Below are 72,089 nucleotides of genomic sequence, written 5' to 3'. Positions count from 1 at the left end.
TTCCTTATATAGAATATATAGTGAATAATTTCTTCTGTGCCCAACTGTTCCTACATTTCTCAATGGATTTTGACCAAACTTTCACAGAGGCTTTGTCATCAAGTGCCCTGGTGCATAATGTTGGGGTTTTGTGATTGGATAATATTTGACCTAATTATGGCCCTTTGTTTTTTTTCCCAATATAGATATATAGTGAACAATTTTCTGTGCGCAACTCCTCCTACATTTCTCAACGGAATTTGACCAAACTTTCACAGAGGCTTTGTTATCAAGTGCCTTAGGGCATATTGTCAGGGTTTTGTGATTGTATAATATTTGACCTAATTATGGCCCTTTGTTTTTTTACCTTATACAGATTATATAGTGAACAATTTTTACCATGCACAACTTCTCCTACATTTCTCAACAGATTTTGACCAAACTTTCACAGAACTTTGTTATCAAATGCCCTGGCACACATTATCGGGGTTTTGTGATTGGATAATATTTGACCTAATTATGGCCCTTTGTTATTTTTCCTTATACAGAATATATAGTGAAAAAAATTTTCTGTGCTGAACTCCTACATTTCTCAACGGATTTTGTTCAAACTTTCACAGTAGCTTTGTCATCCAGTGCCCTGGTGCATATTGTCGAGGTTTTGTGATTGAGTAATTTTTTATTTAATTATGGCCCTTTGTTTTTTTTCCTTATACAGAGTATAATTATAGTGAACACTTCCTCTGTGGCAATTCCTCCTACATTAATTATTCATGTTTTACATTGCACATAGTTACATTCTTTGTTCCTTGTATTTGTATTTCAAATACAACATATTTATCTACAATGGTGATAATTGAAAACCTGGTTTCATGGCATTGCCATGTTTCTTGTTAGTGTTTTTTTCATATGTCTCGCATGTTAAACAAAACATTTTCCCATTGTCTTTGTCAAATCTAAGCCATGAAAATTCGGACAACCAGGAGTTCTGAAATCGTTTGCAATGTTTCTTTTTGGGGGGTTCAACACTATTTTCACTAGGGCCTGGTTCTTGATTTGCGCTAGAGGATTGAGTAAGGGTCGTCGATTTTTCGCTGGAATCGCTTTTATGGAACCATTCATTTAAATTGCGTTGCATTTTCAATAATTTTCCGGCGATTTTTTAATATTTCAGACGGCTTATTTGTATCACCCGGATGTAGACTTGTTACTGCTTTTAATATAGAGCGTCGCGAAGCGGTGTTAATAATTATAAACCAGTTCATGAGCTAAAAATAGAACAGCTGGGAAACCCGAGTTATGACCTCAGTTATGACTGATGGGATTAAATTACGGTCTTGTAAACAATTTCAGAGATTTATGAGTAGATTATTGATTTGTGCTTCGAATTTGCGGATAATTTTTTGGCAGTTTTACTTCAATTTTTATACGTGCATGCATGCACCAAGCTGTAATTTCATGCGTGATTTTTGTAAATTAAGCGTGATTCACGTACATTTGTGCGTGAATGGGAACACTGTATAAGATATAAAAGATAATTTAAACAATTATTTTATGGATGGAAGATTTATCAAGTAGCCTAACCTATACATACATGTATTTTTATGCAGTTATGTTTTTGTAGGTATCTTTTGAGTCGTGAGTCTTACAATGCATATACATATAGTTCTGCTCTCTTGTAGCTGCCTTTAAGGGTTGAGACATCATAATTGTATAATTATATAAATGAGTATATTTATACAGTGGAACCTGTCTAATCCGAACTCGCCCGGACCAGAAGAAAAGTTCGGATTAGAAAGGTTTCCGAATTAGAAGGTTTTTTGTGTCGCCCCTACAGACTACAGAGTAGTGGCGACATAAAGGGATCACTTCTTCGTCGTCTGTCTGTCCGTCTGTCCGTCACAAAACTTGTCCGGACTACTCCTCATAAACTACTGGTGCAATTTCATCCAAACTTTACAGGAATGATCAGTACCAAGTCTAGTTGTGCATATTGTCAGCATTTTCCGGTTCAATGATTTTTGTCAGAGTTATGGCCCTTTAATAATTTTTATTTTTAAAGTTTGTCCGGACTACTTCTCTTATTCCACTAATGCATTTTCAATGAAACTTTACAGGATTGATCTGTAGCTCAAGTCCTTGCGCATATTACACGGGTTTTCTGGTAGAATGATTTTTGGCCGAGTTATGGCCCTTTGATAAAAAAGGTGTTTTTTTTCTGTGTGTTGCCAGATACACAAAAGCTTGTCCGGACTACTCCTCATAAACTACTGGTGCAATTTCATCCAAACTTTACAGGAATGATCAGTACCAAGTATAGTTGTGCATATTTTCAGAATTTTCCGGTTCAATGATTTTTGTCAGAGTTATGGCCCTTTAATAATTTTTATTTTTAAAGTTTGTCCGGACTACTTCTCTTATACCACTAATGCAATTTCAATGAAACTTTACAGGATTGATCTGTAGCTCAAGTCCTTGCGCATATTGTACGGGTTTTTCCGGTTGAATGATTTTTGGCCTTGTTATGGCCCTTTGATAAAAAGGTGTTTTTAGTCCCCTACCGGTTTAACCGGAGGGGACTTTAGGTTTACTGTCCGTCAGTCCGTCCGTCCACAAAACTGGATCCCGCGATAACGCAAAAAGTACTAAAAATATTTTTATGAAACTTGATATATGGATAGATGGCAGTATGGAGATTATGCACGTCTTTTTCTTTTGTTCCTATGTTGAAAATTCTGGTTGCTATGGCAACAAATAGTCTGAAAATATGGCAAATTTAACACATAAACTAGATCCAGTGATATCTCAAAAAGTACTGAAAATATTTTTATGAAACTTGAAATATGGGTAGATGGCAGTCTGGAGATTATGCACATCTTTTTCTTTTCTTCCTATGTTGAAAATTCTGGTTACTATGGCAACAAATAGCCTGAATTTCAAGATTTCTTATTTAAATTTTTCAGCTTTTTCACTATAAGTTCTTTATTTCTTAAGGTGTTTACTTCAAACTTTAAATATAAGTTTCTGGTCATCAACCACATCATATGTGACAAGGTTTACAACTCGAGCACAAAAAATTATCAGTATTACCTCCCTTGAACTTAGAATTATTATGAAAAAAAAAATGTTGTCTTTTTTAAATACTTTCTTATTTCCCAAATGTATTACTTTCAAACTTTCATATTATATTTTCTTATTATCCTACTCAAATTTGAGAGTTTACAGTACTCCTAGCAAGACTATTCCCAGAATATGTCCCCTTTGACTTAAATTATTTCGAGAATTCATCATTGTTTACTGCAAAACTTCTGCATTTCCTTAAGATTTACTTTAAAATTCCCACATCGTAACTAAATTAGACAAGGCTTGTATAAACATAATTCTCCTACTGCAGAACTTAAACACATTACTTGATATTAAGAACGACTCCAAAATTTAATTTTCATTCATTCATTCACCGTTAAAATGAATCCATTCCAGAATGTCTGGTTCTAACCGTAGAGACCTTGTTGAAGGCTTGCAATACATATAAATGCTGTTTTTCTGGGGGTTGCCAGATACACAAAGCTCTGTCCCCACTACTCCTCATAAACTACTGGTGCAATTTCATCCAAACTTTACAGGAATGATCAGTACCAAGTCTAGTTGTGCTCTGTCCGTCTGTCACAAAACTTGTCCCAACATGAAATTGGCCATTATGAGGCGACACATGTGATCACTGATCGCTCTTGTTTACATGTTTTTTCATGTTATTTGCAAAATAGTTTAAGGAAAGAAAACGGGAATGCATTTGAAATTGCAATTTAGATTATTTTTTTATGCAGTCTCTTATCGTTCATTTTAATACATGTGAATACAAAAATAAAGAAATAAAATTAAATAAATAAGCAAAAATATGTCCTCAAGCGTAAGTTAACCTACGATGTCAAACAGAAGGCTGAGACATGATTGAATATTCGTACCAGCATTTGTCAATTGTTGTTTACTCATATCCGAATCAGCGACTATCCGAATTCACTGACAGTTTCCATTAATTTTCATTACTTAATCACGTATCATTGAATCCATTACACAGGATTAAAAGATATTTCTTTTGAATTATATCAAAATATTTATAGAAGCTGACGAAAAACAATCAATTAAGCAATTATAGAAGATATCAAGGCAATATAAGTGTAATTTTCACACCTTCACAGATCATACATTTCACCCATTAATCAAGCGAAATAACACTTTTCAGTTTGGTGTATGTTTACACCTGCAAGATGTGCGATTATTTGTTATTTTGAATGAAGGTGTGACATTTGGCAAAATCTGTTCGGATCCGAGAGGTAAATTTTATAGTAAAATAAGAACAAAAATTTTAAAAAAATCGTCCGGAATTCGGAGTAGACAGGTTCCGGATCCGAAAGGTTTTTTACTATTGAAAATAGAACGAATAAAATCGGGACCGGCCACTTCGTTCAGATTAGAAAAGATCGGTTAAAATTTACGATTTTTGTTTTTGTTTTTTGGTTTTCTATTATTTCATGAATTAAATGTTCAGGTCTTTCATCTTTGTTTCCCATCTTTTGCCTTTACGATCAAGTAGCAGTTTTTTAGTATTCATTGTTATTCCTGTTTCAAATTTGTTCAGTTTGTATGTCGAACCTTTCCTATTCCCTCGCTACAGTTGCTCTTTCCTCAAACGTGTTCCTCTCATCTCTTATACGTTTCTTCACCTGTTCAGCTTGTGCAAAGGCGTATCTTTATTTCCGATATTTTCCGAAGTTGAGAGAGAGTCTAGTCTCCTCCTGCCAATAACTAGAAAAAGAAAAATACTCGGGACCTTTAATATATTACTTGTCAGTGTTGACTCCTTTATCACAAAATTTGTGTTAACTTCATGTAAATATATTTAACTAATAACAAAATCGATACAAAAATGTTTCGGACATAACACAATATCTCAAAGCAAAGCTGGCCAGTTAAGTTCAGTAGGTAGAGCGTTTGAATGTGAATTAGGCGACTCGGGTTCGATTCTCGATCGGTGCAGCTCAAATTTCTTGTGATTGATCGTGAAATTCTCTTTCTAACACAATACAATTCAATTCACACTGAACCCTATGCCCTTGCATGAATATCAGAAGTTATAGTTCTGCGAAAGTAAGGCAAACCAAACTAGGTATTTTACTAAAACTGCTTTTTAGAAAGCCTCTAAGGGCACGATTGAAAGATGGCTAAACTGTTCTGATAAATTCAGTGAGGCTCACTGCCTTGATCCTGAGTGAAAATTACAAACAACAAAACAGTCACCATTTTCAAAGCAATTGCAGGTTCACCATAGGGAACGTGTTACAGTATCGCGTTTTTCGGTTACAGTATAGAATTTTAAAGATGGAGGATTATTTGTTGGGAAGAGAGGTAGGTGATTTTTATTCCGGTCCATACTACAAGTAGTTTAGTTTCCAAAAGATGTTTTTGTGCTTTGCTTGTTAGGAACAGAATCCGGCATCTAGTCATATATTTCTTCAGACCCTGCACCGCAGATTTATCGCTATATTGTCTCATAAATGTGCAGATTTGACAGTTTGAAAATTTGAATCGAGAGACCAACGCATTTTTCTGCATTTTCGACATTATTTATGCATGCCTAGAAAAAGTAAATCTGCAAAACGTTAGTCCTTTATTTTAGGAAACGTTTATAAAAGTAAATGACCAGTTGAACCTTTTTTCCTGTTGGTAAAATGCGTTTGAAAAAATAAACAATGTTACAGTATAGAGCGAGGTAATTTGTTAATACAAATTTTTAAACCGTCAAATCTGCACATTTATGAGACAATATAGAGATAAATCTGCGGTGCAGGGTCTGAAGAAATATATGACTAGATACCGGATCCTGTTCCTTACAAGCAAAGCACAAAAACATCTTTTAGAAACTACACTACTAGTAGTATGGACCTGAATAAAAATCACCTACCTCTCTTCCCATAAATAATCCTCCATCTTGAAAATTCTATACTGTAACCGAAAAACGCGATACTGTAACACGTTCCTTACGGTGAGGTTTTATATATGGAAAACTGCAACTGTTTAAATTTGTAACCTGCTTATAATTAATTTTATAAACATATCGTGACAATTTTTAACTTTAAGTCAAAAACTTACACATTGATGCTCTCTATAGTTTTCAATTTTCTGAACTGCAACTCGTAGGTTTTCACTGACCGTAGAGAGATTTGCTCAAGCTGTTTTTGAAATTCTGCATTGGTGGCCATTTTGTCTTAAAACATGAAAATAATATGAAAAATATATGGTGGCTAAATTGCGCCATTCGTGATTTCGCTCGGCAAGTTAACTTAAAGTTAAAATGGAGAAAACACGCTACTAAGCGGGGGCGCGGGGCAAAGTTTTATTTAATAGCCTTCAGCTCCGCGACCCGCATATCAGCCACCATAGAAACATCATTGTTTAATGACATCCTTGTCTATTATATTATTCAGTTAATCTTGAATCGTCCTAATTGTGTAGGGCAATAATATTGTTTTCTTTCTCAAAATAGTCTTTCTCTGGCTTACAAATTCAATGAAAGCAGATGAGACTTCAAATTTCATTTTACGTGTTTCAAAACAGCTTACGTATATACTTGCAAGTACGAAATCAATATTTTTACATACAAACTTTCAAAAAGACAACTTAAATTTATTATAACGTTGAAAAGTACATCAAATTATCTTCCTTTAATTGGGGTTAACTTAAACAAAAACAAATGGGCTACTTACGAGACTCTTGTTAACATTTCATGTGCTCATATAAATCTTCTAAGACTTAATTTATATCACATCTATTTGTATAGATTTTGTGAAAGATTATTTGCGGTTAATATTTGTCCTGATGAAATAAAGTGCTTTCCTTGGAGGTTGCAGGACTGGTATTAAATACGTTACCCTTTTCACGCCCGTTTAACTCACAACGAGTGAAAAATGTCCATCGGTTAAAATGTTGTGAGCAACTTCCGTTCCTCGTTGTGAGCACCCATCTCTGACGTGTGACACGATAAACAAGGTGAGTTATTCATAATTTTTAAAGATCACAGACATTTATGTAAAAATATCGAAATGCAGTTAGCTAGCGATGTGTTTTCCGAGTATGCACATGTAAAGATATTGCCTGTTTGCGGACAATTTGATGGAAAACCGTGCGACGCAGTCACTCGGGGTAGCTGGAAAACTGGAGACAATTTCTCTTTGGACCAAATTCAACATTGAAAACGTCGATTCTTGTGACGTTTTGTGCATTCTAACCTAAAACAGATGCCCACAAGTCTTCAGCGTAAATAGTTACATGAAAGTCTTCATAGAAACGAAGATATACCCTTTTTGCTTTAATCCTCGTTGTGAGCACCATAACCTCGTTGTGAGCAAGACAAGCGCAGTGCTTGTCTGGTTTTATTATGTAATTCAATTGGCAAGAATACAATTTTTAATCTACCAAAAGCAATCAAAACGTTTTTGTACATTAGTTTTTCTTTGCAATAGTTCTTCTTTTTCTTTTTTGAAAATTATTCTTCATATTCACAAGTCATCAGATTAACAGAAGAACTAATCAGTGGAGGTAAATCAGCTATTTTATTTCGTATACTCTAGTGTGGCACGAGTGAACATCACGGGGAGTTTATGAATATTTCAACAATTTCACAATCTGTGTGATACACACATACATGTGTTTATCCTGAGCTGAAAACTGACCATGTTATGTAAAACAAGAACTATCACGGTAAGTTGACAATGCCCCTGAAGTGGTGCTTTATCCTTTGATTTATGAACCAGATAGATTCTTTGTTTTTGACAATTAGATCTTCAATGTGAAGGTCATTCAAGGTCAAGGTGAAATAAATATAGGTGGGCTGGAAGGTATTGTCCAAAGGGGCATTGTGTCCAAATATGAACTAATTCCACTTACTTATAAAGAAGTTATGACCAATGTGAACTAATTCCACTTACTTATAAAGAAGTTATGACCAATGTTAAAGTTTTTGGATGTTCTAGAAGTCCATTCAGGGTACAAGTTAAAAAAAATTCAGATCAGTTTGAAGGTCTTGCCTAAGGGGGTGTTGTTTCAAAATATGAGTACATTCCGTATGCTAATAAGGAAGTTTTTGGACAATTTGACCTTCAAGGTGAAGGTCATTCAGGGGTCAAGGTCAAAAGAATATAGGATAGCTGAAAGGCCTTGTCCAAAGATGTGTTGTGCCTAAACATTATGCCAGGACATTATGGCCAATCTCAAATGTTTTTGGACAATTTGACCTTCAAGGTAAAGGCCATTCAGGGGCCAAGGTAAAAAAATACAGGTCCGTAGGAAGGTCTTGTACTAAGGGATCTTGTGTTCAAATATGAATCAAATCCGTTTACTAATAAGGAAGTTATGGCCAATGTTTAGTTTTCGGACAGATTGACGGACTGATAGACGGACAGTTCAAAACTAATATGCCTCCCTTTGGGGTGTGTACAACGTCTTGCAAAGAAATGCTGCTGTGCAAAAACGTTTTAATTGCTGTGGTAGATTGAAAATTATATTTTCACCATCTGAATTACATATTAAAACCATACACGCACTGCGCTTGTCTTGCTCACAACGAGTTTATGGTGCTCACAACGAGGATTAAAGCAAAAAGGGGTATATTTTCGTTTCTATGAAGACTTTTAGATTATAATTTACGCTGAAGACTTGTGGGCATCTGTTTTTGGTTAGAATGCACAAAATGTCGACGTTTTCAATGTTAAATTTGGTCCAAAGAGAAGTTGTATCCAGTTTTCCTGCTACCCCGAGTGACTGCGTCGCACGGTATTTCCATCAAATTGTCCACCAACAGGCAATATCTTTACATGTGCATACTCGGAAATCACATCGCTAGCTAACTGCATTTCGATATTTTTACATAAATGTCTGTAATCTTCAAAAATTATGAAAAACTCACCTTGTTTATCGTGTCACACGTCAAAGATGGGTGCTCACAACGAGGAACGGAAGTTGCTCACAACATTTTAACCGATGGACATTTTTCACTCGTTGTGAGTTAAACGGGCGTTCTTTTGCCTGCGTGAAGTTAATTAAAGGACTTAATCCTTAATAAATTATCTTGTTCATTACGTTAATCGATTGGAATTAGAAATTAGTACTTTTCACGACAAATTTTCAGCTGTTAAATTTAAGAAAACAATTTCCGCCATTCATTCACTGACAGCAATAACGGACCTTAAAATTCACACCTGACTATGAAAGCGCTGAATAACAAGTATCAATCAATATTGATAAGTATAAATGAAAAAGAAGGTGCATGTATAAGGTCTAAATCTAGGAAAGCTAATTTCAGTTTTGCATATGTTAACAAAACGTATAGATGTTATTGTTGAAAATAAATTGTTGCTATTAGTCACTTGTTGCTACGAAAATATAATGGTATCTATGGAAAACACAGGTTACTATGAAAGTCACTGGTTGCTATAGAAGTATCTGGTTGCCATAAAGGCGTAATGGTTTCTATTGCATTATCGGTTACTATGAAATAAACGGTTGCTTTGGAAAATAATAATTACTGTGGAAAGTCAATAGTCGACTTTGAAAATCACTGGTTACAACAAATGAAGACACAGGTTGTATGCTAAGTCTCTTTGTGGCCACTGGAATCACTAGTTGCTTAAAAATAATTGAAACACATTAATTGTAATGAAAAGAACATGTTTGCTAAGGAAGTCTCGGATTGCTTTTCAAAGTCAAAAGTATATGGTTGCTATCGAATTCACTAGTTGCTATTGAAAGTCTGTCTCTGATTTATATAGATTATTGGTTGCTATCAAAAGTCAATGTGATTGAAATCTACAGAAGTAACTGGATGCTATTAAAAGTAAATGTTGATAAGTCAATTGTTGCTATGGTAGTTACGGGTTACTATTGACAACGCTTACTTATGAAGGCTTTAATTGCTATGGAAAGACAATTTTGTCGAAGAAGTCACTTGTTGCTTTAGAAAGTTATTGTCTGTTATTAAAGTCACCAGCTGCTATTGAAAAAAAGCAACGGTTGCTAGTGAAGTCAAAGATTGTGGAGAAAGTGAATGGTTGCTATGATAATTATATGGTTGCTTAATCACTGCCAGCTGAATGTCTTTAATTTCTGCTTTTAACATAATTGGTTGCTATGGAAAGTCAAAGGTAGTCATTGAAGTAAATGGTTGCAATAGAAAGTAACTGGTTGCTTTAGAATCAATGGAAGCAGTAGAAATGTAATGGTTGCATAGGAAATCACTTCATTCTATAGAATATCAATAGTGCTAAAATACTGGTTACCAAGAGGTTGCATTGGCTACATGAAAATCACTGGTTGTTAAAGAAAGCCTATATTTGCTATGGATTCAAAGGTCAATGGTAAATATGAAATTTTCTGGTTCCTTTGGGAAGTCAATGTTTGCTATGGTAATGCCTGCTTTGAAAATCACTGGCTGCTACTGAAAATAAATGGTTGCTCTTGAAGTCATCGGTGTATAGAAATTCATGGTTGCCATATAAATGACAGCTTGGTAAGTGGTGTCAACGGTTGCTGTAGATACAGCGGATACTAAAGAAAGTCAATGACGGCTTTGAAAATAAAATGGTTGGTATGATAGTTATAGCATTTTGATTGTTCATATAAGATGTTGCTATAGTTGAGCACTATAATAAAATCTATCAGACCCCAATGACAGGTCAAATTTAGACCTTGGGGGAAATATTGTTAACAAACATGGAAGAGACCGACTAGATGTTTTCATGTTCGCAGTGAACAATGTTTTGTGGTTTACATTATGACAACACCAAACGAAAATATTTTGCTTTTGGACAGTGATAGAAAAAATAGGAACAAGTGGCTCGGGTTTGGGTTGGGGTTAATTTGCGTTTATTTCCCACGTTCCAATTGACTCGTTTATACCTTTTGATATCACACAAATTAGTGAATAACATCTTTAGGAGATGGTGTTTGTTTCATTTTCTTGAACAACACAATTAAAAAAAGTTTTCAAACACCCATTAACTGACAATAATAAATAATTGAAAATAGAAAAACTCGGCAAATTATTTTTGGAGTCTTTGTGCAAACATTTGAAAAAATAATCAAGGAACGTAAATATTAGAAAAATGATAAGTATAATAAAATGATAACAAAATGAAAAATAACAAAATGCGTTTATTGATAAAGAATAATTATATATTTATTAAGAAAAACAGACTAACTGTAAAAAGAGATTGGCAGTCTTTTTATATTTTTGGCAGATTTTAAATTTTCTCCTTAACATTTTCCAATATAATCTGTTGGTCAAACATCATTTAAACAGTCAATCATTTAAAATATAAAGTCAATTCAGCTCAACTTGACAATGAAAATACGAGCATAATGTCACTTTAACTTTGTTAAAAAATGAAATAAAATACAGTAGTGATATACAGGCTAAATACATTTTTGAAAGTCTGTTCTTGTGCGACATTAAATTTCGAGGATTGACAAAATCTTTACATTATTTTCTGTTCTAAACGTTCGAAACCTTATGTGTAAAAGGCATGTAATTACTAAGTAGGTAAAATGGAAGACCCAAACAGTTATTTGCCCTTATATGAAAATTCAAATTATTTGCGCGATGATATTACCTCAGAGCCACGTGTTCTTGGTCTTGTGTCAGAAAATTTACAAATGGGTAAAATACTAATATATTTTTCGGGTAATAGAATAGTATCACACGTACCCCTTTAAACATGAAACTTTTATGAAATACGTACTTGTGAACATATGATAATTTTGATAAATTCAGGTCAGGTATGAGTTTAACTCATATTGAATTGAAACATTCCATGCCATTATAGAATTGGTAACCTTATCACAGTATTGTATCTTTAAATAGATACTGCATATTAGAATTATAAGACCCTTTTTACTACAGTCTTCTTATATTATAGTGAAACAAGACAAAATACTTTTATATTTTTTTTATTTCTCACCAATTCAATGCACTCATATAAAACATTACAAATTCTTAAAAAATATTAACTGTATTGTCTCTGTCATTTCTTATTATGAATTATATTATAACAGTTATATGTTTTATAATTCTGTATATAATACTATTTCATTCATGTAACTTTCTAATAGTATTTACATCATAATTTGCAGACAAACCCGAGGTTCTGTAAGCTAGCTGTATAGTTTCTTCACGTGAAATAATCCTTACTCGCTGCCGAATTGGTTTGCTGTAAAGGGCCGAAACCACGCGGTCACGGAATCAATACAACAAATATAAAAAAAGCTTTAACATAGAGTTTGTAATTTCAGACCTTTGTATAAGAATCCCGCATATAACAGAAAAAAATATGTTAATGCAATCTAAAATAAAATAAACAAATGAAGGCAAATTAGAAGGAATGGCACATAATTTCTTCGGAATATTTAATAAATGATTCAGAATTGTTTTATTTACAAATGGATAATGTTCATTATGGTATCTGACAACAGTTGTTGTTTTTGTCACGTAATCGGTTACAGATAATCAAAAGTAAATTCTACAAGTATCAAAAATAACAGATTATTCAATTGTAGTCTATAACATGATTTTCCCCACTTTCATAGAACAAACTTAACCACTAAGCGCGCTTTTAAACGGGATTTTAGCAACTTTTTAAATTTTAAATTTTCATAAAAATGAAAAACTTTCTAATAAAAAAGGCTCGTTTTTATCCCCAACCCCTCTAACCCCCTTATAAATGTATAATTCATGATTATAAATAAAAATAATTATGTTTTAATAAAGGCATAATAGCTGCAAGAGTTGTTGAAGCTACCACAAATAAATTGTGCCCGGTACAAATTGTAGAATTCTTAGAAAACAGTCGCTATCAATATAAATGTAGTTATACTTTTCGACGTTTAGAACATCTAACCTCCTTTACATATTTTGTTTTGAAATAATTATTTTCTTGTGTTTTACACAATGCTAACACTTTGTCAACGTATCATATTTGAATAAGACGCGTATGTTATTGTTAGACTGATGAGGGATGAAGGTCCGACCCTTAAGAGTCACGATGCGGATGCAATAAACGGGGTTACCTTCGGTCAATATATGGGGATGGTATTTAAAGCTGTCAATGGATAAAGATATAAAACACAAATATTAAAAAACACTTTTGTATAAGCAAAATATATATAAGATTTGTTTAAAGATAATAAAAGAATATAATCTGATGTATTATTTTAGAATTAATTGTTTTGTTATATAGAAGTATCGCATAATTATCGCTTTATTCAACAATTGATTTCAAGATCATGTGACGGTTATTCCTCTCGTACTAAAAATGCGAGATATGCTAATGCGTATTTGTATACATGTAGCTATGCCTTTTATACTTTAAAATAAGTAATTACATTATAGCTCATATTGTCATGTTATTCATTAATAAGGTATTAAATAAAATTGTAAACTTGTTTTTATACATGCATAGCATAAATGTCAACCAGCTATTACTTAATCTAATTCATTTTAAACTTCAAGAAATGACCGACTTTCAAAATCGCCAAGCTTGTTTTGGCGTTATCGTTTTTTGTGTGTAAGAAGGTCTACTACGTTGACGTGATGAATATTCAGGGCTAACTCTAGGCTTGTAACTAATTGAAGTCGACGAGTAGTTGTCGTACGGTCGCGAATTCTTCGTCAAGTTATATCTTTGATCCCGAGTATATGTGTTATAATAATAACTTGTATCACCCAGATCGCTAATCGAAGAATCAAATCTTTCATGACTACGCAATTGGCTTTCATAATTTCTTGAATCGTAAATTGTCTCTCCACCGTAGGTTTTATAGTGCTCTTGTCTTTCATAAACATCTGCTACTGTGTCATCTTTATGTTCGTTGTTGTATCGGTCTGAGCTAGAGAAGAAGTCAACCGTTTCATCATTCAAATATTCACGTTTTTTACTCAAGTTTGGTGCGGAGTTTGGTCGATGCGAATGATCTGCTTTTCCTTGAGCAACTCCTTTGCAAAGAACTGAACCACCTGTGTGCAATAAAAGAGCAGGCCATACAACATACGCCACAGTATTTCCTCTCTGTGTGTATGCTTTGTATAAATCCGTATTAAAAACATCTCCTCGCCTGATATTAGGACCAAACGAAAGCGGTGGGTCTTGAACCTAAAAATAAGTTTACTTTTATATAATCAAAAGTTTTCAATATTTGAATTAATATATTAGACTCAACAAAATACCAAAAACACTTAGACTAGTACAACAATTATAATCAATTAATCAAAGCTGAATTTATAAATATGTAAAAATATTGTTCTGCCTACAATCTAAGCATTCTGCAGTTTAAATTGACCCGCTTTTGCAGTATAATGTAAGTGTTATATAATGATAATAGTGTTAAGAAAATATGTTTTAAAAAGGAAAACCAACTTGTAACAATCCAATTTCGCAACAATGAGGTTGCAGACATTTACGATAATAAAACTACTTAAAGTCGAGTCTTGGTACCACAAGAAAAAAACAGCAGTCGATATGAAACCCATTTTATTAACGAAATGTAGATATTGTAGGAGTGTTTATTGTATAATTTACACATCCGGCTAACACCGTTTTTACGGGGAAATCAAAGTAACATGGTCAGAAAAATATGTGAGAAGCACAACAAAAATTAATGTTTATTATGTTTATAAACAGCAAAGATGACGCAGGCACCGATATAATATAATGTTTAATAATGTTTGTTTCAATAACTTTCAAACTTAGAAATTTAAATCGACCCCATATCATATTTGTTCAGGAGAGTTACAATATTGTTATAATTTTGATATGCGCTGCATGCAAAAATGATTCTATTAATATAATTATGAAGTTCGTGTATGTCAACAGAAATGCAATTGACATTTTGTTTTTACAACAAAATGTCAGATGTTGGTTTCCAATAAATTGTTGATTTAACGTACTATATAAAACCTGATCAGTCAACTTTTTTTCTGCTAAACAGTCCTTTATTACTTCATACAATACGTTTTAAGATATGCTATGTCAAACATAGAATATTGAAACAGTGACACATTTTACTTACTACCATTAGCCAGCATAAATTGAAACACGCTTCGAAATATTCCGGAACAAGTCTTGCTTTTTGAGCGGTAGATGATGAGGAATATCTCAGGTCTTCATAGCGTTTCTACAATTACACAGATATATTAAGTCTTAAACAACGAATGAATTAAGTAACGACATTTGAAATTGTAAAAAATTGTAAAACCAAGGAAATAAGTGTTTTAGACGCAGAAGATCATGCTTAGAGAATAGCAAATCATTCAAATTAATTATGCAGTGATGCGGGTCTCATTCCTACATATGTATATTAGTCATTTAGTAGAAACTGTTAATTTTGTCAATGAGTGTACATGACATTAGATACAGCGACACATATGTATGTCGTACATGTAACTACCATCAAATTTAATGCTTAATGGAATGGAAATGTATTCTAAAGAAATGCATGGTGAATATGACCTTTGGCTTCTGATAGCAAAATTATGTAGAGTTGAGATGTAATGGAATTATTGTATTCAAGTATCTATTGTTTCATTTTGGCCGTATGTAAAATAAAAATCAATAGAGGTGAGATTCTACATATTAAGGATTTTGAACCAAGCTGGTAAAATCTAGCCGAAATTAAAAGGCCGTAAATATCATCATCTTAATGTAACAAAAACTCCTGTATTATGACTTTAAACCCGGATGGGTTTTTTTTGTTAAAGATGTAAACAACATGTGTCAACGAGAGGGAGTATTGACCAAAACAGAATACCTTATACACTTGTTTCGCAGAATATACAGCGACAGCTTTCCTGCATTCCTTCAATGGTTTGCTAATACTTGAAATAACTTTAGCATCCACCTACATTTGAAACAATACACGTCAGTTTCTAGTAGTAACAATTTTTTTTATATGTCCATACAATCAAACAAATTTAACGAAAACTGATTGTCAGAGATGGAATATTTTAATACTAAGCTCAATTATTCCATATAATAATAAAATAACACTTTCTACTGCAAAGAAGGACTTTGAATTTGAAACATGTACGTTTGAAAACAGTTGGAACACATTCGGTCATGCATTTACATTTACTTAACTTCGTGTGACAAGTATCTTGTCTGCTTTGTCGATTACATAAGGACTTGTGTTTCTTTTGCTTTTTTCACAAAAGATTATTTTATGTAGTAATATTGCCATCCAATACAAATATTGGTCTTAAAATGAATTTCATCATGTTAGCCTTTAAGTGATATAAGAGTATGAAGCCAAATACTTTTCTGTCGTCCTGTGTCATAGCCTGTTGTATTTTTGTCATTTGTTGTTCTGCCTCCTTTTCACATATGGACTTTGTTTCCTAAAATATATTAACATATTAACATACTAACTGGAAATTCCCTTTGTACTGTTGAAATATATAAGACATGTGGTTACATACTTATAGTCATGAAAACATTACTAGAACTGTATTGCATACATTCGCAAATTATATTCCTACGACAACTGCTATTTGACAATTGTTTAAGGTATTATTCTAATTAACCAAACGTTTATGATTAAAACTTTGCTGTACCACAAGAATGCTGACTAATGTTGAAATTACTGCTTCCTCGTCATCACCTCGCCCAGTGGTGAGTCTTTCGAATGCTACCGTCCATTCGTTATCGTAAATTTCCTGATATACTTCTGCAAGTTTCGTAGGGCGGTTTCCGTCACTTAAATCAGCAATATTCGGATTGTTGTCCAGGAGTTTATTTCCCAATGACTTGCTAAGTCTGAAAAGAAATTTTGAGTTGACTCTTTTGGTTAAATAAAGAGTAATTGATTATATACTTTCCTTTCTTAAAACAAATCAAAAGCAAACACACATTTGTAGAAAAAAATATCTTTAAATTACCTTGTTTTAGTCTCATCTAGTTCTTCTTCAGTTTTTCTGAGCTTCTCCCTTGTGTCTTTAAGCTGTTTATCTAATGTAGAATTCCTCTCTGATTCTTGTTTGTCAGTGATACGATGCCCATATCGTTCCCGGTGATCTGTGCTTGTCTTGCTCTCTGCATGCTTTAGAGCTTGAATTATATCTCCCTGTTCTTTGATGATTAGTTGCAGTTTCTGTTTCTCTATATCAAAAGCTTTCTGCAACTCATCTTTGGATCTCAAATAGTTCTTCTCGATATCTTTCAGTTTTTTATTCTTTTCTTCACTTTCGTTGAACTTTCTTTCAAGATCATCGTACCTTTTTTTCATTTCCGAGTACTTATCTGTACTCTTTCGAGATGTATCCAATTCGTGTCGGAGGCCTTCATTTTCTCTTTTTAATTTGGCAACTTCAGTTGTATTTACTTGATAAACATCCTAAAGTAGTAATAGAACAAACTGATTTATATTGAACTACATACACATATTTATTAAATTAACAGTTTGCTACTATAAATATCGATGCTTATCGGTGCACAAACTGAAAAGAAGAAAAAATGAAAATTAAAATGAATTGGCTTTTGATGCCAATATTTGTTTTAGAAAAAGAGTTATGTTAAATAAATTTTAATTCTTTGTCAAGTATGATACCTCAATATAATGATAAAATGTGTACACATTATCTTTAATCCTCTCGATAGAAGATGAAGTAAGGTACTTCTCAAAGCTAAATATCACTTAACTGATAAATTGATAGTTTTGCTAAAATTGCATGTGAATAAGATAAAACATTATGCTATGTGTTTTAACATTTTTACCTTAAAATTTGTGTTCGTGTGTGTGTGTGTGTGTGTGTGCGTGTGCGTGTGTGTTTATTTCTACCTGATAACTTTTTGTAAGATCTCCTTACACTAAATTGCTACTTTCCAAAAATAAATTTTAAACATATTTGTAATTTTTGTTATGAATAATTACGTAAACTCATTCAAACCTTATCATTGTCTAATGTGTCCCATAGAGAGTTTGCTAGGTCATGAACATCTGTTGTCAACAATGCAAGAAGTTTTTCCAGAAGTTCATTTCTGCCTTGCTTTGTCTTCGGTCGGGAAGCATCGGTGTGGCTAGTAGCCCATTGCGATTTTCCGATATAGCTTAGTAAATGATAAGATAGAGCGGTTAATGCTTAATGAATATGTTTTATGAAATTCATTAAGAACAAACTTTGTTTCGAACAAATAATTATATGATGACTTGAAACATAAACAAGAGCACCGCTAGGCGGAGCAATATATGCTCGAAAGTGTTCATGTTCTTGTAAGGATGAAGTGTTGTTAAGACATGTGATTTAAATAAAGTATTACCTCCTTCAAAAAGCAAAACTTCTTTATAGCTGAAGAACCTTCATATATACAGTTGCTCTTTCCAAAGAACCACCATCAAGTTGTTATCTTGTAAATAAAAATGCTAAGACGGATGGGCGGAAAGACGCCAGGGGTATAACATAATATAAGAAATTTTTTAGGGCAATTTATGTACTCAATATAAATGCCCTTCCTATAAAGTTTGACAGTTGTAAAACTGTTAACAATATTAAAGTCATCTGATATTGACATTTGTCCTTGTGACCCCAATATAGATATGGATCTTTTATTCAATATATAGACAATCATCCTAGGAAGTTTGAACACTGTAAGCCAAATGGAACTTGTGTTATGATCCAGAAAGCACAATTTTCAATGTTAAGGTCATTTTGACCCTGACCTTTGATCTTATGACGCTAAAATCAAAAACGGTCATGTATTGGACATTGAGCGAAAACCGTTTTCAGTTTTAAGGTAATAGTGACCTTGACCTTTAACCGTGTGACCCAAAAATTATTAGGGGTTTTCAACTCAATATTGACAATTATCTTATGAAGTTTGAACACTGTGGGCCAAATGGAACTTAATTTATGCCCCAGAAACCGTATGTGAGAAGTTAGCAGTGAACAGTGAGCTAAGCAAAAATTCATTTCAATTTATATAGGGAAGTCAATGCTCTGCTGGAATGCTCAGCTGTTTTGGGCATCTAGCAGGGTATTCCTAAATATAGTGTAAAAATGCTCTGCTGCAATACTCAGCTGTCTTGGCAATCTAGCAGAGCATTCCTAGCTTTAGTGAGAAAATGCTCTGCTGGAACGCTCAGCTGGCTAGGCAATCTAGCAGTGCATTACTAAATATAGTATTAAAATGCTCTGCTGGAATGCTTAGCTGGATAGCTAAGCTGGCTAGGCAATCTAGCAGGGCATTACTAAATATAGTGTAAAAAATGCTCTGCTGGAATGCACAGCTGGCTAGACAATCTAGCAGGGCATTCCTAAATATAGTGAAAAAATGCTCTGCTGGAATGCTAAGCTGGCTAGGCAATCTAGCAGGACATTACTAAATAGTGTGTACAGATGCTATTCTGGAATGCTAAGCTGGCTAGGCAATCTAGCAGGGCATTACTAAATATAGTGTAAAAATGCTCTGCTGGAACGGTCAGCTAGCTAGGCAGTCTAGCTGGGCATGACTAAACATAGTGTAAAAATGCTCTGCTGGAATGCTTAGCTGGCTAGACAATCTAGCAGGGCATTTCTAAATATAGTGTAAATTGCTCTGCTGGAATGCTAAGCTGCCCAGGCAATCTAGCAGGGCATTACTTAATATAGTGAAAAAATGCTCTGCTGGAATGCTAAGCTGGCTAGGCAATCTAGCAGGGCATTCCTAAATATAGTGTAAAAATGCTCTGCTGGGATGCTAAGCTGGCTAGGCAATCTAGCAGGGCATTCCTAAATATAGTGTTAAATGCTCTGCTGGAATGCTAAGCTGGCTAGGCAATCTAGCAGTACATTACTAAATTTTATTGTAAAAACGCTCTGCTGGAATGCTAAGCTAGCTAGGCAATCTAGCAGGGCGTTACTAAATATAGTGTAAAATGCTCTGCTGGAATGCTAAGCTGGCTAGGCAATCTAGCAGAGCATTACGAAATATAGTGTAAAAAGGCTCTGCTGGAATGCTAAGCTGGCTAGGCAATCTAGCAGGGCAATACTAAATATAGTGTCAAAATGCTCTGCTGGAATGCTAAGCTGGCTAGGCAATCTAGCAGAGCATTACGAAATATAGTGTAAAAAGGCTCTGCTGGAATGCTACGCTGGCTAGGCGATCTAGCAGGGCAATACTAAATATAGTGACAAAATGCTCTGCTGGAATGCTTAGCTGGCTAGGCAATCTAGCAGGGCATTCCTAAATATAGTGTTAAAATGCTCTGCTGGAAGGCTAAGCTGGCTTGGCAATCTAGCAGTGCATTACTAAATTTTATTGTAAAAACGCTCTACTGGAATGCTAAGCTAGCTAGGCAATCTAGCATGGCGTTACTAAATATAGTGTTAAATGCTTTGGTGGAATGCTCAGCCGGCTAGGCAATCTAGCAGGGCATTACTAAATATAGTGTTAAAATGCTCTGCTGGAATGCTAAGCTGGCTAAGCAATCTAGCAGGGCATTCCTAAATAAAGTTTAAAATTGCTCTGCTGCAATACTCAGCTGTCTTGGCAATATTGCAGAGCATTACTAAATATAGTGTAAAAATGGTCTGCTGGAATGCTAAGCTGTCTAGGCAACCTAGCAGAACATTCTGAAAAATAGTGTGAAAATGCTGTGTTTTATAAGCAATCTTGCGGTGCATTCTGAATTATAGTATTAATAAACTCTTCTGGAATGCTCAGCTGGCAGACTGATTCTGAGTTCCAAAATTTATTGTTGCCAACGTTTTATTGACATTTTCGACTTCTAGGCACTTCTGAGGCATTCGCAGATTTTAAGGAATTTTTGGTGCCAATAGAAATAATGATTTTTTTGACTTCTAAGGACCTTTAAGAGACTATTTCTTTTTCATGCGACTTTTTGATGGACACTCGCAGACTTTCAGGGATTTTGGTGCCAATGCTGATATTGACAATTTAGACTTATTGGGACTCAAGAGTCCATTTTATTGGTCTGCGACTGATTCTCGGAAACTCGCAGACTTTCAGGAATGGTTGGTGCCAATGGAAACAATCATATTTTTGACTTCTAGGGACCTATAAGAGTCCATTTCTTTGGCCTGCAGCGTATTTTTTGGACACTGCAATTTTAAGGAAAATTTTGTGCCAAAGAGATGATGGAAATTTTTTTTACTTCAAAAGGGACCCGCCAAGAAATTTTTATGGGTTGCAAACGGGTTTTTTCTGGGGATTCGAAAACTTCAGGAAATTTTCTGGGGTTGCCAAAATGGGGCGAAAAAATTTTGGGGAACTTCCTAAAACCCCCAAAGTTTCCATTTCGCTGGTAAGGGGCCGGACTTGATTTTTGGGCCCAAACCTTGGGGGGGCAGACTTTTTGGAAATTTTTTTTTTCCCCAATTTTGGAAAATTAAATTTGGAAAATTTCCCTTGGCCCTTCCTAGGGAACCCCACGGGGAAAAAATTTTTTGGGTTCTGGCCGAAACCGGGGGAATTTTTTTGAGCTCGCGACTTTCAGGATGTTTAGTGCCATTGCAGATCATGACATTTTTACTTTTAAGGACCCCATAGTCATCAGCAGAGCTTTTTTACTCTAAAATGTCATTATCTGCATTAGCACCAAAAATTCCTGAAAGTCTGCAAGTGCCCAATAATCAGTCGCAGACCAACGAAATAGACTATGGATGGTCAAAAATGTTAAAATTGTAATAATCTCTGTTGGCACCAAACATTTCTGAAAGTCTGTGACTGTCCAAGAATAAGTCGCAGACCAAAAAAGTGGACCCTGGATGGTCCCTAGAAGTAAAAAATGTCAATATCTGCCTTGACATAAAAAATTCCTGAAAGTCTGTGAGTGCCTCAGAATCAGTCGCAGACCAAAAAAATGGCTTCAAGAAGGTCCCAATAAGTCAGAAATATCATTTTCTGCATTGACACCAAAATTCCTGAAAGTCTGCGAGTGACTCAGAATCAGTCGGAGACCAACGAAATAGACTCAGGAGGGCCCTTTTGAAGTAATAAGGTCATTATCTCCATTGGCACCGAAAATTTCTGAAAGTCTGCGATTGTTCCAGAAAAATTCGCAAACCAACCAAATGGACTCTGGATGGTCCTAAAAAATTCACAAATGTCAGTATCTGCATTAACACCAAAATTTCCTGAAAGCCTGCGATCGTCCCAGAATCAGTCGGAGACACTTGAGCATCCCGTAGAAGTCAAAAATGTCATTACCTGCATTGGCACTAAATATTTCAGAAAGTCTACGAGTGCAAAATATCAGTTGCAGACCAACGAAATTTATACTTTATTTAAGGATGCCCTGCTAGTTTGCATAGACAGCTCAGCATTCCGGCAGTACATTTTTACACTAATTTTCAGAATGCTTTGCTGGATTGCCTGGCCAGCTGAGCATTTTTAACACTATATTTAGGAATGTCCTGCTAGATTGCTTAGCCAGTTGAGCATACCAGCAGAGCATTTTTCGCACTATATTTTGGAATGTCCCGCTAGATTGCTTAGCCAGCTGACCATAACAGCAGAGTATTTTTACAGTGTATTTAGTAATGCCCCGCTAGATTGCTTAGCCAGCTGAGCATAACAGCATAGTATTTTTACACTGTATTTTGGAATTCCCCGCTTGATTGCTTAGCCAGCTGAGCATAACAGCAGAGCATTTTACATTATATGTTGGAATGCCCCGCTAGATTGCTTAGCCAGCTGAGCATAACAGCAGAGCATTTTTACACTTTATTATGGAATACCCCGCTAGATTGCTTAACCAGCTGAGCGTAACAGCTAAGCATTTTTACACTATATTTAGGAATGCCCCGCTAGATTGCTTAGCCAGTTGAGCATACCAGCAGAGCATTTTTCGCACTATATTTTGGAATGTCCCGCTAGATTGCTTAGCCAGCTGACCATAACAGCAGAGTATTTTTACAGTGTATTTAGTAATGTCCCGCTAGATTGCTTAGCCAGCTGAGCATAACAGCATAGTATTTTTACACTGTATTTTGGAATTACCCGCTTGATTGCTTAGCCAGCTGAGCATAACAGCAGAGCATTTTACATTATATGTTGGAATGCCCCGCTAGATTGCTTAGCCAGCTGAGCATAACAGCAGAGCATTTTTACACTATATTATGGAATACCCCGCTAGATTGCTTAACCAGCTGAGCGTAACAGCTAAGCATTTTTACACTATATTTAGGAATGCTCCGCTAGATTGCTTAGCCAGCTGAGTATAACAGCAGAGTATTTTTACACTTTATTTTGGAATACCCTGCTAGATTGCCTAGCCAGCTGAGCGTAACAGCAGAGCTTTTTACACTTTATTTTGAAATGCCCCGCTAGATTGCTTATCCAGCTGAGCATAACAGCAGAGCATTTACACTATATTATGAAATACCCCGCTAGATTGCTTAGCCAGCTGAGCGTAACAGCTAAGCATTTGTACATTATATTTAGGAATGCCCCGCTAGATTGCTTAGCCAGCTGAGTATAACAGCAGAGTATTTTTACACTTTATTTTTGAATACCCTGCTAGATTGCTTAGCCAGCTGAGCATAACAGCAGAGCTGCTTTTTACACTTTATTTTGGAATGCCCCGCTAGATTGCTTAGCCAGCTGAGCATACCAGCAGAGCATTTTTTACGCTATATTTTGGAATGCCCCGCTAGATTGCCTAGCCAGCTAAGCATACCAGCAGAGCATTTTTACACTCTATTTAGGAATGGCCTGCTAGATTGCTTACCCAGCTGAGCATACCAGCAAAGCATTTCTACACTTTATTTTGGAATGCTCTGCTAGATTGCTTACCCAGCTGAGCATAACAGCAGATCATTGATTTCCCTATATAAATCGTAACGCCTTTTTGCTTAGCTCACTGTTAACTGCTAACTTCTCACATACCAAGAAACCACAATTGTCACTGTAAGATCATTGTGACCCTGACCTTTGACCTTATAACGCTTGAATCAATAGGGGTCATGTATTTGACATGACTGTTCATCCTATAAAATTTTACAGCTTGAGGTTGATTAATACTTAAGTTATCGAGATGGAAACTGTTTTCAATTTTATGAAATTCATTAAGAACAAACTTTGTTTCGAACAAATAATTATATGATGACTTGAAACATAAACAAGAGCACCGCTAGGCGGAGCAATATATGCTCGAAAGTGTTCATGTTCTTGTAAGGATGAAGTGTTGTTAAGACATGTGATTTAAATAAAGTATTACCTCCTTCAAAAAGCAAAACTTCTTTATAGCTGAAGAACCTTCATATATACAGTTGCTCTTTCCAAAGAACCACCATCAAGTTGTTATCTTGTAAATAAAAATGCTAAGACGGATGGGCGGAAAGACGCCAGGGGTATAACATAATATAAGAAATTTTTTAGGGCAATTTATGTACTCAATATAAATGCCCTTCCTATAAAGTTTGACAGTTGTAAAACTGTTAACAATATTAAAGTCATCTGATATTGACATTTGTCCTTGTGACCCCAATATAGATATGGATCTTTTATTCAATATATAGACAATCATCCTAGGAAGTTTGAACACTGTAAGCCAAATGGAACTTGTGTTATGATCCAGAAAGCACAATTTTCAATGTTAAGGTCATTTTGACCCTGACCTTTGATCTTATGACGCTAAAATCAAAAACGGTCATGTATTGGACATTGAGCGAAAACTGTTTTCAATTTTAAGGTAATAGTGACCTTCACCTTTAACCTTGTGACCAAAAATCAATAAGGGTCTTCTACCCAATATGGACAACCATTCTATGAAGTTTGAATAGTGTGGGCCAAATGGAACTTATATTATGCTCCGGAAACCAAATTGCTACCGGACGGACGGACACACGGATTGACGTTCTAACGGGACATCATATGGCTACTCTATTGTTCTTTTTAGCCACACAAAAAATAGCCACCAAAAAGCATCACGGAATGAATGACATCAAGGAGAAAGAACAGTTTCCTATTGCTCTTCTAGTCACATCATTACTGTCCCGTGAGAACGGACAGACAGACGGACGGACGCCAGGGTGTATAACATAATATATCCGAAATTCTTTCGGGCATATAAAAAGAACAGTCTATACGCATGATTTTGATTTTCACCTAGGACAAATTTTGCTATAATTATAACCTATTCAGAGACCATTGTCTGCAGTTTACAACATTACGAACGAAATACATAACTTGAGTATCCATATTTAGAACCTTGTGATAATGTTTAAAATATTTCTGGGATTAGTGAATGTAAGTCGTTAAGTCTGACAACAATTATAAAAAATTGTATCCCATGATATTCTATAGGCAGAGACGATACAAATCTTTATAGATCTATTTTGAATTCATAACTTTGTAAAATATTTCCATTAGTTGATGCAATGAATGAGAACGGGCATTGAAGAAAAAACACCGTATAAAATTGTGAATCATCGAGTCATCTTAGCAAATACTGAGTAAAATAAATAATAGTTTATATATACATGAAAATAAGTTATAACTACTGCAGCTAAGAAGTTACTATGAAAACGTGCAAAGTCCAAACAGTTCTTATTGCTCCATTCTCAATACCTATAACAATTCGAAATGAAGAAAATATAAGAACTGTTTTCAACACATACTTTGGAATGTATCATTGTAACACATTACATTTGACTAATACATAATGAGATATACGAGAGCGATTAAGAAATCGCATTATTTTTAATTATCCATGTTTTTTTAAAACAATAAGTAAAATCATTATTCAAATTTCTATCATTTAAAATATACAATTGCTTTACAGGCAAAAATTCGGCCTTATTGTGATAGTAATTACTTATAAATACGAATCATTGTTCTGATATTAAATACGTTACACAACAAAATACAATTAAACTTATTTTCATAGGTTAACAGCAAACTTCAAATGTTTACAATACAATTAAAACTGGTTTAAACATAACATTTTCAACAATGAAAATCACACCAATAATGAGAGCGTGTTCTGTCGACACATGCTCGTGATGCCTTTGAATAACATAGCAACACGAATGTGAAATTGTAAACAGACGCATTGCATAATGTTGGTATTATGTTCACTAGGAGGTGTATTTTTATTAAAATATCTCAAAAATTATTTAAATATTGACCAAACCCAATACATATTTTTTAGAAAAAGGACTTAACCGCTTGATGGATTCTGAAAATTTAGAGTTTTTAAAGAAGTCCTGTTTGATCCTGAAATTGTTGTCTCAAACAGTGCTGCATAGACTGAGAAATAAAAGTTGACGCTACTTTCACAAGATTGCAGTTTGCTATAAATCAAAATTATATATCAATAAGATACGTGCGGTTAAATAAATACCGTTATTTATTCATATTCAAAGGCATCATTCCTGACCTCATCTGATTATTTATTTGTCAACATGTAGGTTTGCTGTTTTCGAACGTAATATTTGAAAATAGTCCAATAGGATAAAAGTATTTCAAATGTATCACAGCATATTTACTTTAATCAACCGACTAAATTTAACTGTTAACCAGTCTAGCAAACCGGCAGCTCGACATAACTGTATATATAACAAAAATGTTGTAACGGAAACATTATATATGTAATCAGAAAGCTGCCCGCGCTTTTTGAAAATTTAAAATTAATACTGCGTAACCATGGGCGGAAACAGTTCATATTTACAAATGCATAACTGTTGATTTAATCTATCTAAATTGTTTATTATATATAATAAAAGTCATACTTACAGATCAGACATGTTCACGAAACGTTTTGAAGGTAAATCTTTTTATCAATCCATATAAATTAGCAAACAGAAAATAATGTTATAGACATTACAAATATCACAATGTGTATATTGATTGAAATCCCGCGATACATGACAACAAGCCGTGTCGTATACATTCAATTTATAAGATAGCGCGGTAATCGTTAAACCGCGTTGATCTCGTGGAAGACAATTGGACAGTTTACTTCCTCAATACAGTGGTATAAAGTTGAAGTACAAAAATTTAAACGTCGGGCAATGTTCCAATAATTTTGCAAAAGGTCAATTATTGAACGATTTTAAAGTTTAAGATCAGTTTTAAATTTTATGTTAAACCTTTTTCTTTTTTTATTCGCAGGTTTATCAATGCGCAAACGTAGGTTATCGATTTATTATGATAATGGAAATCGCCATAATGATATTTTAAGTTTAACCTAGTTTACATAAATGGGGAGTTAATCTTACTAATCTGACATGTGAATCATTTCCCTTTATCCACCACCCTTGAAATAAACATGATAAAAGACCAATGTTTGATCAAGGATGGGCTATTTTGAGACCTTCTAAGTTAATCAATAGCTTGACTATAAGCAAAGAAAAAATGCCTATTTCGTCCCCTCCACAATTTACATGTAATTTTAAGTGACACATTATGAGACAAACATCTACGAAGCTCAATAAAATTTCTGCGCAGTCACTTTAAACTTTAAACAGTCTGAGCGGAGTTCGAACCAATAACAGTGGGAGACAAGCTATTGAAAATAAAAAGCATTTTATTTCAAAATGCCAAATTTTGTATAACATAGTGGGAAAGAAAATCTTTTTGCTTCGGATCTTGTGTCTATGTGCACGTAATTTGAAAATGTTGTTTTTGTAAACAAACCTTATACCAATGTGTATGTCTGAATTTTAGTTATCAAATTAAAGCAAAAATGTTTGAGTTTGATCTTCATTATAATCAAGATGAGTTCATAATTCAATAATCATGCAAAATAATGAGCCCCTATCTTTCTAGTCCCTTATGACGTATAAGAGCCTTTAGTATTCGGCGTTTTAAATAATTGATACATCCTTTGTTTAATTCAAAGTTGGGCATTTTCCAATTTAAGATCAACAAAATATGTACTAAAGCATATGATTGATAACAAGAATGCTTTGTGAATCACAAAGAGGTTGTAACGGGGTGAAGTATATGTTAACAGATCTTGAGTGGATAGTTTGGAGACGTTGTGAAGACTAGATGTAAATGAAAAAAATCTGGATAAAGTGTGATCCCTCGGAAGCATGAATCACAACAAATTAACATAAAAAGTGAAGCCTTGATTTGATTGATTCTGTACATGAGGGACAATAAAACAGTGCAACATCCATCACGTCATTTTGCAACGACTTGCTTAAAAAAGTGCTGGATTAAATTATCCCGATGGACCAGAAAAAACAAAACAACACAGAAGTGAAGTAGGGCTCTATTTTATCAACGACTTTTGACTTCTGCTGTTGTCTTGTTAATTTAAAACGAGAGCAGATTCCTTACTCGCTATCTGAGATTCAACACTGTAATGATAGAATTATTAGTCTATATAATTATGTTAATAATCAAAGGTTAAACAGTGAAGACTTTTATCTTGTGTTGAAATCTTAAATGCGATATAAATTGTTACAGTTGTGTGGTTAATTTTAGAGCAAAATAATAAAAATGTTTGACTTATTTTATTAAATATATATAGAAAATATATTTTTTTATTAAGCTGTCGTTTGGATATTTTTCGCACAGCCTTAATAGGTTATTTAAACTTTATATTTTAACTATATAAATTTATCTTTCCCGGTTGACCATTAAAAGCGAAATAATCAATTCATTAGACTTGTCATGTTGTTAACCTTTCAAGTAATCGATATATTATTTCGATGAATGAAGAACAGGCTAAATAATAAATATCAAACTTGTCGTAAAATACGCACAAACTAATCAAGTTACAGTTATCTTTGTCATGATAAAGTAAGGACGAACTTATCGAATGAGGGTTTTTGTCATGGTGAATACTTAAAAAAAATAGTCAATTTATATAACCTGGAAAACCAAAAGTTTAAGTTTTTATTATAGTCATATGTTAATTATGATATTTTGATAAAGATATATACTCGTGTACGTACAACAATAAATCATCGGAATTCAGAGTGACACTATTCAAATGTCATAGATGGCACTGCATAAAATCTACGAGCAATTATTCCTCCAAATGTTGTAACTAAAGGCTATAACTTAAGGCAATGTTTATAGAATGTGTCTTTCCGTATACGTGTATATTAATTTTATACCATGATATAATATTATGATACTAACATACTCAAAAGTATCCTTTTTAAATAGAGTATACAACCATTAAGTTGTGTTATGATAGTCACAAAACACAAACATAATGTAATAAAAGGTAGTTATATCCCAAATTAAAAGTGCGTCATCTTATCTTGATCATCTCCATTTCCATTCCCATTCTCACTCATTCCTAGAAAACGATCATTATTAAGAATCTTGTCACTATCTTCTTTAATTTCATTGCCACTGTTTTCATTCATCACCATATCATTGTCCTTACTCTTTCCCAGATCGCCATCAATCTTCTCTAAAGCTTTATCCTCTTCCATTGAAACAATGATATCATCACTCGCCACCTCGTTCATTCCCTGTGCAATCCCTTTACTAAGGATATTGCCTCCTTCAAATAAATACAACACTGGCCAAACAATGTAATCTATGAATTTCCCAGACTTTGTGTAGGGTTTGTAAATGTCTGTAGAAAGACGTTCACCGTGCATATCAATTTTGACGTCTATATAGACTGGCGGGTCCTGTATGGACATAAGCCAACACACAGACACGCATTTTTCTATGAACTTTGCAATTAACAACGCTTCTTCTTCTGTAATTACATCGTCGAATGAGAATTTACAATCCTAAAACAAATATAAAAATTATACAAATAAGCCAACTGCGGATTTAAAGATAATAACTGTATGTGTGTGATCTTTATCATATATTTAAAGTAATTAAATGAACTCTAGTATAGATGGCATCCCTTAAACACTTTTAATATATCTATGATCCAAATATAGTTTAAAGACGTTTATTGTGTTTGTAAATATCGTTTTTTTATGAAATTACCTGTAAGGTTTCAATGAATTAAATAAAGAAATGGTCATTTGTATAATTTGCTTGTTTTATTCATGCGCAAATTTAACCCTTAAAATGAAAAAAGGCCATAATAATAGGGAATGATTGGAAAAAAAACTGTTTTATATTGTTATCTGTTTAGAATGAATATTAACATTTATTTTAACATTTCGCATACTGCCAGAGTTTTTTCTTCTTTTGTCTTTTCAAGATACCTTCATAAGTTGCTCCACCATTCCAGCATAATGCTTTTTCCTGTCATCTTTTATGGCTCTCATAACTTCTTTAGAAGGCGCACCCATCTGATAAAACAAGTTAGTCTTTGATCATAATATGTTGTTTATATCATTATAATCGTAAGTCGTTAATTAATAAATTTATTAAAAGAATTGTGACGAAAACTGGTTTAATTTACTTAAAGTAAAACTGACAGTGAAACATCCTTACTGGTCAGTGATCTGGTTAGACTTCTGTGTGAGAAAGAACACGAAGTTTTTGTACAGCTGCTACTCATGATTACGATTAAAGGTTAATGTTTTCATTATAAAAGTCTAGGAGAAATGGGACATCTGTTTGAGTCATGATACGTAATGATGAGTGTATCATATAATAATACACCATCGCCTTTTGAAAAGCTGCTGTAGTATTTGAGTTAAAAAAAACTAATTGGTAACAGTATTCGTCAAGTACCAGAAATACATAATACAGATAGATGAATTTGGAGGCACATTTGTAGATCTGCCATGCAAAAACCATTACACCTGTCATTGAAATGGTAGGCACACTATTGATCACCTATGATTGATTCAATTCATGCCAGCTAGAAATAAGTGCAATCTCTCAAGATCATTACCATTGGCTTCAGCCGGTGCTAGGGGGCGTGGACGGTAACTTGCACTTTCCAGTATCGTCCATGAACAGGCTCAATCAAACCGAGCCTGCAACATTTTACAATTTTGCCATGTTGGGCTTTCTTTACGGATTCTGTATTTCTCTATTTCAGCAAAACTAAACTGAGTTTTTAACGATGTTAGAACTGGTACCAGTTATATAAAATAACAAGAAATAATATTATTACCCCAAACAACTCTACTGAGAGCTTTTGCATCATCATTTGCAGGTCACCGCTTGCCTTTTTGTGACAGATGGAAAATATTTTCTAAAAATAAGACGATTTTTCGTTTAATCAAACTTCTCTTAAGTCAATATAAAGTTCAAGTAATCGTTTATAAATAAAGTTATTGACTTTCGACCTTTTTTCCTTCTTTTGATAAATAAGTATCACAACATTTTAAAGAATTTTTTATGTGTAAAGATTCAAATGAGTCAACGTCTTTTCTTTGTTCTCTGATAATTATGAAAAACTTTTACGATAACAAGCGATACGGTAGAACAATACCTAAATACAAAAATATTATATTCAAATATATGAGTAGTTTGGAGGCATCTTTATCGATGTTGTTTGTCACTACGTGTAGACTTGGCATGTGTTGGTCATGCCTGGATTAATTGTAATATTTCTTGACCTCTTGTAAATAGAAATTGCACTATTATAATAGTGTTTTAATATGGACAAGGAATTATAGCTTTATTCCAGGTATATCTGTTTTGCTCCTCATACAAAACTTTTGAATTGATGAAACAGCATAATACAACGATTGAAAGAAGCAGCAATTAATTGACTTACATTTAATACATTCAGCAGTTTTGTACAAGCTTCTTTGTCATTGTTACTCTCATCTTGTTCCTTCGCGAGAGCATCAAATGCGTCAGTCCATTCATTGTCATATAATTCTGAAAATTGTTCCGCTAACTTTGTCGGCCGATTCACATCACTCAGATCCGCTATATTCGGATTGTTGTCCGTAAGCTTTGCGCTCGCTACAGCACTGAGTCTGTATCAAAAAAGTAAAAGCTGATTTCATACAAATAGTTTCTTTATGTTCAATAGGAAATAGAGTTTAGTCAAAACCGAAAGACAAATGACGTATTATTAAAAAGAGCTTTTTCGAGCAAACAATTAAACACTTGTTACTGTGTCTATTGTCGTTTATAGATGTTATCAAATGTGTCGTTTGTCACAAATGCAAATGTGCCCCGTTTGTGGTCTATGTGTTAATAGATTTATTATTAGATCTATAATGATCTTTTTTCTAGGTAGATTATTTTTACTGGGTGATCTCGAATCATTATTGTAGGATAATTTATCTATAAATTGTTTTTCGATTTTAATACAGATTCATCATTAAATAAAGCATCTTACCTCGAAAGAAGTTCATTATTGTTCGTTTCAAGATCTTTTACTTTCTGTTTCAGCTGATAATTTTCTGCTTGGAACCTGTCAATTTCCTCTTGATCTCTTAAAACAAATACACATTTGTATTAACTGACATAATTAAATACAGATATTATAAATTCTATAAATAGTGTCTTATTATGCTTTGTAACACGTGACCATCCAATATATGTCTTGAACTGAGACTGCGAGGCAAATATATTGTAGTTCATACATTGATGAAACAAGGTCAAATCATACAAGTATATTGATACCAGAGACAGAAATCATGTATTTAAACACAGGTAAAAATTAATATATTGATATACAAGAGACAAGTATCTACAGTACAAGAATATATATATATGTATATCGATAACAGAGAGTGAGAGAGTTCATATATAGGTAACATTTCGCACACAGCCAATAAGAAGTTATATATTGATAACACAGGAAAACTATTATAGAAATAACACTTGGCTGTCGGTGGGTGATCTCGAATCATTATTGTATGATAATTCTTCAATAAATTGTTTTTCGATTTTAATACAGAATCATCATTAAATAAAGCCTCTTACCTCGAAAGAAGTTCATTACTTTTCGTTTCAAGATCTTTTACTTTCTGTTTGAGCCTGTCAATTTCCTCTTGATCTCTTGAAACAGATACACCTTTGTATTAACTAACATAATTAAATACAAATATTATAATTCTATTAATATTGTCTACTGCTTTGTAGCACGTGGCCATGCAATATAAGTCTTGAAATGAGACTGCGTGGCAAATATATCATATTTCATACATCGATGAAACAAGGTCAAATCATACCAGTATATCGATACCACAGACATAATTATGTATTTAAACACAGGTAAAAAGTAATATATTGATGATAAAGAGATAAGTATCTACAGTAAAAGATAATATATAAATTATCGATAAAAGAGAGTGGGAGAGTTCATATATTGGTAATATTTCGCACACAGCCAATAAGAAATAATATATTGATAACACAGGGATAACATTATAGAAATAACATTTGGCTGTCGGAATGACAGAGGTTATAGTCGACCCGAGAACTGGTATATTACCCCGAGGCAATATCAATTATCACCCCGACAGCCATGCGTTATTTATTTTATTGTACCGAAAGACCTACAACTAAAACATTTATAAAATACGCAGTCAAGAAATAAATACAATACACATCATCATTTTTACAATGTAATTTTGCTCAAACCAATAAACATTACAAAAACAGTACAAGAATGATTTATACCCTTCTGCTCAATATAGAGTTATGTAAGGGTTATGTGCCCCTGGTTGATATAAGAAATATTCTCCGGAGAATATATCCTAGATATTCAATCAGAGCATATAATAGGCCTATGGGAGTTTGACATTGAATGATATATTGGTGTATAATGAAGTTAAATATCATTCCGTGGATTTTAAAATTCATTTGTTTCCAGATGAAATATGAGATCGGATTGTTAAAGACTAAACCACTCAAATTATTTCGGCAGATTTTTGCTTTTGCTGTTGCTATTTTGATTTTTTAAAAGGTGCGGTTTACAGTATGCATATTAAATATTAAATATATTAAATGACTCATTTTAAGTGATTTACTTATTTTGTTATGTACTTACTCTTTTATGTACATATTAATAATAACAAATTAAGCTTTTTAAAACATAAAAAAACAAATATACACTAATGTTAGTCTCATTTTGCATATTAACCCCATATGCTTGTTATATCGTTTACACTCAGCGTTGCGTGCAAACGTTTCATTTAACAAAAAAGTTGTGTATCTATATATAACCTTATACGTCTGGGTATTGAAATAAAACATGACAAAAATATTCGTTAAAATGATATCTTAACTTTTAACAACGATATCCCATAGCAGTTTGATGGTATGTTACCTCTCTTATCTTTGAGCGTTTGTAACCTACATACATTTAAAGCATGAAGTTAATATATCGGCATCCATTAATAATATTAAATTGTTAAAATAATAATCAGCATAAGTCTATGTGCGTTTGGTTCAAGATCAGAAACATGTAGTTTCAAAACAAACAGAAAGTGCCCACAAATTTAATACTCTGTGATTATTTATTTCTAACATAATTATATAAAATACATTTTTTTTGTATTTTACCGAGCTTAATTCTAACAAAATTGCATTAAATAGCTTGAACAGTGACTATTGTGTAACATAGTTACGTACATGCTTTAAACTTGTAATCAAGTTGAATATGCAGTTATTTTATACCGATTCTGCACATTTATTATAATAAATTAGCATACACATACTTCTGAAGCCTTGCTTGAAGATCTTTTAGTTCTCTTTCCTTCGAGATCAGCGCGTTTTTATTTGCTTCATTGTCAGGCATGGTACACCTAAAATAAAAATAAATGTTTATGTATCATAGGCACAATGAAAATTTTATGAAAACGCTAGACCACAAAGTATTTTAAAGTAAACAAATTGTAAATATGCAACGCCAATCTTTGATATCTGTTTCTTATTTGTTTTTTACTTTACTTGAATGTTTGAAGTTTAAGATCGGGTAATAATTTATCCCTTATGAGGACTGCTATGAACAGCCAAATTAAGGGCAGATCTGAAAACTTGCGAGGCAGACTGACATACGCCCTCTTTAGGATATAACTATACAACTATAAATAGTTTAAACAATTAAGTGAATCATATATAGCAATATTTATTGGTAAATAAATCAAGTGTTCTCAATGATACAAGTTGATAATTCGGCCGAATCGGTAGAAAATCTGTTTCTTTCATAAATGACATAGCAAGGTGAGCGTATTGAAAGGTTCTCAATTCAATGCCGATAAAGCGTGATGCGCATGCGTGTAATTTTGCACAATCAAACAAAATAAAAACAACATTTTTAAAGGGAAGTTCACGTATGACGATAATAATATGAAAGCATGTTAGTATATAAAAGCCATTAACAGCTTCAAAACCTTTTCACTATATATGGAATACAGGAAAATAATAGGGAAAAAAACACATATATATTTACAAATTATGAGTCCCATTTGTATACTTCTGTGTGGACTGTGGCTGTGTTGTCACTGGTTGGTTTCCATTATGTCGGCCCGTTGGATCTAAACGCATAGTTTCCTCCCTGGTGCCAGAACAGCAACAACAGTCTGACATAGCCTCGTTTTAAATTTATATGTCTAAATCGAAAATGAAATAAAACGAATAACATAAGTTTCTACACTAGTCAAATCAAAATCGAAATTGAACGGCAATTTTTTCTATCCACTGTGTTTTTATCCGTACACAATCTACTATTTACATGTGACATATTCCAATATCGATATATGAAAGCATAAATTACAAAATACCCAACCAACCCGGAAGATAATTAATCATTCGACCGACAAGGCTTTTAACGTAAACAACCCGTCGCTAAATTATACATTTAGGTTAAGACTCAAATTATATTCATTTACCTGATAAAGGGAAACAATTTCATGAAATCAATTACTGTAACCCAACGAATATTCGCGACCAATTAATATTCGCTTTATTCGCGGATGGCCACGAAGCGCAAATATTTGTTTGCGCGAATAAGTCCGCACGATTTCGCGAATAAATTGGAGAGAAATTTTTATTTTAGACGTTGTTCATGCAAAGATATTTGACCGGATATATTCGAATTTCACGGGCACCTGTTAGGAAGTAATGAATTGTTATGAATATTGCCATAAAGCAATAAAAACACTAACTAAGTGAACTGCTACTATTTTATCAATATCAAAAGAACTCTATGTCAATATAGCAATCAAAATAAACATCCACATTTGAATACAGTTTATGAAATACGTATTAGTAGGCCTATTGTCAATCACGTTCCGTATAGGGTACTATACGGAGCATGTGTCAGTTTTAAGTTTCTTCATATTTACACTTCTATACTAAGTATATGCATACAAATCGTTTGACAAAAGTGGGAAAACTATCGAGCATCACAAAAGGCTATTGTTTTTTGGATCCTATAAAATAATTGTTTGAGTGAATTGTTAAGACAAATGTGGTATAAACCTATCGAGCATCACAAAAGGCTATTGTTTTTTGGATCCTATAAAATAATTGTTTGAGTGAATTGTTAAGACAAAGGTGGTATAAACCTATCGAGCATCACAAAAGGGAATTGGGTGTACAAACAGTGAAATACAAGATGGTTTCATACTAGTATCGATTTTTACCCGTCAAACTGAGTGCATTCTGAGGGTTTATTTTTTATCAACCACCCTTTTAACGACATGTTTAGAAATGAAGACGAACGATGCGTACATGTACATATATAGAGAAAATGTTTTGCTGAATTGTGTACCAATACAATATAAGGCTAGCGTATTGTTAATTTCATTTAAGACACCAATAATGACCTCAATTATTGAAGATTAATAGTCGGCTAATGGATTTTACGCCCCCATCGGACTTTCCAATCCGCGAATATTTTTTTTCGGAAATCAAGAAAACGCGGAAATTAATATTCGCGAATATGTCCGACCTCGGCAAAACGCGAAAATTTGTATTCGCGAATATAAATTGGGTTACAGTAAATTGTTTACAAAATGCATTTATTATAATATCTATATGTTTTCAATTAGTGAAACCACACCTTTAAAAAGCATAACTATTCATGCTATTTGTGTTTGTTTAAATTGAAGCAATTTTAAATCGTCTTCACACCTGAATTTATCTTAATGGTACATATATATCAATGAATATGTACATGTTGTAGTACAAGGGCATATTAATTATAAACTTTATCTTAAATAAGTATGTCTTACCTTTCCCCCTTCTAAGTCGTCTATAATTCAGGTCATGGTTATTCATAACTTCGGCTCAATAATCGATGCGAATGATTTCAAAATTGATATTTGTTTCATTATAATATTGTATTTTTCTGATTAATTTGTATTTTTCTTTCTTTCCTTTGTAATTAAGATTAAGCGGGTGCTTTTACAATATATGAATTTTATAATGCTGACTTCGTTAATTTTATCTTAGAAGTTCTAAAATCCACAAGTAACTAATTATGTTACCATTAAGTCAATACATGTACGAAAAACCTTTAGGGATAGATCCTAGATAATGTTATACTGGATAATGTTGGTATAACTTTGGGACCAACCATTTTGTATGTACATCGAATTTATACTTCAGATAATGATGTTAAATTGTGTTCATTTTATCATGTACAGATAAAAAAAACTTTTATAAAATGAACATTTTAAACCTTTTATTGTTTAGTAATGATATCAAGACTTTATGATTATGAGATTATATAGTAAGTAATAATTACTTTCCCCTTATTGCGTTGCGAATTAATAAGTACAGAACTTAATTCATTACATCTGACTTAAAAGGTATCAAGTTAAGGCTTCTGAAGTTATGACAAAACCACAAATTGACAATGGTGCTGCAAGCATTTGTTTGGGATCTGTTTATCAAATTCAAAGAAAAGACCCATCATACCCTGTTTTTATTGATCAGGGTCTTAAGCCCTGCGTGATTGTAAGAGACGATTGAATGGGTTCTAATAATTAGAGTCTATGGATGTCTTAGTCCCAACAGATGATAGGGTTTCGACCCTGCTTTAAGTATAAAGTTTGTAACACACGCTGTAAGTCAAAATGATATTTCCTTTTTCGGCGCAATAAGAAACACAGTAAGTAGTATTCATTGTTACATGAATATAAAAATATCGGGAATTCAAATAAATAACAGTCATTCCTACACTGTAATTTTACCCTGGGTTTGTTTTTGTTTTAATTCAGATGCAATTTTAACTCGTTGTCTGTGTTGACAAGAAATACATCATTGTAAATTTCGTTGCATGCAATGTCCTCGAATCTTCACAAATAAGACCACCATTTACCACTAATATAAACATAATATCACCAGTACATCATTCTGTTGTTAAAATCTGCATGCATTCATAGGCAAATAAAAAAGGAACTATTGATCTAGATACACTTTTTATTTACAGTTCTTAAGATACAAAATAAAATGATAAACTTTACATAAAAATATGTTAAAGCCACTGACCTCCAGATGGTAAAATGAAAACAAAAATCAGATTACTAATAAATGGTAAATGTGTAAATTCGCTATGACTGACATCTTAATTCAAAAAAGAATGTTCACAAAAGAGTCAATGTATCATGTCTTTCTTTTGCATAATCTACCACTTTACTAACGATGTAGATAATATGAATAGAGAGAAGATAACTCATTAAACATGGTCACGTGTCACACAGTGAATCAGGAAAAATCCCGGTATCCGATATGCCGGGATTGTATATAAATTTTCGTCATTGAGTAGGCTATGTTATTTCAAGGATAAGTTTAAATAGATAAATTGATCATCAAATATAATCAATTATTTATAGTGTTTTATACCACAAATTACTAAAACTATCAAACCAAAACAGTGTTGTTTCCCTTTAAGTTTTATATCTTCCCGGATTCCGCGCATTCCGGACCACAGGTCGCGATATTGTCCCGTACACTCACGAGGTACTAGAAAAGAACCTTGATGAAAGAATTCGTAGTATAATAAATGAAGGTATTTCCCATTGACATAATAGAGAACTGTTTATTTTCAGGAAAATAAATGATAAAATATGAACATTTTGAAGTGTCATTTCGATTTCTGATTATTATAATAATGCTTTTAAAGAGAGATTTTGAAATATTTGTAAAACGGTTTGTTTTTCTGTTATCTTCTGGAGATCAGCTGCTTTAAATTCATAATGCACGATATGCGTATTATACAGAGAAAACGAATAACAGGAAACAAAACAACAACAACAACAACACAGAATAAAACAACGAAAAGAAAAACCCACAAAAAACAACGAAAATATAATATATGGAACATTACAAATTTTATTAGATATACTGTATTAAAAAAATGAATAGTAAACTAAGGAGATGGTTAACAAGGTCAGTAACTGTAATAATGATTATACAAAGCATCATAATTATTTGACACAAAGTAAGAACTGCTTCATTGGATATCGATTGTATATGTATGTCACATTTTATCCATCAGCTAGTTAAAACACAATACACATTCTTGATTATATGAAAGAATAAGTCCAATGTACAAATGTATCATGATAAGACATTTTAATTTTGGTCCCTGTTATGTAATAAGCTAATAAACAAATTTTCTCAAAATCCTGTTTAAAATTATGCATGTATATGCTCATCAACGGCTTGAAGAATGACTTATACTTAGTATCTATGAAGTAGATGCTTTCTTCATTTCAGAAGTGAAGAAAAAAACATGAGTATTATTCATACATTTAATGATTTGTGTTAGCAATTTCATTTACATCTTTGAATTATTAACAGTTACTGATTTATATTTTCCAGCCGGTTGTTGTTTACTTCCTGATTGTTGGTGAGATTGCCATTCCGATAATTTCATTCTGTCCGATTTATCATCTGTTGAGAATGAGCTTGATTTTCTACCAGATTCATAATTACTTTTTGCCATTAATTTCTGTGATGACATTGTTGAACTTTCAGAATCTTGTTTTTCTTGAACAGCATTTGATTTGATATTGGTGAATGATGAAACCCTTCTAGCGGACATTCCTGTTTGTTTTGATTTGGGCGCATGAGTTTCAGAAGATGTACTCGTTTCCATTCTTTGTAAAACAGATTCAGCGGATGCCTCTGTTAATTTTTTGGTTGAATCTGATGCAGGGTTGGTATTATCTGAAGCAGATTTTTCATTTTTAGGTTCACCTTTTGCAGGTTTAATAATAGATGCAGCATTTCCAGCGGATGTTTCTGTATGTATCCCGTTTGTATCTGATTCTGGTTGTAAATATTTTGTTGCAACTCTTTCATTTACAGTGTAATTGGTGTATTTTGTATCTGGTTTTGATGAGGACTTGGGTGTAAGAGATAAGCGGTTCACTTGGCTTCGAAGATTTTCTACATAATCAAAGAGCTGGCTTTGCGTTTCATGTTTCTGTTTCTTTCCTTGAGCAACTCCTTTATTCAATAAGCTCCCTCCTTCATGAAGATACAATGCAGGCCAGACTATAAAGTCAACATATTTGCCCTGTACCGTATACGGTTTAAACAAATTTGTTTCGAAAGGTTTGCCCCTTAGTGACAAATTTGTGTCTACATATAATGGGGGGTCTTGAATTGCCATCAGCCAGCACAGTTCGATGCTTTTATCAAGGAATGATTCGATTCCTTTCTGTTCTTCGGAAGGTATAACTTGTTGCATTTCAGAAGTGTATAACTAGAAATGGAATGCAAACATTAATTCAATCAATCATCAATTCACCAAATCAGTATCTTAAAAACGTGTTTAAAGGCACATACCGTCATTATTTAGAATAAGTGTTACATTACTTGTATTTTATCACGTTGCTAGCTATGTAATTCAATGACAATTTATTTATATGACAGATATTTTAGGCATTTGAATATCACAATATTTTACTTACTTGAAATCAAGATGATTCTTTTTATATATCATATTATACGATTCTCTAAAAAAAATATATAAAGATAAATGTAGAATATTTATCTGATTTCTAGAATTTGACTTACCTGTTTGATTTCTCCAACCTTCATTCTGGGTCTTTTTTTCCTTCTATCTTTTGCAGTCTTGATCATTTCTCTTGCAAGGTCGGCGGACTGGAGGCAAAATCATTGATATAACGTGATTAATAAGAACATGTTATTAAAACTATATTCACCCCTATCATATGCATTACAACTCCTCTGTATCTATATTTTGATGAAACACTAATAACAATATTATAATAATGTATTTATAAAATTTATATTCTTTCTGACAATGTTCTATGAAAACTCAATGTATAAATACTAATGATAGCGTGTAAATACTAAATAGTACATGGCATATGGGGCATCCGTGACCGAGTAGTTAATGTCGCCAGGGTTTTCGATTTTTGTCAAATGAAAATGCTATCGAACTAGTTAACGGAACGTAGGTGGTTCTATTCAGGTGCCCGTTTGTGCCTTATAAATAATATGCAAAGGGAACCTGAGGTCTACTCCAGCAGTTAAAGTGGAATCAAAACAAAATTACACTTATATACGAGTTTTTACTAATGAATAAGATTACCTCATATAGTTCATCAATAGCAGAGATAAAAGCTTTTAAGTCAGCATCAGCTTTCTTTCTACATGTTAAATATATTACCTGCAAATATAAATGAAAACAAATCATAAACTATTAAAATCGAGAAGATATTCATTATCATAATGACATACATTTTATGTAATTGTTTAGAAAAATACTGCCTAGCGGAGGCTACGTTCCACTTTTTCTTATTCTCAAAAAGTCAAACACATTAGAGGGAGATTGTAGGAAAGAGTACTTAATGAATACATAATAATTTAATTTTGAAAAATTATAATGGAATTCAAATCTTATATTTACACATTTGACCTTAATCATCAAGAGTATTCAATTCAAAGGTAACGAAAACATTTGAATTACCTAGAATGTAAGTTTTGTTATAATTATATATTTTTGTCTAAGAATGAATCAAGCCAAAAAAGAAATACCAAAAGTCAATTTAAGCACATTCCAGTAATAAGACCTTGTCGGCAAATGTCAGTTAAAGGTTAAAAACATATCAGAATAATTCAACTAATTCGTTTTGTCATATGGGTTCTATTGTCCAAATATAAAGCAAATCTCTAAATAAATAACAAAATATTTGACAACTTAACAAATTCAAATATCTGACCCCTGCGGCCAATGTTAATTATAGGTCAAGGTATTATCAGGGATATTCAGCATCTTTGATTTCTAAACTATGCTGTTTGGTCAAATTATGAATCAAATTAGTAAATAAACATCAAACTTATAACAAATTAAGCAAATTGCAATTATGTCACATTGACGGCCTTAGTCAAATATAGCTCAAGGTCATATTTAAATTATTCAATATATGGGTCATTTTGTTCAAGTTAAAAATCAATAATGGTTGTTCTAACTAAATTCAAAATTTGATCTTGGCAGTCAATGTCATGTATAGGTCAACGTCATTTTTAATGAATTGCATGTCAGTTATGTCATAAGTGGTCTATTTTCTAAGTATAAATTAAATCTATACATACAATTTAATAACAAGGTGACGGCCGAAATTTACTACTTTGACCTTTAGGGTTTATGTCAAGGTCAAGTTCAATTGAATCTTCTTTACTGTTTTGTCACAGGAATTATTTTGCACATTCAAGTGTATATGAAGACAACGCATTTATTGATTGCCAATGTATAGCCAAATATAGCAAGAAACTGTAATATTACACTAAATGGAACTTCAATGTCAAAATAAGTTGTTGTCAATGTCACATTAAGTTTGATCTTGTAAAATTTTCTTTAAGTAGTTGTGCTCAAGTCTAAATACACCCAATTCCTACATAACAAAATTAGTTATATCGAAACAGTTATATCGAAAATCAAGCGATCAAGGTCAATGTCACCATGTATAAAGACAATTCAATGTAAAGCAAAATTCAAACATTTGACCCTGAAGGTGAGTCCTGGTCATATTCAGTCGGGCCAGTGTTAATCATTTTAGGACGACAACGGCAAAGAAACGGATGGAAAATATATTGAAATCTAAACGCAGTGCAAAATGTTTTTTGGAAGTATGATTATTATAAACAAAATTAGCATATCTAATTAAGCTGTAAAGTAAAATGACTATCCTTTACATTTTATGTGTGAACTAGTCTTAACATTTTAATATATAATGGCCAATAAGATTCTCAGATTTCATTTTGTAATTTTAAATTGACCAATGAAATATATTCTTATATTCAGTTCTTCACTGTAAATTTTACAGGAAGTCAAACTGATTTTAGGTGGCATTTTGCCGGAAAAATAAGTATATTTAATGCAATCTAGAGCTCCATCCGGCAAGAAAGTGCTACACCTCGTACGCTTGTATATTTTAAATCGTCTATGATGACGTATAGTCATAACTACTGTATATATAAAAAACAGGTCAGAATGAAATGCACTTCCTCTACTAACCCCTCCACACATTCAATACTTACACAAAATGCATTCACTAGTATAGAACAAAGTTCCTCCTCTCCCCTTTCCTTAATCGAACTAAGGTAAGTGAATGCATCTGTCCATTGATTATCGTAAAGTTCTGAATATTTCTCAGAAAGTTTGGTTGGTCGATTTTCATCGCTCAGGTCGGCAATATTTGCATTTCCGTCGGTCAATTTGTTTGCCGCTAATGCGCTGAATCTTAAAGAAATTCATTAAATCAAAATTAAAGTATAAACTGTTCTTACAGACTCACACAACCGTGACATTTACTTACAAATTTTCACAATTTGATTAAAAGCAGCTCTTAAAAACCGCTTAAATAAAAGGATCTGACCGACAACGGTTGGGGTAGGCTTCTCGTGACTTTCAAAAAGGACAATCAGTGGCAACTATCGCGATATTGGCATTTTATCAATTTTTGTTTATAACTTTTAGGAGACAGGTACTTGCATGTTATTTGGTATTATGGGTTAAGTGGTGGCACTCTTGTATTTTTATATAAACGTGAATCAACGCTAAAATATGAAAAAAGTCCCGAAGTGTTCCGAAGAGACTATACACTTAAATCAGCGTTTTAGATGCTGACTTAATCACATGTCTTACTGTAATGATGATGTTGTTTTTATTTGTTGGATGATTCTCTGTAACGGCTGATTTGATTGGTTTGTCTTAAATTGCTTTATCTGAAAATCTAATATAATAGCTACAATGCGAAAAGACTTGCCGACGTTTAGAACTTGATGTAAACATACGAATATTAACTTTAGATTTAATATTTGGCATTCAGTACTTTGTTTATACGTCTCTCATTACCTGTGCAGTAAGAAATATAGTGTCTTTATGAAAACAGCTTAGATGTATATACAAACATTGTATTATCTTTAAATACGCAGTTATGTAAGTGAAACAAACATCGTTATATATCTTATGCTGTTTTAATCTAATATATCATTTCATTACAGTGACTGTCAAATTCTATAACGACAAATGTGATTGTTATCCAATTCAAACTACTTATGGTACAATATATTTGGATTATAAATGTAAAAAAAGTAAGAAAACACCTGCACAATGTGATATATCATCTGATGACACTGTTTTCTATTCTTCTTAATAATTATATGTTCTCGATGAAGTACATAATATTACTATTATAACGGCTAGTTACCTTGTAAGGAGATCGTTCTTTTCTTGTTTTGTCCTTTCCAGTTCGTTCCGAAGAGAATCGTTTTTAACCTCTAAAGAATCAAGTGTCATTTGATATCTGTATAAAACAAAATGGATTTCAGTAAGTTATATTATAGTGATAATTTTACAGCGGCTTTCATTTAATTATGCACACTATTGTTATCAATATTTTAGAACAGATAGCGCGAAACACGACAGTACAATATGGACAATAAGGCAGTACGATCATGATATCACGAAACTACAGTTGCGAAAAGAGTAAACACGATAGTACGAGTGTGACAATACGACAGTTCAAAAGTACGGTGGAGAAGCACGACATAAAACGATGATAGTCTATTGTACTGAATTAATGTCTATCGTACAGTCCCCATCATACTGTCACCTTCGCATTGTCGTACTGTTACCATCATACTGCCATCGTACTCTCGTGTTGTGACCATCGTCCTTACGTATTGTCACTATCTTACTATATCCGGCCTTAAGCATGTACATTATGAAATAATTACTTGGAACAAAACGTTGAAAGAAGGCGACAGTACGATGATAAATCGCAACAGAACGATGGGCTAACCCTCACGGAATACCGTAGAAAACTGTAAAATTTATTTTTATGCTAAATAGATACTAAAGGTATTCTTATAATTTGATAAGGAGCATTATCTTTATTCTTTGTTGTATGAGCATCTATCTTATCCTAAAACATAATACATGTCTGTTACATTTTGATGCGGAGATATTTATCAGATAGAAAATATAAAACATTATTTTCTTACCTCTTTCTCCGCTCTTTTTCCTTTTCATGTTGGTCTTTTTCAATATTTTTCATTTGTTCTTTTATTTGTGATATTTGATTTGATTTGCTTTGTAACTCCTTCTTGTAACTGCAAAAAAAACTTAAGGCTTACATTTAGCTAGGTACTTTTAAATAACAACAATAGATAAAAAACAAAATTTAATAAGTCTTACATCTCTTCCCTTTCTTTTTCTCTTCTATAGTTATCCTGTTGAATATTTTTCAGACGTTCTTGAAGTTGTGCTGTTTCACTTGTTTTGTCTTGTAGCTCCCTTTTGTAACTGTGAAAGAAAAGAAAAATATTTCTTATTTTAGATACCTGACTGTAAATATGGTAATAAATATTGTGTATACTTATATATTCTACTACATGTTTTATGTTGAAATGAGAAAATGTATTATATCGAAAAGATGGTTGTACTGAAAGTGAGTCTCTGATCCGAATATGTTGAAAAGCAAGAACTGGAAAATTTGAAACACCAATGGTAAACGTTAAATATCAAATTATGAATATATATTTCATAGACTATATATTTCTTGTAGAATACAATGCAACATAAAGTTCCGTCCGACGGAGTTTTTTGGCTTGGCGTCCTCTTCTTATCTGTAAGGCATCAAACAATGCTTATAATGCGTCAGTTTACAGAAAAACTTTACAGTGTATAAAATTAATTACTAGTAAATTAGAGTTGTATTCTTAAAAATATACCAAGCCAGTTATAAATGTAGCTAATGCTTGATAAACAATGGGTTAAAACTTTATAAAAAACAAATAACAATTCTAACTGATTTTCCATGTCGTTCTGTACATTGGTAAGCCTTTGAATTTCACCGGAAAGATGGTCCTTAGATTGTCTGCGTTTATTTTTTACTTCTTTTCTTTTTCCATGTCTACGGTCTCTGAATTGAAAAAGTAATACATGTACAAGTGCTGTATAAAGATTTGATTCTTATTTTTAATTCTAGCTCGGGTTCATAGTATTTAAAATTAGATATTAGATCATCACGCAAGAGAAAGGTCGTGTCAAAAATGTTCAAATAAAACTAAAAACCCAGTGAACGTCATATTTGTGAGAGTTTTTTAGGACAATTTTAAAGCTGTCCTTGAAGTTTGCATGGGTTATCAAGCTTCATTGATTAGACAAACTTTAAACCTATCTGCTATTATAAGCACGAAAGCGGTTCCTTGTATGGTTTCTTCAAGGCATTTTTTAAAATCTTACAATTTTAAGATGGTAATTTTCAAAGTTCTGTGATGAAATAAAAACTATTCTGACAAACTGTAATAAGATTGTACAATTGACTGCCTAGATTTATGCTTGATTGACAAGAGATACAAATCGTATTTAGAAATGACAGTTCTAACTTATTTTCCATGACGTTCTTTTCATCTGTATGTCTTTGAATATCTCTGGAATGATGGTGATAAGGTTTGTTGTCCTTTTTTCCATGTCCATGGTCTCTAAATTAAAATAGTAATACATGTGGTGAATAAAGATTTAATTCACATACTTCCAGTTGAATGTTTAATTTACGTTCGGGCTCATACGATTTAAAATAAGATATTAAGTTACAAGAGAAAGGTTGTGTCAAAAATGTTTAAATAAAACTAAAAGACACAGTAAAAGTTTTTTTGTAGTCTTTTCTTAGTAAAAATGTTAAATTTTTAGAATAAAACTGTCTTTGAAGTTAGCTTACTTATCAAGGTTCTTCGATTTGACAAATTTTAAACAGATCTGCTATTGTAAGCGTGAAAGCTTTTCCTTGTATGGTTTCTTCAAGCTAAGGGGTTTTCTTAAACTCTTACATTTTAAAGATTGTAATTTTCAAAGCTCTTTGCTGAAATAAAACTATTATGGCAATCTTTGATCAGATTGAACAATTAACTGCAAAGTTAAATATTTAAAATATGAAATGTTTCTTAAGAAAAGTATTTGTAAATGGCTATGAATTAAGTTAAATGTTATTTCTAAAAATATATGATTGCATAGATGAACTCCTCCTATTAAAGTAAATAAATTCATATAAGTAAATAATGTTATCAATTAAAAGGAAACCATTAACATATCAGGTGTTATATTCTATGTACAATTTATAGTTAAACATAAACAATAACTTCTAGTTTTAAATTTATGACATTCTATTTTTCTTTTATAACATTTGAAATTTACTTATAGCATTTAATGAGATACATTTCATTTAATAAGTCCCCAGTTACCTCTGTATCAAATGCAAAACTATAAATTTTAATTGAATAATGACTGAATGATTTTGTTTCCTACCGTACATCCTGGGGTGGTGCATGTTCATATTTCTTTGCCGACTTTCCATGATTTTCCCGATTGTTGTGTTTGCTGGTAGGAGATGGATTGTTAGCATTACTATCACCGTTATCTGTTTTAGAACAACAAGAGCCCATTTTGTGCGTAGCATGTAATTACTGACGGTCTCACATTACTTCTAAATGTCCATGTCTTATACCAATTGATAATTTTGTATCATCTGTAAATAATTAGTTATGATAGCTAAATTGAAGATGTACGTCACATGTGTTAACAAACATGTTTAGATTTACTTTTAATTACAGATAAACAAACAAAGAACAATCGATTTTATTATGCCGCTTTACACAATTGATAAATTAATTAACAATATTTCCATCGTCATTTACAACATATTTTTAGAGAAAACATAGATTTACACTCCGTGTGTTCGTTTTAGGTTTTTCCCCACTGTTATAAGTTTGGGAATATTTATAAGTCATGTGTAATTCGCCACTCCAATCGTTTAAAAATCCGTTTCGATTTCCGATGACGAATTAATAAATAATAAGTTAGAAATATTTTAAATTCAAAAATAAATACATACAAAGAAATACTGCTATATTCTATGTAAAACCATATTATTCCTTGAAAAGTGTTTATTAAATATAAATGGTTTATTTTCGCTTTGAACAAGGAACTAAATTAGGATGTCTAAAAGGAAAATGGCTGATTTTTTAAAAACGACAGGAAATAAAGAATAACTAAATCTCAGTTATAAATAAACACAACTATCAAATCATTTTTTAAATTATTTACCACAAATAATATATGTATGATTATATTGTATAAGAATATTTCAAAACATATTTCTTACCTGAATCGTAAAGGCGGAAGTAAATTGGCGTTCAATTCTTAAAATGTTAAACCGGTTATTAATTCATAAAGTTTAACGCTCTATTGGCAAATGTAAAAGCACTGTTTTCCGATACACCTGGATGAAGACTATAGCTTTATCTACCCATTAATTTTTTTTCTATTTAAACTTGCGCCTTCGGTGTAGCGCTGTTTTATTTTGCTAAATATAGCCACTTGATTGTCAGAAACTTCAAACTTAATTCTGCGGACTTCACACAATATAAACTTATGGAAAGAATCGCATAAATCCAAAAGATAAAAGACAAAGCTTTTTTATGTAAAAACAGGTTACTTAATATATACAATTTTCTACTAAATGCCACATTACGTTACATTTCGAAAATAGTAACTTACAAAGAATTTCCGTAAATTCTCGTTATAGTTTATTCTTTGAAAATAGAAAGCATTACTTTTCATTTCTTGGAAGTGTTAACACATTTTGATAAATGAGGTAGTTTAGTCACAACACCTTGTGCGAATCGAAAGAGATCGTAAGATCATTGATAGATCCCTACTTTGACAAATATTGATATATGTTTTTTTGCTTACAAATATTATTTATTTATTTATTATCAAAGTCTCATCTATATACATGATACAAAAATTATAATAGAACATAAAAAATATCATAAGAATATGTATATAGTCATGATATACAGAATAACAAAAGACCACAAATGTGTAAAGTACATACAAATATATAGCATTTTATAACAAATACAGACAATTAACATAATACTAAGAAACAGTTGCAAATCGTATGGAAAACAAAGGTAAGAATAAAGCAGTACGCATACGACCTTGTAGTTAAAACAGGGGCACTTATGTCTAAAAAAGGTTGGATTTAAAAACAGCGAACTGACTTAAAAAATAAGTTAAGTGATAAGCATTTACTCCTTATTTTAAAAAAAAAAAAACATATATTATATTATTACCCTTCCAGATTTTTTCCGCCTTTTTGATTGGTTATTGATCACCCGAAAGAAATTGATATTACCGAGCCAGACGGGTAATATACACACTAAATTTCCCCGTTGGGTACCCGCGCTGAGGTGATGCGCGTACGGTTCGATTTTACCCGATGTAACTTCCGATTTACAAGCACCTTTTAACTGTCGAATGATAAATATTTACCAAAGTAAAAAGTAATGATACATATTCTTATCAGTATTGAAAACAAATATGACCCTGTGAAAGCTTGATATTAATTACAAAAAAGTGCGTTCAATAGACTACTCCTTTTCTCTTGTTTACATTCGTTAGGTACGGGAAAAAATACGTCATGTATTTTTATGACGTCATGTTGTGATGAAGGGGTACCCTAAAGGGAATCTTATTTCGACGTTTCATTTGAAACAACAATGATTTTTTAAAAAAATCGTCTAAACTCGGCAGGGGAAGGGTAATAAAATCATTATTTTGGTTTTGGAGTGATATATGTGGATAACGGCTCGGGTGATATAAAATCTTAGCAGGTAATATATCCACATATATCACTCCAAAACCAAAATAACATATAATATTATTTACAAAGATTATGTTTACGTCTATTAGGAATATCGACACAGGTTTTGGCACACATTCTAATTAAGGAGGTATGTGTAAACAGATAAACGAGTGTATCATTATCTGACTTGTTCTAAAGCTGTCGCCTTCTGAATAAAGTTACATTTGAAATCATCATCAAGTGACAACTGTAAGATAACATGAGTTTCTGATTCAACATTATTACACAAAATGGACAAGAATGGTTTTCTTGACTAAAGTTTTCATATCTTCCACCTTCGAGTCTAACGGAAACAGCACCACAGCGAAAACAACTGCATGTAGATCTGTGTAAAGGTGTGTTGTGGTGAATTCTTATTGTTTCCGCTAAATTATAAATTTGAAAATTAGATTTAGATAGGTTACAAGAGCAATTATTCACATGGATCGAGCATACATCACCTAAAGACTTAACTAACTAACTTAAATTTAAAATCGATTGAAAAGACAAGAGACAGCACGTTTTTTCTTTGAAAAAAAAAGAAATGAAAATATAAACAATTCATTTACATTTCTTCATATCGGAAGAAACTAATATATTCAGGTTTGTATTTCTATCAAGGTTCCCATTCGTGCATGGTATATTGCATTGCACGGGTCGGCACCTAGAATCTTCTACCGTTTAAAGTTGGTCTGGTTTAAAACCTATCAAAAAACGGAACGAGGAAAGAAACAAATGTCTTAGTTCAAGACTATTAATCATATTTTTATTAATTATTTAGATGTTTATGTATAGTTGCTCCATACCATTATCGTATAATGGTGGACAACAACGAAGTATTAACGTTTTACGCGAAAGTACCAATAAGTTCTATTAGATTTAAACTAGATCAATAACTTGCTTACAGTCACGTACGCACGTCGGCAATACCCTCTGAAATAGAGAAAAACAGAATCCTTAAAGAAAGCCCAACACGGCAAAATTGTAAAATGTTGCAGGCTCGGGTTTGATTGAGCCTGTTCATGGACGGTACTGGAAAGTGCAAGTTACCGACCACGCCTCCTACAACCGGCTTAAGCAGAATTCAACATTTAAATACAAAAATGGTTAAATTTTGAATTTAGAAACATCTGCATATGTGTTCATACGGCGGTTGTCATGGAACCTTCAATGTGACATAGCAGTTTCATTCCATGAAAAGCGGCGTATGGTCCCAAAGTAAAAGAATGCATGTGCCCTAAACGAGAAAACAATGGGCGGAACTAATAAAATGGAATTTTGTAAGGGGATCTGAGGTTATAAAGCCTGCATATCACAGACAAGACGTCAAAAGACGGATCAGCATATCCTAATTGTGATTATACAGTATTCAACTATCGCCCAAAAGGATGTCGATTGCCTGTCAATCAAGTTGTCGTGAGTTTTTTGTCTACATGCACAGTTCAAAACAAGTGTAAATTCAATGCAAGTAAACAATGGTTAGCGGAGCACATTTTAATCACAGGTACGTACTTGAAACAAACTATTCTTAATGCTATAGATGGGCTATATACTATAATTAGATTAAGTATAGTATATAGCCCATTATAGAACATTGAAAATTGTTTGTTCTAAGTCCATGTGATTTTAATTTATTGGAAGATGAAGACTTTATATACAAGCAGCATTTTTGAGGAGTGCAATTTACAGGGTAATAATGAAGTCACCGTGACGCAACTTCTAACTATTGACATAACTTATGACGATGGAAACAATAAAAAGACATCGAACTCGAACAAACAAACATGAAAAAAATGGCACTGGGCCTATGTTCTTAAATTTTATATTTAAAGCGTTAATTGGTAATTTCCATTTACAACGTAACCAGTTCGAAAATAGCAATAAGTATGTAATAATGTGAAATGAAAACGTTTTGAATGAAATAATTTTTATTTTTGGGTAGAATATCACACGTTGAATTTCTTTTTAAATGTCGATTTGAGAAGCCTCTGTATTAAAAGGAAACAACGGAATGCTGTACCTGAGGACACTACGGGCCATTAGTGTAACTATGGCGAGAATGGGTTGAAAATAGCAACACGCAACCCGATTGTTATTGAAATCTAATTCAATGAAAGATCGTACATGTAGTTCATTTTATTTGATATTTTTCTTTTTAAATAAAGTTGAATTAGTTTGTTACATTTTCACAATTATGCTCGTATTGTCTTTAGTTCATAATGCCATATGTTATTCTACCTATTTTGCATAATTCGCCCACATACCACATGTCTCGCGCTCTTCATATCAGAGAAAAAAGGTCACTTATTTTTTCAAACAGATTATTTTATGGGCTATTATTTTTCAAATTTGAACTGAATTAGGCATCTCTGATTGGAGAAAAAACTGGGGCAAAACTGTAAATATACTGCATTGAGTTAATTTCATATAAAATGTGAAATACACACAAATAGGGAGTTTTGCTTTTAAACATTTTGAATTTTAAAACAGCGAACATTATCTCAATTTTTCAACAATTTACCCATAACTATAACTATGGATTTACGCATCTATGACAATTTAAATGTAATAAACTTATAGAGATATGAATACAAGCACATTGCGAACATTCACTTTTTTCTTGTATGTTATCCAGAATTTATGGACAAATTAAGACGAAAGTTTTAACATTTTTCCTCACCCTTTAACCCTTTACCTCATATATACGCGAAACTACGCACTTTCGACCCCCCCCCCCTTTTTTAGGCCTGAAATAGTGAAAAAGGTCTTATTTTGGCCCCAAACACATGTTTTCGTTTGAGAAATGTTGCTAAAAAAGTGAGCACTTTTTCGGCGCCCACCCCCCCCCCCCATCCAAAAGATACATCAGGGGGTTGCCAGAAGGGGGATGTGCCCCCTTCTGTTTAGGGGGGTTTGAAGGGGGGCGGGGTCCCCCTCATCGCCAAGAAAATTTTGGACTTGTGAGAGGCTAAAAATGACTCCAGGTCGATCATAAGGTAACGTGTAACCAACGCTGAAAAGCCTTTGACTCTATCTCAATCCTTTGAGAAGTTGCAGCACTTTGAAATAAATTTTGATGGAAAAAATCGAGGCAAAATAGTGATTTTTGGCAATTTTGAGATGTCCCCTCGTTGCCATGGTAGCAGGAAATTTAAGACTGAGCATGTCGTTACAACGGCAATGGTCCAGTCAACATTTGTGCCAAGTTTGATTAGTATTGAAGCATTTTTCATAGTTTCATAGCAGTTTGAACTTGTAAGTGGAGGCTTTTCAGTGAAAATGGCCATTTTTTCACAATATGCTTATGGGGGAAAGGGTTAAATACAATTAGAATATAGAGATGGCAACGAGTAACCGATTAACCGAGTACTCGATCGAACGTCTGAATATCGGTTAACAAAAGTGATACTAGTATTCAATTACTCGGAAAAAAAAATGTATTTTTTTCTATTTCTTTGCGATTTAGAAAGAGTGTACACAATTAGTTCAGAAATTCAGAGTGTACATGTATCTTGATAAATACCTATTTGCAATCAAAACATTGCGAAAATGATATCGAAGCGATCAACAGTTTGACACGCGCATGGAATTGAACACCTCTTTGAGATGATATTTAATTACCGTAAATATAAATTGTGCATTCAATTTAATTGAAACGTAAGATATAGTGTTGATTTAATAAGTTTGTTTATTGGTTATTCTAATTTACCTCCCTTGCAGTCCAATTTATAGTTACGAATTCTATGAATATAAATAGAAAATGAAAGTAGTATGCAGACGGTGGAAACTTTGAAGGTCATTGGAAATCATCGATCCGAGATCGGAAAGATAATCGAGTACTCGAGTATTAGTTTCGGTATTTGCTGCCATCCCTATTAAAATATAAAAAAAAAATATTTCTTTACATCCGAAACATTGCTGAATAAGATTTAAGACATGGTAGCTTAAAAAGTAGTACACATAAGGGATACAAAGATTCGGCATTTTTATTTTGTTGCTGTTGAAAATTTCAATGGGGTAATTTGCGAGAATTTCATTTGAGATTTCTGCAAAAGAATGTTTCATGGCATAATGACTCACTGTGTTTAAACTTAGCTACATAAATAGTACAAATAGCATGATTAAATCTGATGTCGGATGTATATGAACAGTCATCTGATTATGTCTATCACACTGATATATTTCTAGAAAAAAAAACTAATTATTTGAATGGTAATATTCTATGGTATATTCAAAAAATATATACACAATTATAAATACAAAGACTGAATTGTATATATATATAATTGTGAAATTTGTATCTTAATAAATCTACTCTGTTCTCACAAAATACTCAAGAATCATTAACATTTTTAGATATTGTAAATCCATATGTATATATATATATTTCGTAGTATTTTAGTGTTTTTAACTTGGACGGAAATATTCAAATTCATAATCTCTTCTTATTTTCTGTTTTCAATAGTTTTGTTCAGATAACTTATCTCTTTATCTTTGTCATGGTACAGTTATTCAATGTTCTGTATTCGTTTTTCTAGATTCGTAACTTCATTTACACACTTCATTTCTATACAAAAAAACCCCCAAAAAATAACAAAAAAACAAAAAAAACAAAAAAAAAAACAACAAAAAAACAACAAAAGAAAAACAAAAACAAAAAAAAACAACAACATGTTTTACATGACATAAAAGAACAACAATTAAAGATCCTGTATGTTGTGATTGAGGTTGTTAAGTGAAACATTATTTGAGTGTATAATTATGCTTATAAAACAATTTTCAACCATCGGAGAATTTGTAAAATATGTATTGCAAATATTTGTGTGCATTATATGTAAGCATTAATGTATATGCATTCATTTCTTATTAAACAATTTGATCCGGACTTTATAGAAAATAAATTTCTAACTACCTCCCTGTATTTACATGAAATATTATATTTGGTAATATCTTTATAAAGAATGCTTTTTGGAACTTACAATATTGATAAATCTTAATTTGAGCATCATATTAATGATATGAATCCTTAAAAATTGTGTTACAGGATTTTTAACATGAACAATTTTTTTTCAATGTTGACCAGAAACAAAAATCAGAAAGAATGAATTATATTTTGTGGATGAAAATATTGGCGTAATACACAAAATATAGCACAGTCATTATAGCACATAAAGGTGGAAACAAAATGAATTTATATATTTTATGTACGTGTATTCCTTGTCTTAAAACATTCATTGATGATTCATGCAATTAAATAAAATAATGAATACGCAAAAATCTTATTTTACGATTCGTCTGTTACACCCCGGACACATCATAAGTTGTGATTATTCTATAGTGTTTTTAATTACCTTCAAGTCGATTCCCGAAATAGTTTTAACAGCGAATGTCTCTTTTATTAAAAAAAACATGAATAGTTTACGTAAACATAATAAACCATTCTGGGACAAAATAAAATACTATGTTGCTATCTTAAGAAAGGTTTAAACCGTTGACCAATATGAGTGTACCAATATACAGTGTATCACAATTTACTGCAAAGAAATGAAGACGCGTTGGTAAAACCATGGACGACGAGATATTTATTGCAGTTAACATGTGCTTTTGCTTGAATATGTTGTTTTCTTTTCTTGTGACATTAAGTATATATCTTTTTATAATTAACGTTTATAAGTCACAGCTTATACCAGTTACATTCATTGTTTTCTTTTTTGTGACAAAGCGTATATAAACAGTATATACGTTTTTTGAAATATCAACTTCAGAATTTTACCGCATTGCTCCTAAATAGCCCCTCAGTTCAATTTTATATTAATTTAGCACATGCACTTAGCATACTACTTGGTTTAAGTTATTCATTGTGTCGTTTTTCACCATTTGTTCTTTTGTTATTTTCTCATCGCTTGTAGGATCGTCCTTTGTAAGTATGTTGTTATTCGTGATTTTGCCATCTTGCATTGTTCTTGTTGATATCAATGTTTCAACGTCGTCAGTGTGTTCCTTTGATTCTACGAGATTACTAGTCTCCGATGGTAAATGAGAGACTTCTGTCCTATTATCTTGATAAGGTTTGACATTGCTTGATGTTTTTTCCAAATTAGTAAACATTTGTTTAACCTTGCCACTTAATGATTTCCTTTTTGATTTGATACTGTTTGATTTTTCGTCGTCCAAAATCTGATTGCCTTCATTGTCGATGCATTCCTCGTCATGTTTCTCGATTACGGATTTTACATCAGGCTCTGTCGTAGAAGGAGCTGAAGTTTCCGATTGATAGAACATCTCGTTGTTTTTGTTATAATGATTATCGTGTCCCTTTCTTCTTCTTGTTGTTATTAGAGAATGAACTCTACTGTTTTTGCTGCTTTTACCCTTACACTGAGCAATGCCTTTAAATAAAATGTTTCCATTTTCGTGCAAGTATAATACTGGCCATACTATGTAGTCTATGTAAATACCCGATTTTGTATAAGGCTTGTACAAAGTACTATCATGCAGTTCATCAGATCGATCAATATTTACATCAACAACGACAGGTGGATCCTGAACTGCCATACGCCAACACAAACCTATACTCTTGTTCAAAAATCGTTTAACATGTTGGTCTTTTCGGAGTTCTTTTTCGGGTAAAGTACGTTTTATTTTTTCTTTTATTTCCTGAAAATAAATGATATTATAAATATAGTCACAAGTACAAGTATACGTCTCTAGTCATTTTAGCAAATGCAAGCACTGTTTTCTATAATTAAATATTTAGTCAGCATAACTGGTAAAAACAAATTTTTCAAAAGTTTTTTTTTTTCAATCACCGATCCTCTTAGCCGCAAAAAACACAATTTAAGTAAAACTTTTAAAGTTTAATCACATTGTTTCCTTTTGCCAAATTAAATATTAAAATACGCTCACATTGGTTTTTATGTAAATACCTGTTTAATAATAGATTTGTGTACTGCAGTATTTTTCTTTCTTTGGTCTTTCAGTTGTTTTAATAACTCGACCGGCGGCTGCTGCCCCTAAAAATAAAGATCATGGAAACGTTATGTTTAATTTAAATAACGGTCCTGTTTCCAATACTATACAGAAGTTTGCGTTAAATGACATGAACATAAAAACGGCAACACTGAGAGTTGATATTATGTATATTTACATTAAATAAATACTTTAAATGACTAACATAAGAATGACAAAAGAAACGTATTCAAACGTTTCCATATTTTCTTGAAGAATAACAATTTTGATGTCAGTTGTAGGGTATGTATCTTAACCTTTTCCCTGATATAGACGTGTTTTGACGGCTTCCCCCCCTTTTTTGAGGCCTCAAACAGTGAAAAAATTCCCTAATTAGACCCCAAACACTGTTTTCCGTTTGAGAAATGTTGTTAAAAAACTGACCACTTTTTCCGCGCACCCCAACAAAAAAGAGTCATCAGGGGGTTGCCAGAAGGGGGATGTGCCCCCTTCTGTTTGTGGAGTTTAAAGGGGGGCGGTAGTGCCCCTAATCGCCAAGTAAATTTTGGACATGTGACAGAATGAAAATGGCCTCATGTCGATCTTAGGGTGATAAGCAACCGACACTGTAAGCCTTTTACTCTTTCACAATTCATTGAGAGAGTTGCAGCACTTTGAAATCAGTTTTGATGGACAAAAACAATGCAAAATAGTGATTTTTAGCAATTTTGAGACGTCCCCCGGTTGCCATTGTAACAGGAAATGTACGACTGAGCATGCTGTTACAGAAGCCATGGTCTAGTCAACATTTGTGCCAAGTTTCATCAGTATTGAAGCATTGTTCATAGTTTCATAGCAGTTTGAACTTGTTACAGGAGGCTTTTCAATGAAAACGGCCATTTTTCTCAATATGCTCATGGGGTAAAAGGTTAAATTAATCTTGTAATAAATGCAGACAAAAGTGGCAACGACATAATTTCGATCAACAATATATTTAGTTATTAGACACAAACAGGTATTTCCTTACATTGAGAAAATGCTTTATGGCATCTGTCACTGTATCCCGATCTTCATCGGCTTTTTTGATACAAGCTCTGTAAATGACCTGCAAAACAATATAAAATGAACACATTAAAATAATAATTATATTCACTAATATTGAACACAAAATTAACTTTCTTCGTTTTTTCTCGTTTTTGTGTATTTATTGAATTAAACAAAGTTTTTATTCTTACATAAAACATGTCTAAAAGAATACGGCATGCATCTTCTTCCGTTTGCCCACCATTTATTACACCAAAGGCGTCAGTCCATTCATTGTCATAAAGTTCTGAATATTGTTCAGCTAGTTTTGTAGGTCTGTTAACATCACTCAAGTCTGCAATATTAGGATTCCCGTCTGTAAGCTTAGCGCTAGCAATAGCACTAAGTCTGGAAAAAACATATATCATTAAGACATTGCCCTTTTTATTTATTATGTCCTTTCCTCTTATATAAAATACCCTTCATTCTTACATTTTTATGAACTTTAATATTTTTAATCACGTTGTTAAACTGGTACAAAAAGTTTTTTCATCTAATATAATTATTATCCGATCAAAAACTAAAAGCAAACGAATATTATTTCAATGGCTGATCTTATATATTAAGGCAAACTACGAATCTGTCAATGTGATAAACAAGAAAGGAGATACATTGGAATGGTGATTATGTAATTAGTCTAAAATTTTTGGGAAAAAAATGTTAAATTGTTGTTTTTTTATTTTGCAACCAGTTTCTTTCTAGTATTACAAAGTTTCGGAAAACATAACTGTTACAATGAAATATAATTATATTCAAACTGAACAATACATATATATCGTAGATTGATATTACATAGGTGACCTGACTCTGTTGTCAATAAAATGATATAACCCTAACGTTGGATTACTGATGATAGAACTAGTGAGAACTAGTGAGTAAGCAGATTTATCCGTAGTTTAGATTGAAAGAATGATCACAATATATTTTACCTCGTCAAGAGCGTTTCATTTTCCTCTTTCAGTTCACGAATCTGTTCTCTTTGCTTTGAAATCGTTTTATCAAGTGCCTTGCGTTCATTTTCATGTCTTAAATAAATAAATAAATAAATAACAAAACATATTATTCCACAGAATTAAGAAGCAAAACTTCATGCACTTTCAGCAGAAACTCTCTTTAAACACAAGACAAGATGTATAAGGTTATGCATATGTCATGGTATGAAAAGTTAATTCTGCAAATATACAGTTACAAAAGATAACAACGGTTTTACCATTTAGATTGCGTTCCCAAGAAATTGTTTTAAAATTTACGAAAAATTATACAGATCTGAAATCTAATTACAATTGTGAACAAACACGCGCTCGTGTTTCCATTTATGAATCATCATGTGTTCTTTAAATTCAGGTTAATAATTTATCGTGTTATCAAGTTATTAAAGAGATTAAAACAAATATGTCCTTATTCATAAATTGAGAGTCATAAACAAAAAAAAATAGTAGGCCTTTAATTTGTTATTTAGACCAAACACAAATAATGTTGTTCGCTTGAAAGCCAGAATGATGCTTTTGAAGTGATATGGCGATTTTAAAGCAAGACCGAAAGTGCCCCTCCTAGCAAAGTAAAGGCATAGGTAAGTAAAAATGTCGACCTTCGAAAGCATGGTAGTGACACGTACTCGGTTTAAGGGGTGCATGTTTAGGAATTAAAGTATTCTTTCAAATTTAAACTTTTAACAGTTGTGTGCATGTTTTTGAACTTTGTAATATTCAAAGTAAAATCTGGCGTGAAAAAAACCGGAATGGCGTGAAGAACTTAATATGATACATGTATTAACAACATTAATAGTAACCAAGATTAATGCCATTTCTGTAATATATCCTTATTCTAAAATGCATCTCTTGGAATCTTATTACACTACAATCAATACATTTTTAATAATTCTTTCATTTTCTTAAACATATAAACTAATGGAAAAAGATATCATTACTTTAAAACTTGTTCCTGTCTCTGTGTTCCAAGGTCCTTCAGTTGCTTTTCCAGGCTTTTCACTTCATTTTTGTAGGCCTTTTCTCTGTAAACACATTTTGATTATGGAATAAATCGAAAAACATCCATCCTTTAAAATGTAGGCTTATCTATCACCGGATATGCAACAGAGCAAGGTCATTGATATCTTGAGATACAGTCATGTTACACAAAAATGTATTATCATTTGCATTTGTAAATCATTAAGTTAATAGTATTGTCCTGCAAAATGTGAAATTCACAAATAATTTTGCTTTTACACATTGTAAATCTTTAATAAAACCAATGAACTTTGTTTAAATTTACTTTTGCATGTATTCTTAAAGGGCGATAATGATAAACAATATTTCAGCCAAGTCTACAAATTGGACGACCCAGTTTCTTTGTTCTTTGTACAAATGTGTCTCGATGCCCTTTGTCGCAATTAATACATGTATGAAACGACTATTTGTTTCAAAATGCTTACGATGGTTACTTCAGAAAAGTAACCGAAAAGGGAAAAGACGGTAAGATCGCGCAAAAAGAAATTAGTAACACATGAGTGACAACCTAAATGTAATATATATATAGGGACAAAAATGCAAGCACTTCTCAAAGATTCACTTATTTCTTGTATTATTCAGGATATAGGGACAAAATGGGTCGAATAAATTAAATATTTTTGTCCCCATTTAAGATAAATATTTTCGTAACTTAATGTGTTAGTGGTTGGTTTTGCGACGTGGAAATATTTGCGATTGCTGTGAATTGAAATTATTCGCAAATATGTGATTGCGCAAAATTTATTTCTTTTAAGGCAAACTTTTTTCTATCACTTGAAAACACGTTTTCATACGTATACAGCATCTTTCGTAAATAAGTTTGATTGTTCAGGTACTGAGATTATTTTTTCTCATTGCTTGTTAGTTTAAGTTTGGTCTTAACAAATCACAAATGTTTTAATGAAAAAAATATATGTGTTAATGACATAAAAGTTTATTCATATAACAAAAAAAATGTTTCAAAATATGATAAAGAAGTCCTTTATCATACTTAGAATGTATATTTCAATTAATGTTATAAATAATAAAGGTATTAAACTATTCTTAACCTGTAGCTGCCCAATTAATGATATTAAAACAGTATTAAGTTCAAGATATCATACTTTCGCAAATATTTCCGCACGCAAAAAAAATCAATTTTTGACATTCGCAAAATTTGTGTGAACATACATATCAACTCATCCAGCATTTACTGTTTAGACTTCTGTAATTATTAACTAATTCAAAGGTAATCAAATTTTTGTCCTTACCTTTCGTGTGTTTTGTCAGCCATTGTGACTTGTGACGGTGAAGTCGGCCGTTTTGCATTATCATGACTTACTTCCTCATCAGCCAATAATTTGTTTTTATTCACACGACTAAAACACGACCCCATTTCAATTATCTCTTTAAATATATGTTAACATTAAAAAAAGAAGCCGGTGACTATTAACATAATCAATATAAATTGATGAAGATATACACTTATCTTTAAATATCTATTTGAACTCCGTTAATTTAATGTTACATTCATTTCAGCGAAAACGAAAGTAAAATCAACGTTTTTCTTTTAAAGTTATCTTAAATGTTATCATACCAAAGACAACGCTCAACAAAGATTGTAGACGTTGTTTGGTTTAATAATTAAACGACAGCAGTGATAAACATTTCAATAACAAATCCATATTCCTCCTACCTGACACGGAAGTTGATTAACGTTTAAAATTCTATGAAATATTGTAACAATAAAGTAACAATATTGATTCAAATTCAATATATAATCTCTATGATCAGTGTGTGTACTTGTTTCAATCAATACTTTAGCTTAATAATTTACGACTCTCTTAAAATCATGTTTTGTACCACTTGATCAACATTCAATAAATAAACCTAGTGCTATTGGCTAAGTCCAATAACATTATTTCTCTTTACTTGTTTACATGATTAATATGTTATATCAAAACACAATATAAAGGCCTAGTTTTACAAGACCTAATTAGTCAACAATAGATTAAGAGGATAGATACAGACATAGTCTTACTTAATACTCGACTTAATCAAAATTTATGTGTTCATGTATAAAGATTATCTACTTCGATATAATAATAAAGTCTTCATTTAATACAATAGATAGTCCAAATTGGTATTTTTCTTTCATGTCGCACCAATATGAGAGAAACAACTTGGCCACAGACGAACCCTGTGCTATTGATATGGTCCAAAGAAACCCTTTAATTCTCTGTCTAACCACGGTCATAAAAAACTGGATAAAAGCAGGAATGCAATTATATCATATTTATTGAAATGTAGTTTACACTTCCTTTATATTCAATATTTTGATTCATTGATTTACGTTCATAGGTTTATGAAATCTTATACTCCTCTATTATATGGTTTATATGAACAGCATTGATCAATTGTAAAGCCGGAGTAAATCATTCTTCTATTGTTGAAATATATATCATGTATTATCAAAATGTCATATATATAAAGTGCGTATCTTAAAACCTTAAGTGTGTACATTGTTTAAATAGTGTCTTAAAAGTACGATATCTAACATTATATATTCTTTTTTATTGATCATGATATTTTCAAAGAGGTTTTAAAACTATGTTTTGGTGTAAGATGAGGTCAATCGATGACGAAACAATTTCGTTTTTTTACAAAATCTCTTCTTGGCATACGTATATTTTGTTTTGAAAATATTAAAAAATAATAAGATTTAATGTATATATTGGAAAGAATGTCAAATAAAGATGTTGAAGTATATCAATTTATTAATTGATCGAATATTCAATGAAGATAAAGCTTGAAATAAATTTAAATAAAGCAAAACGGCAAATGTTCGACAACTCTTACAATTTTGTTGACACAGTTTACATATATTATCCCGCAGTGTATTTTTTTATATCAATCTTCCCCCTGTCAAATTAGGTGATCACATGTATCTCATAGATTCTCATTTAATTAATTTAATTATTTGTTTCCTTTATACAGACCAACATGGTGGCAAAAACGTAATTACACCAGATTGATAACGAAATACTAGAGATATTATTCACTTTTAGATCAGTAATTATTCACTTACATTTTTTTATAAAGTATGTTTCCATAGTAACAGATTTTAATGTATACATTTACATATGTATTATGTATTTTAGTCAATGACAGGTAGTAAATAACTTCATTTGCTAATAAATAAACTCTTAACAATTTAAATCAGTACGTAATGCTGAAAGGGAGCCACAATAGCAATACAATTTGAATTAATAAGCGACCTGATTATACAAATCGTAAATTTTTTTAGTCATAAATATGACCGTAGTTGTACATTTAAAAACACGTGCACATCAATACAAACTTGAGACAAAAGACAATACAAGATGTATTTAAAAAAAATCATGTATTATATTTATAATGTATTTAATTTAAACTTAATAAAAAGGAATAGGAATGCCTGACATAAAAGCGCTTTTATTTTATTGAAAATATATAAAATAGTAGCTTTAGGATAAAAATGGTATTAAAGTCAATCGTTTATGAGAGAAACGAACGTTTATTTATTTATTTTTTTGAGCATACGGGCGCAGCCATGTTAACGATTTAATTCTCGCGAGATCGAGAATGTGATGTCACACACCCACTTCCGGTATAATCGCGCACTATGAAAAATAACAACAACAGATCGATTCTGCTGGATTTTTTCCCATTTATTTCACTGTGAAATAATCATTGACGAAACATTTTGTTAACTGATAGCTTGGAAAGTGTGTATCTATTGTGTAGCTATAATTTAAGTCAAGATATGTGACCGGATCACCTGTGTTTCGAAAGTAAATATGCCGCTGTGCCAGGCTTAATTGTGTAAACAAATCGACTCTGCTGGATTTCCCATTGGTTTAAACATATTTATTTAAGCTCGATTGCAAAACAAGTTCTTGCAACTTATATTAATCACTTTCGCGTCCGCTTCCTGGAACTAACCAGTACTGGTGTCATATGGAGAAACATGGTCGTGACCCGAGTAGGGCTCGAACCCATGATCTCTGGGTTGAGAGGCAGACACCTTAACTACTAGGCCACCGCTCCCCTTAAATTAAGGATTTCCCATTATATCTAGTTTGTTACTCCCTCCACTATTAATATATTCGAAGAAAGAGTATGTCTGAGTTTGAAATTATCCACTTTGACTGACAATGAATTTAAAACTTACTTATCCAACTTACGTGTTACTGAGTTCACCAGGAGCTTCAGCTCTACTGCGTTTGAACATCAGTATTTGGATGAAAGCCACTTCTAGATCAGTACGATCAAGAACCACTCTTTCAAATGCAGGGTGCTCTGTAACGCATTCCATATTATCAAGATTACCGATCGTTAGGTCGGAGCCATTATAATACAACATACATTTTCCCAAGGATTTATCATCATACAACAGTTTCCACAAGTACAAAAATCGTCAAGTTCGTACACTTCATTTCGTTGCAATGATTGCTCATTAATTTGATTTTGGATTTCAAGAAGCTCTGAAGAATCATATTTTGGCTCAAAATTGTACGGAAGAAGACCAACATTATTTCTCTCCATTTTTTTCTTGAACGATATCAAATTACCGCTACTATTTTTTGTACGTGAAAGGGAAACCGGAAGTGCGGTAATTACGTCACGCGCATCTGTTTTCAATACGATAAATATTCAAAATGGCGGAACCCTAGTATTTCGTAAATATCCAAATCTATGCAATTTTGTTTATTTCGTACAGCTTACATTGTTAATGTTTTTACATTGTTTTTGCGTGATTGGACTATTTATAGTTTGATCTTTCAAATGTTAAAAGTATTTTCCGTCCTTGTGGTTCCCTTTAAATAAACATTTAAAAACACGTGCACATCGTCGTTCAAATGACTATCACTATAACCGAGACATTACAAAGCTAAAACTTTATTTATGAAATACTTCAGTATTACCTCCTTGATGTAAGCCATTGTTCATGTCAGTAATAATATTGTTCCTGCATACAAATGATAAACAAAAACAATGTCTCTTTTTAAAGTACTGCATACCACACTGTTGTCTTGCGTAAATGTTATGATAATTGTGTCTCGCCAGTTTGTCACATAAAGATGGAAGTATAGTTAAAGCCACGATATGTATCCGTATATCCCTACATCACAGGTATAGATATAATCCCCCAAGAACTGTTGCAAGGAGTTGAATAGCTAGACAGAAAGAAGCTAGCACAGCCCGAAGGAGAAATTCTGAAAACGAACTCCATGTTTGGTGTATGTATGATGGACCTGTTCCCCAACATCCATTCTTTACCATTTTCACTTTTTCTCCAGCACTCAGGTTTAAAACAGATATGTATTTCCTGATCCGTGAAACTTCCCTCCAGAATGTAAAAACATTTTGTTTACACCATTAATACGAAGTGAGGTCTCTATCCCTTGATCTATCCCTGAGAGTATATTTGAGAAGAACACGTAGGTATCTGGTAGCCGTGAATTCACCACTTGTACTGTTTTAAGAGCGTCAATGACAATATAATGACATTAACACTAGATACGTCAATACCGATTACTGACAGTTTTACACAGATTATTTAACATAAAACACACTTTGATCAGTTGAGGGTTGTGTCATTTATACCAAGTGGAGTAAGTTGAAATCAGATCCGTCATTAAGTGTACCTCTGTAACAAAGAGGTGTCCAAAAAGGAAATCATAAAGACTTCATGGATATACTTTGGAAGGTGTCCCCTTCCTGTAGCACTGTGAAGAAATTGGCTAATGAATTTAAGAGGGGCAGGAAGAGTATTAGAGATGATTAACGGCCTAGGCGGCCAAAAGAGGCCAACAACAACGATGAAACTGCCGAAGCTGTGCACGCTCTGGTCACGTGCGACAGAAGGCGAGACCTGCGAAGCATTGCCAGGGAAGTGGGTATAAGCTTTGGTTCAGATTATGCAATTCTGACTGATGTCTATGGCTATCAAACGTTTCCGCTAGATGGGACCAAAGACAATTGACTGACAACCAAACACCGGACCAGACATGACATTTCAAGATATCATTTGTCTCGCTAAAAAGATGAACCTGATTTTATCTACCGGATCGTAACTCAGGATGAAACATGGTCCATCACCAAGGAGAAAAAATACAGTGCAATGCAGTGGTAAGCACCCTGGCTCACCCTCCGAAAAACTTCAAGGGGTGCCATCAGCAGGGAAGATGATGGCTTCAGTTTTTTGGGATAGTCAGGGGATACTCATGATTGACTATCTTGAGTAAGGTCGTACCATAAACGGTACGTATTATGCAGACGAATTAAGACGTCTGGGTCAAGCAATCGAGCGCAAAAGGAGAGGCAAACTGACTCAATGCGTTCAGTTCAGGCTCCTACACGACAATGCGCCAGCTCACACATGGCTGATGCAAATTGACGGCGGCTTTAAAATTCTTTCCCATCCCCATATTTTCCGGACTTGGACCCTCTGACTTCTACCTTTTTCCGAAACAGAAAACCAAGCTTAGCGGTAGACGTTTTGGAAGCAATGAAGGTGTCATGGAGGTAGTCTTGTTCTTAGAGGACAAAATAGACATATCTATTTTGAAGGGTTAAACAAGTTGGGGCACTGCAGGTGGGCAAAGTGTATTGATGTAAAGGACGATTATATTGAAACGTAAATCATAAGTTGGATTCTCTGACTACTATCAGATCATGTTGTTTTGTTTTGGGTTTTTTTGTGTGTGTGTTTTTTTTTTTTTGTTTTTTTTTTTTTTTTTTGCTTTTTGTTGTTGTTTTTTGTTGTTCTTTTTTTCTATTATTAGTCCAGATTACTGTATTAATTTTCCCATATAAGACTTGAATTAAGACATGACCACAAAACAACCTTAAAATTGAGTACTCAACCTTTAGCCCCTTTGACAGAATTCGTTCTGCTGATCACAGGACTGATAATACTTTTTTAAATGAACACCCAAATGAAAATTATCCTAGACACTTATGAAACAGTTTCTTTTCATATTAATACCTGTAATGCAAGGCGTAATTTATAGGTACCCGTCTTCTTTACGTATTTAATGTTGCCTCGGAATGGAAATGCTATGAAAAGAAAAAGAGTATTTCACTTTTAAAACAACAAAATAATATGAAAATGATTGATAAACTTTATGCTTAAATAGAAATTTGATAGTTAAAAACGGTCTGCTAATTCATGGATGAAATATGGATGAGGAGAATATATCATGTTAAATCTTCAGCTAAGGTTCTATTAGATCACTAATGATATGTGATGTACATGTATTGAACGTATCAGGACAGCAATCTACTAATGTTTTCCATACATAGTTGTAATAGTACTCTTAATAAATAAACGCTGAACAGATATACCGACTATTTCGTTTTGCAAGCCCAAATTGAGTGACTTGCATCGCTGTGTTCTATCATAGTCATTCATGACCACTGAAATGTAAAAGTGTTCTAACACAAAGAAAGGTTTCGTGAAAAGGAATCTGACTTCCACCTATCAGATCATGTGTATTGTTGTTGGTTTTTTTTTATGTTCTTTTTGTTATTTTTTTCATTTTCCAAGACTACGCATTAATTTTTCCATAGACTTGAATTATAAGACATGATCACTTAACCAACCTTAAAATTGAGAATTCATGCTAAAAATGTGATTATTCTAGAAAAATGACATAGAAAAATGGCATACCAGACGCATCATATTGATCTTGTTATATAGGGTTGACCGACCAGTTGTTTCGAAAAATGTCCCCAAGATGACTACCCCTTTTTCACTGAAATTGTCTGCTGATCACAGGACTGGTAACACTTCTTTAAATTGTGAAATTATCCAAGACAGTAATGAAACAGTTCATTTTCTTACGAAAACAATGCAGTTAGTTTCTAAAATAATTTTCCCATTTAATTGACGGTTTTCACTGCTTTTTTGCAACAAATCGCAGGCAGGTTACAATAAACAATTTGACCTTAACCACAAATTGTCGAATTACATCACCAGATGTTCTAATGGACCACACTTTTGTAAGTGAATCGTAATGTTAGGAAATGTTAGAAAATTATTTCTTGATACCTGTACTAGGAAGTTAATTGCAATAAATGTCAGAAATATCGATATCGTAACATTTACATCAGCTCATTTTCATACTAAATTCAGCAAGGTGTTGTTGTGAAGCGTTATTTACGAAAACTGGTCAGTAAATAACAAGTAAAATTCAGTCATTAGAATTGAATGATTATCCGGTTAAAGTCAATTAACTTTTATTACTATTGTTATTCTAGAAGTAGTTTAAAGAAATTTGGAAAATGACAAAAAATATAGTTGAGTAATTGACAAACTATATTGACTTTCAACAATCATTAAAACACCTATTCAATAAAATCAAATTATGCATGATTTTACTAATTCATATATTCTATTGTTATACCATACGTAAAAAGTTGCATTACATTGTAATTAATATAAAAATAGCTCGGAGAAGAGTAAGAGTAGTTTAGATTGCCCGATTGTGTCAGACAGAGTTTCTTGCTGTTCACATAAACAACTTGAAAATGATATAGTACTAAGCGTATATTCATTATATACAAAGCCGCAACTTTACTTTTCAAGTTGAAATTTGTGTGGAATCGGACTTAACATTAATAAAACTAATATTATATCTGTTGTCGTTTTTTCATATACACTAATTACATTCATCTAAGACTAATACTCGCCTCACTCTCGCTTTACATCGATTTTATTATATTCATTAATAGAAGTTTACCCGCTACTGCACTAAAGACGACGATACGTCTAAATGAAATGGTAACTTTTTTTACCTTATGATACTTAAGTTTATTCCAATGCAATTAGTTCCGTCTGTAAAAGAAAATTAAAATTAGATTATATTTTTTATTTTAATTTACTTATTTATTTTATGGTTTTTTTTTTTTCATTTTTAATTTTACTTTTTTTATTTTTTTTTTTTTCATGTAAAAGCAAGTAGAATGTCATTTTATATTTTTATATTGTAGAAAGATGCAAAGGTGCTCTAGCCATGGCGATTTATATCACTCTCGACTCAAGACATGAGCCCCTAGAAATAAGATTTGCATTATTGACAACAAATGTTCTGGATCTGGCAGAGCGTGTACGGGAAAACTTGGAAAATGATAAAGAATTAAATATTTCAATGATCTATAGCTCTTTATTTTTGTGAAATATATTAGAATCTACAAACTATTGTTTTTTGTATTTAAAACGACGGCTTTGTGTGTTTTATGGCGTGTGTTACTAGTTCAAAAAATAGATATATTTAGATAAATCTACCTATTTTGTATTTGATCCTTTAATCTACTTCGAATATGTTTATAAGTAAGGGATATATTTAAACGCAATTAAATCTTTAGAATTGCAGTTAACTATTAAGGCACACTCTGTATAATAATACTACACCGGCTGCCGGTACAGACCTAGATGTCTAGCGCGAAGGTAACTGTTTACGGCGGTAACGAGGAATAACGAAAACTAACATTTTTTTTCAGCACTTTTTTATAGTTGTACATGAATTTACTTAAATTATAACGGCAACATGACATCATCTTAAGAATGCAATTCTTTCGTTAAAGCGCGCGGGAATGAGTCATTTAAAGCACGTGACTTGTCTAACACGGCGGTGTAAGACAAGTTTTTCGCGCACCGTTGTAAAGAGTAGATATTTCTGTCTGATATGAAAGAACAATATTTATACCTTGTCATACAAAAATTCAAAATTACATGAATTAAAATAAGGTTCTATCACATTTTTTAACATGACATCATGATTTTTATCTAAAATAAAGATGAAAACAACGGGTTTAAAAACTGCAAAATACTAGCTGTTGTTGTTTCCATGTACACTCTCCGCTTAAAAGGGTAAACAAATGTTGTTCGTCACCATAATGTTTTCTTTTTATAATAAATTACAACCCTAAAATAACATTTCGAAGACACAACCGCGGCAGGTTAATTAGGGAATTAATGTTAGTTATCTCTCTTAATGTGTCTTGTATTGACATACAATTGACATTGTATTCGGTTTTCAGCTATTTAGATATCAGACGATATTATTAATGTACGTAATCATCTGACGCATATAAGCGTTCATGTCCGCAAATAACTAGTTTATGCTGTGGCCTTGGTTATCATGATAATTAAATTCGTATACAAGTCCTTTAAAAAGGTGTAATTTATGTGCTATATCACATGTTAGGATAATATCAAGTACAAGGCGACTGAAGTCGCCAGCTAAGAAAAGAAAAATCAACGTCTTCGAATCAAAGTAGTTGAACTACAAAATGATGCCGAAAAGCAATACAGAAGGATATAAAGCTCTTCACGACACAGTTTATTCAGAGTGCAGAAGAGACCAAAAAGGCTTAAAGGATTATCGAGAAGATGTATTTGAAAAAGCAAGTCATACTTTTGAGATGTTGATGAAAACACATGACAAATGACAAACGCCAAATGCAACAAACGATAAAAGAACAGAATGATCAAATCAAACTTCTACAACGTGCTGAAAGTACGGTAAGGGATCAACTCTCAAGAACCGGGGAAGAAACAGATGATTCTAACACAAGGTATTGTACAATTGTACATCATTGTATGAGCTTTTGCTAGGTCCATAGACTCATAGATTTTCACCGATCTCTTCATACATGAATTGTTTTATTATATTATCAAATTAAAATTCTTTATTACTTAGATCTAGGTTTTTCAAAGTTTTCCGAATTCATTTTTCCCACAAGCATCAAAAGTTCTAATTAAGCGGACAGAAAGCGCAGAAGATATTTCACCTAATTTTTTCATTATTCGATTCAATTTAATAGGGATTAAATTTACATAAGAAATGCAGCAAAACGCTTCTTTATGGTTGTCCCTATATTGTTGACTGTAACAAAAGTCTGAATTCTGTTATTTACACAAAATGTGTTTTTTACCTAACGTTGTATTTTACTTTTCAGTCTTAGCCAGTCATCGAAAAACGCAAACATCCAAGAGTTAAGTGACATTAGTCATCGCATCGAAAAACGCAAACATCCAAGAGTTAAGTGACATTAACCGTCCAACAAGACTTGGGGAGAACTATCAAGAATTTTACACACGAATGGACAGAAGCTTTTGAATGTTAACGAAAGTGGCAGACAGCCAATTTCCTGATTTACTTCAACATTCTTATGGTAGCGCAATGCTTTTTTACTTTAATCAATATTTTTTACATGCTATTACAGTCACTGATCAAATTAACTCAGATAACACGCCTTGCTATTTAAGAATATATCGTTATACATATAGACCTTTTTACAGTACGATTTTTCATAGCAACGTATGTTGCATTTCGCGCATGCGCATTCGGCGTAGGGCACCCAGAAAAAAGAAATTTTGGGATGAATTGAAGCGTTAAGTACTTAAAACGTGAATTGATATTTATAACAGATACACAAAATTAGCGGGACTTATAATTTAACGACCAAACGTCCAAAAGTCCTCTGTTCAAGGTATCATTAGGTGACTTTTTTCATCAATATTTTAAAATTAAAACAGCAGGAAGTTAAAAGATCACATTTTATTACCCATGTATTACATAATATTACACTATTGATATTACTTTGAAAGTGGATTTGGCAAGGCGGTAAGTGTCAAGCAGGTTGCACGTGACCGGTGTTAATTTGCAGCTAGTTTATCATTCTAACCGGGTGGTTTTAGTAACATGACATAGTGAATTTCTTTATGAAATGATTAAATCGTAATTTAAGTAACTTTCGTTTATACACGCAATCTCATCAATGTTTATTGATTTTGTGAAGTGACAATAGTGTACGTGACTTGCATTTCCATGACTTGTGTTACAAGGAACCGGACAAAATGTGTGTTATTCCACGCACCCCATCTTAAGTTCTCAAGAGTTTAAAAATTTATTTAAATATATATGTGACTAATATTTTTTTCTTTTTTGGCATCTCAGTCAAGTCGGATAAATGATTAAATTAAGCTAAACCGAAAACTAAAATGCATTACTAACATTACACGT

The 72,089-nt window shown here is 32.6% G+C and overlaps 3 protein-coding genes across 5 annotated transcripts; all 3 read right to left on the bottom strand.

Moving 5' to 3' along the window:
• Nucleotides 1–12,749: 12,749 nt before the first annotated feature.
• LOC132725703 (uncharacterized) lies at nucleotides 12,750–35,670 on the bottom strand. Its single transcript, XM_060710883.1, has 15 exons — nucleotides 35,269–35,670; nucleotides 34,535–34,621; nucleotides 32,796–32,870; nucleotides 32,206–32,301; nucleotides 31,630–31,837; nucleotides 31,021–31,101; nucleotides 30,158–30,244; nucleotides 29,221–29,725; nucleotides 17,963–18,153; nucleotides 16,955–17,409; nucleotides 16,631–16,832; nucleotides 16,334–16,414; nucleotides 15,829–15,918; nucleotides 15,091–15,195; nucleotides 12,750–14,174 (listed from the first exon to the last, which is right to left on the bottom strand). Exons 1-15 carry the CDS (start codon nucleotides 35,403–35,405, stop codon nucleotides 13,548–13,550), a joined length of 3,027 nt encoding a protein of 1,008 aa, XP_060566866.1. The 5' UTR covers nucleotides 35,406–35,670; the 3' UTR covers nucleotides 12,750–13,547.
• A 2,562-nt stretch (nucleotides 35,671–38,232) lies between these two features.
• LOC132725704 (uncharacterized) lies at nucleotides 38,233–48,825 on the bottom strand. Of its 3 annotated transcripts, none has more exons than XM_060710884.1 (11): nucleotides 48,470–48,825; nucleotides 47,614–47,833; nucleotides 46,698–46,793; nucleotides 46,118–46,231; nucleotides 45,505–45,612; nucleotides 45,312–45,419; nucleotides 44,516–44,611; nucleotides 43,344–43,545; nucleotides 41,395–41,472; nucleotides 40,854–40,940; nucleotides 38,233–40,539 (listed from the first exon to the last, which is right to left on the bottom strand). In XM_060710884.1, the coding sequence occupies exons 2-11, from the start codon at nucleotides 47,748–47,750 to the stop codon at nucleotides 39,607–39,609; spliced, it is 1,959 nt and encodes a 652-aa protein (XP_060566867.1). In that variant the 5' UTR covers nucleotides 47,751–47,833; nucleotides 48,470–48,825; the 3' UTR covers nucleotides 38,233–39,606. The 3 variants fall into 3 exon arrangements, with proteins under 3 accessions (XP_060566867.1, XP_060566869.1, XP_060566868.1); XM_060710886.1 differs by lacking the exon at nucleotides 48,470–48,825 and adding an exon at nucleotides 48,200–48,294; XM_060710885.1 differs by lacking the exon at nucleotides 48,470–48,825 and adding an exon at nucleotides 48,033–48,152.
• A 6,203-nt stretch (nucleotides 48,826–55,028) lies between these two features.
• On the bottom strand, nucleotides 55,029–61,732 carry LOC132725705 (uncharacterized). The gene is made up of 7 exons (XM_060710888.1): nucleotides 61,284–61,732; nucleotides 59,955–60,038; nucleotides 58,957–59,052; nucleotides 58,180–58,375; nucleotides 57,972–58,049; nucleotides 56,923–57,009; nucleotides 55,029–56,653 (listed from the first exon to the last, which is right to left on the bottom strand). Exons 1-7 carry the CDS (start codon nucleotides 61,406–61,408, stop codon nucleotides 55,826–55,828), a joined length of 1,494 nt encoding a protein of 497 aa, XP_060566871.1. The 5' UTR covers nucleotides 61,409–61,732; the 3' UTR covers nucleotides 55,029–55,825.
• Between the last annotated feature and the right edge of the window lie 10,357 nt (nucleotides 61,733–72,089).

Source organism: Ruditapes philippinarum, unplaced genomic scaffold (assembly GCF_026571515.1).
Source record: "Ruditapes philippinarum isolate M1 unplaced genomic scaffold, ASM2657151v2 ctg4570_1_1_1_1, whole genome shotgun sequence".
Taxonomy (NCBI): domain Eukaryota; kingdom Metazoa; phylum Mollusca; class Bivalvia; order Venerida; family Veneridae; genus Ruditapes; species Ruditapes philippinarum.
The sequence above is the reverse complement of the archived record's forward strand: the minus strand, read 5'-3'. Positions and strand labels throughout refer to the sequence as shown.

Coding starts and splice junctions, on each gene's coding strand:
- LOC132725703 (XM_060710883.1), bottom strand. CDS start 35,405: ATGTCAGACTGTTGTTGCTGTTCTGGCACCAGGGAGGAAACTATGCGT. Junction 34,622..35,268: donor ACAAATGGGACTCATAATTT/GTAAATATATAT, acceptor TTTTTATTTTAG/GTGTACCATGCCTGACAATG. Junction 15,196..15,828: donor CTGCGAAACAAGTGTATAAG/GTATTCTGTTTT, acceptor GTGTAATTGTAG/AAACGCTATGAAGACCTGAG.
- LOC132725704 (XM_060710884.1), bottom strand. CDS start 47,750: ATGGGCTCTTGTTGTTCTAAAACAGATAACGGTGATAGTAATGCTAAC. Junction 45,420..45,504: donor GAAAAAGAAAGGGAAGAGAT/GTAAGACTTATT, acceptor TTTTTTTTGCAG/TTACAAGAAGGAGTTACAAA. Junction 44,612..45,311: donor GAAAAAGAGCGGAGAAAGAG/GTAAGAAAATAA, acceptor TGTTTTATACAG/ATATCAAATGACACTTGATT.
- LOC132725705 (XM_060710888.1), bottom strand. CDS start 61,408: ATGGGGTCGTGTTTTAGTCGTGTGAATAAAAACAAATTATTGGCTGAT. Junction 58,050..58,179: donor TTCTTTTAGACATGTTTTAT/GTAAGAATAAAA, acceptor ATTGTTTTGCAG/GTCATTTACAGAGCTTGTAT. Junction 56,654..56,922: donor ACAAATCTATTATTAAACAG/GTATTTACATAA, acceptor ATTTATTTTCAG/GAAATAAAAGAAAAAATAAA.